The 72,089-nt window shown below is 32.1% G+C and overlaps 3 protein-coding genes across 4 annotated transcripts; 1 reads left to right on the forward strand and 2 right to left on the reverse strand.

Annotated features, from left to right (window-relative positions):
* Positions 1-2,964: 2,964 nt before the first annotated feature.
* LOC109788218 (protein LNK3) lies at positions 2,965-6,596 on the reverse strand. The gene is made up of 7 exons (XM_020346899.3): positions 6,342-6,596; positions 5,367-5,713; positions 4,858-4,952; positions 4,688-4,764; positions 4,254-4,373; positions 4,022-4,170; positions 2,965-3,516 (listed from the first exon to the last, which is right to left on the reverse strand). Exons 2-7 carry the CDS (start codon positions 5,708-5,710, stop codon positions 3,183-3,185), a joined length of 1,119 nt encoding a protein of 372 aa, XP_020202488.1. The 5' UTR covers positions 5,711-5,713; positions 6,342-6,596; the 3' UTR covers positions 2,965-3,182.
* Positions 6,597-18,367: 11,771 nt separating this feature from the next.
* Positions 18,368-27,748, reverse strand: PSF1 (partner of SLD five 1). 2 transcript variants are annotated; one of them, XM_029269208.2, is made up of 8 exons: positions 27,588-27,745; positions 25,920-26,008; positions 21,223-21,376; positions 20,197-20,264; positions 19,857-19,970; positions 19,587-19,749; positions 18,687-18,836; positions 18,368-18,601 (listed from the first exon to the last, which is right to left on the reverse strand). In XM_029269208.2, the coding sequence occupies exons 3-8, from the start codon at positions 21,295-21,297 to the stop codon at positions 18,575-18,577; spliced, it is 597 nt and encodes a 198-aa protein (XP_029125041.1). In that variant the 5' UTR covers positions 21,298-21,376; positions 25,920-26,008; positions 27,588-27,745; the 3' UTR covers positions 18,368-18,574. The 2 variants fall into 2 exon arrangements, with proteins under 2 accessions (XP_029125041.1, XP_020202489.1); XM_020346900.3 differs by lacking the exon at positions 25,920-26,008 and having other exon boundaries at positions 27,588-27,748.
* A 25,267-nt stretch (positions 27,749-53,015) lies between these two features.
* On the forward strand, positions 53,016-57,417 carry LOC145952330 (uncharacterized). The gene is made up of 3 exons (XM_083064676.1): positions 53,016-53,723; positions 54,704-57,129; positions 57,375-57,417. Exons 2-3 carry the CDS (start codon positions 55,115-55,117, stop codon positions 57,415-57,417), a joined length of 2,058 nt encoding a protein of 685 aa, XP_082920802.1. The 5' UTR covers positions 53,016-53,723; positions 54,704-55,114.
* The last annotated feature ends 14,672 nt before the right edge of the window (positions 57,418-72,089 follow it).

The raw sequence follows: 72,089 nt of genomic DNA on the forward strand, positions 1-72,089 counted from the left end.
CTAAAGTGAAGAAATCCACCCAACACAACTACACACACGTTCGGTGTGACTTTCCTATGCCCGGTGCAATTTTCCTGAGCCCGACTCAACTTTCCTAGGCGAACTCATTAATTTGCACCCGGTGTGAAGAACCGCACTCGACACCCTCAATGCGAACTTGCGATTCCAGACTTCGCAATCACGCGATTTTCACATTAAAACATATATTCATGCAATCCAATTTACAATTACTTCAAATAACTTCTACAACATGAATTCATACTCAATTTCACATTAAACACTTCAATTCTTGTCAAATGATCATATCCCTAATTGTTTCTCATAAAGTTTCCATGAGAACTCACAAAATACTCTAATTCACATCAAAACATACCAATTTTTGAAATTAATTACACATTCATGCACAGCGTCCAATAATGAACACATCAGAAACTTCAAACACCAAAATAAAAAACATTTAGAATTTCTCTGTTCCTATGAGCATGCATCAGGCAAGGGATTGGGGGTTAACCTGACTATCCAACAGATATTTCGACACCCTTAATAAGTGAGGTTTCTCACTTCCCGCTTACATTAATGGTTGGAAGATGAAGCACAAGCAGACTCTAGTTATTCCTCTTCTGGTTCTGGAAGACGAAGCTATACCCCTATGTGTAGAATTTGGAAAATGGCCTAGTATATGATGCCATAAAATGGAATCAGAAGAATCTTTGGAAACAGTATTGCCAACAAAAGGCTGGGTGAGTTGGGATCTTGTAGCAGATTCTCTAATTATCACATACAATCCATGTTGATACTTAGTTGTACCAATCATCTTCTTAGTAGCATTCTACAAGATTAAAAAATGATCAATATGAAGTTTTAAATGACATTGGTGAGAGTTAATCAATTGAGAAACAGAAATTAAATTAACACAAAAGGAGGGAACAAACAAAACATCATACCGAATCAAATCATTTAAAACCTTGACACTGCCTGAAATTGATGTAGTAACATGAAAACCAATGGGCAAGGTAATTGAGACAGGTGGAATAGATTGATGAGAAATATACTGATTCATGTTATATGTAATGTGATTGGTGGAACCTATGTCAAGAATCCAGGTGTTGGAATTCTTACCAAATGTGGCATTGGAATTGAAATTCATTACTAAGGGAGATGAAACAACTGAGTTGGCTGAATGGGATAATGGTGTTGGGATGGTTTTAGATTGTTGTAAAAGGCTCAACAATTCTTGACATTGATCTTTAGTGAATCCAAAATTGAGATTATTATACTCATGAACCATACTAGAGGGAGATGTTTCAATAGCATTGATTGTAAAGCTTGCACTCTTACCCCCCTTTTGATTGATAACCAGGTGGAAATCGATGTTTGAAGTAACATGTATCCACCCTGTGATTGTTCCTTCCACAATGTGTGCAAATTTTAATGGACCCCTGTGTGCGGCCTCCTCTACCTCTACCTCTACCATGAGAGTAGCCTCCTCTCCTAAAGCCAAATTGTTGCTGGCTTGCTGCTGTGGAGATTGATGTTGTTGTGTGTTGGGGTTTTGAGGGAGGGAACCAAAGCTTGCTGTTGTTGCTAGTACCTTGGTATCATCATGGATTGCAGATTGGTTAAGGTGTCTTTCTTGTTGTCCTACCAATGAGAATGTTTTGCTTAATGAAGGGAGAGGATCCATGAGCATAATTTGGGATTAGACATGTGTATATTGATCATTTAAGCCTCTCAAAAATCGTATCACAACATCTTGTTCTCTATATTTGTGTGAAGAATCTACTGCTCCACAGCTGCATGTTATAGAGCATTTACATCTAGAGAGAGGTCTAAGATTATCAATTTCATCCCACATTTCTTTAAGCTGGGTGAAATATTCAGTTACATTAAGACTTTCTTGATGAAACTTGTACAGTCTTCCTGTAATTGTGCAACTCGAAAAATGTCTCCTTGTGAAAATTTTGCCGTCAAATCTTGCCAGATATCTGATGCACTATCAAACAAAAGAATGGATTTCACAATCTTCTCAAAGATTGAATGCTAAAGCCAGGAGATGACCATGATATTACATCTGCCCAATGGTTCGAATAAAATGCTCGATGAATGTAGGGGGAGTAAGAGTCCCATTAATAAACTTCACCTTGTGCTTAGACATCAAAGCCATTCTCATTGCTTTGGCCCATGTGTGGTAGTTCTTACCATCAAGGAGTGCAGTCACGAGCACCAGTGAAGGAGTTTCATTTGGATGGAGATAGTATGGGTTATAGGGGTCGGTAACAAAATCTGCACAACTCTAGTCTTCTATGGTTAAAGAAGAAAGAAAAGAAATGAAGAAAGGTCTCATTGATAATAAAGGAAACTTAGGGAATGGAAATCAAAGCTATGTAATGCATAGCTCTGATATCATCTTAGAATGTGAATTTGAGTCTAACTCAATCCTCCAAAACCAACTTGTAAAGTGAAGATTGTTTTCCACTTATATACCATTTAATTATATAATTTTTAGTCAATGTGAGATTTGAATTTTTTCCAATAATAACAAGTACCTAAACAGCACAAAATGCTGTTTCCATTTTCTTTAAATAATTTATCACTTTCTAATTAGATTTGTTGGTTTTCATGGATCATAGGAAACTACATAATCTCATAATGTCTCAAATTCAAAGAACAGTTGAAGAGGAATTCGCTGAGGATGAAATAGCAACATTTCAACTTCTTGAAATTATGGAACAAGAAAAAGATCCATAAAAGTGGCATGAAAATATCTTTGGCAACAAGAGATGCAATCTATCCAAAGAATTTGTTACATGGTCATCATCATCAATATCAACAATGGAGCAAGAACAAATCGATGCTAAAACAGTAGTTGATGTGGTAAAACACATGTTCATCATCTCTATTTTATTTTATGTAAATATTCAAACGATTTACTCGTAATGATATTTACACATCATATGAAGCTGATTTAATAAATTCAGTCACTTATATTCCAAGCAAAATTGTGCTGAGTGAATACGACAAACTTCTAAGTAAAACAACATACCACAAATAATTCAAATATAAAAACACTTCAAAGAAACTAACTTTAACAGTGAGACTAAATAATTTACAAGATACTTTTTTTTTCTTTTGATTTTGGATTAGCTAATGCCTACCAGAAAGAAAGCTCACAATCACACTACCTAATCAAAGCCCATCATAAAAGATTTCTTTGTAGGATCTTCACATCCAATGTATGAACCTGTGTCCCTTGGTTGGTTACTTAGTCCAAACTTTGGAATCACACCATCTACAGGTAATTTTTGGGGGTGGGAATAGCAAGGCTTCTCTGCCACAGTCAAAGCTTTTGAATTATTTTGATGTACATCTTTACTTGCAATAACTTGTTGCATGGAGCTTATTGATGATGTAAGTGGAGGATCATGTATGTTAAACTCCATGCTCTTGAACATGAGATGTGCAATGATTCTGTCAATATTGTTGGTTTCCGATTCCATTGGTTTCTTGTCCTGAGACCTAATAAATACAAGATAACATTCTGATGATTCAACCAACTTGGGCAAGTACAAAACCACGTTCTATAAAAGTATAGATTGTTATATAGAATTGTTTAACCGTTAGTTTTGACATAAAAGTATTGATTGTCGGTTAAAAACAAATGGAACATGTAAACTCAAAATAGAATTAACAATTATCTTTCATATCACTGCTTTGACTAGAAATAATATGAGTGTTAGATGTCCAACTCATTATCATAATCCGTGCTGAATGTAATAGCAATTTTGTTCTTTGTAATAAACCTAACTATCAGTTCCCGCAAAATTCTTCTGTCATCTGGAGCAAGCAACAAATGTTCATATTCCATAAGATCATATATTTATTTCATCGATGTTCTAGAAATGTGCATTAGTTAAATAAAACTGTAAAGTAGCCTTAACATATTTCAACATTAACAATTTGTCATGCATTAGATTAAAGACAAGAGAACATAGCAGACATCCACTGAATCTTAATCATGTACCTCCTCATTGCTTCATTTTGATCTGCATGTGGTTTTTCCTTCTGTATGTTAAGCTCTTCATCATGGTCCAACATTGTATGTTGCTGTTCAGTATTTCTAGCAAGACGATACAGGGCATCTCGGAAGCAAATGCGGGTCCTGTCAGTGAACTTGTCATATGAAACAAAAAGAAATTAGGATTTCTTTTTCATGTTAATCAGAAGCCATGGATTTGAGTTCTTAGTCGCTTCACCTGTCCAATTACCATCTCAAGATCCTTCAGTATGAATTCCTCTAGCGATGACTGCTCATGTGTACCATCATCATCTTTGTTGCAATCCTCAAATGAGTCCAAAACCTTGGCCAGTGGTAACTTAAAGAAAAATAAATAGGTTACATCTCATTTACAATTTAACCTTCACATAAGAAGATTAAATAAAAGTAAGAAATTAGTGGAAAAAATAGTTTCTACTAGCATGAAAAGTTGTACACCAAAAAATGAAGCAATCGCGTAATAAGCCAAAAATATGACATTAAAATGAGGCACAAAAAGAATACTCACTCACTCATGTAAGTGGTGTGCAAATAACTTAATCAACTACATAAGAAGTTCCTTTAAACAAAATTTTTTATCTTTCAAGCCAAATGGTGTTTCATCATGGATTGTTAACAGAAAGCAATTGTCACCTCTATATGCATGCAATCCTTTGATTCTGAGTTGCTTGAAACTGACTTTGAAGCTGTAATATCATTCTGCAATATACCTGATAATAACAAGGTATGAATTTTGAGTTACTTTGTGCTCTCAAATCAAAATATTTGTTTACAATTAATCGATGTTTAAGAAGAATAATCACCAGGTGTACTGCTGCATTGGTTTCCAGGAGAAATGTTAGTGGATTTGTCTAGGTTTTCAACATCAACATGCGGCAGATCTTCAGGTACAGAATCCCTGAATTATGTTAAAACAAGTAATGCTGTAACATCAAAAAACATTCTATTCAATTAAATTATCCTAATGTTTATGGTAAACCAGTGAAAATTGAATTGCTCTGCTGTGTTACAATTGAAATGCAAGATGAAAAATAAGCCTTCCATGATAGAACTGTTGAAAAAAATTGGAGCCCTTGCCACATGTTATTACAGGTTCATCACATAGGGTATGCAGAACCATAAGTATGATTCTCTTGGAATGTACAGGGCCCAATCATAAAGATAAAAGTGAAGAAGTGCACAATTCAAAAACACCACAGAGCAATTCAATTTGCACTGGACTTTCTACAATGGAGTGTATAAATTTACTTAAGAAGCTACATGATTATCCTAAAAAAATCAAGTATCTCAATCCCAGAGGTTAAGCTTGTACAAGAAAGCGTCATTCAACGGTTGGAATCTTGGTAGATCTTGAAGCTGGTAATTAGGATGATCACATGAAAGTGATGTCTGATGAAAAGATTGCTCAGGCAATCCCCCACATACACTTGAACTGCTAGACTGGTCTTTATCATGCAGAGATGGTTCAAGCTCAATTTGATTATTGAATCTTTCTTCAAAGAAATCCATGATAAAAAAGTTTTTAGGTGAATTAAAACCTTCAGTTGCACTTATTCCCCAGTTTGACCAATAGTCTGGTGAAGGATGCCTGTCCAATAAATCCTGATCTCTGGGAACTAGATAATCATTAACGCCACTCCCATAGTACCAATCCATGATCTAGTGTCAAACAAAATGAAGATTAGCATGCAGAGAAAATATAGCCTTTGCAATAGGAATATATGCGTATGCAGATTTCAAAAACACTACTTGATTAACATTTAAAGGAGTATTCCAATATCCTATCTTCCTTCTATATGATTTTCATATCAAAATGTCACAGGGGAAAGAAAGCACCACCCAATGCCAAGATCCTCTTGTTATGCAAACTTCATTGGACAAGGTTTCTCAGAGAAACACAGGATAGCAATATTTTCATCTAAAACTGATGGACTCAAGAACTTTCCAATAAAACTTGAAAATGAATAAATCAGGCAAAAAGGAAGTTCAACATGATGGTCTTCTAGTTATAGATAAATGCCTTCTTTTGTTTCATTTTCATTTACAAGATCATTGTAAGCTCTATTTTCATCCCCTTTCATAAAACACCAAAAACCACCTCTTTAAGCTCTATATTGTTCCCAAAAAAAGAGCATGAAACCGCAACATAATTAAAGAAACTGGCTCAACTCTGCATTTGACTTCCATACACAGCAAATCACAGATTCTTAAAAACCACAAAAAATTCACACATAAATAGTCATCATAAACCAAAATACTAACACTAAAAGAAGTGAAAGAAGCATACCGTATTGAGTCTTATAATCAAAGAGGGAGAAAACCCAGTTTCCAATTGTTGAAAAGAAAAGGAGAGAATATAGTGAGACCCCAAATGAACACAACTTTGAAGTTGGGTTGATAGCTATTAATTATCTGAGGCGGCTATTGGTGAAGCTTATACGTGTCTAATTGGAAATAGTAAAAAGCATTTTAAAAGAGTGAAGAGGTTGCAACAAGAAGGTTGTGTTTGTTGTTGCAGAAATGAGTAAGGAAGCAAGAGACAGTAGTAAATAAGAAGACAAAGCAAAAAAATAAGACACGTTATGGGGTTTGTGGCTGAGAACGTTCTGGTCCCAAACATTTGTGGCTCAAATTGCTCCATCTAAAGCAGCATGGTCATTGGTACATGTGTCAGTACGAGGTTTCATTTTAAGATTTTCGTGCTTCTTGAGGATCTCACCATCTCGCATCTGATGCCATCACGATTGAAGCCATGTGCATTCTGCAGTGCATTGGAAATTGCTTCCCCTTAGGCCAGGCTATTGAGTTTTCACTATTTGACACTACTTTGCTTTAATTATCATACTTAATTTAAATTAGACTTTTTAACTTGAAAACATATGAATGCAAGAAAAGTATTCAAAGAAGGTCACAATAAATTCATTGATCAAAATTGTTAAATTAATTAGTTTTAATTAACAATGTAATTTTGACGGAAGTGTAGCTTATATTATTAATAGACTATTAATGCATTCATTTATATAGAAAATGAGTCGAAGTTCCCATAATTAGACTTTATAATAAATTAAAAGCATAAAGAATTTTTTTCCATTTTTCTTAATTTTTTAATTAATTCTTTTTTATATACATTAATTTTAATAAAAATTGTTGACTGTTTAGATAAAAAAATTTACAAGTTAAAAATAAGATTTTGGAGAAATTAATAAAACAAAAATTCTACAAAATAATTTTTATATAAGTTAATTTTAATTTATAGAAAAAAATTATTTAATTTTTTCTTCCTATTTTACTCTCTTAAAAGTACGTATAAAGAAGTTTTCCCCAATCGACTTAGTGAAATATTTGCAAAACTTGTTTTAGATTTTTGAAAATCAAAAGTTTCAAATACATGTGTTTTATGCTTTAGTTTAAATTTTATTGGTAAAGGGTTCTTTGTTTAAAGTAGCGGTTTAATATACTAAATACTAGATAATTTACTGAAAATATGTATGTATCATATAAAAAAAACAAATAAAAGCAATTACTTAACAAAAGAATGCAAAAAAACAATCATTAAATATAATTATTTTTAGGTAATTAGGCATATTTTATAAAATTCATCAAATGCTCTTTAATCAACTGTATTAAAAAACTTTGTAGTAAGATCGACTTTTTTTTAAAATTAGTGACCTATACTTATAAAATTATATGTTTAATATATATACATATAGAAAATAAAGTGATATTGGTGATAAATTTTTCAATAAGATTACTTTTAAATCTATAAAATATCATATTTTTTTTGTTTATAGACATGTTTATAAAGTCTTTCAATGCATTTTATTTTTAACTAGTATTTAAGCTTGTATAATGTATAGACTAAATATTTATTATATGGAACTCAAATGTAAAATAAATTTTATATATATATATATATATATATATATATATATGTTTGAATATATAAATTATATTTAAAATTTATATAAATAGATATTTTTGAATAAATTATTTTTTTTATAAATAAATTATATTGTAACATAAATTTATTTTTATTTATTAATAATTTATTTTTAAAATATTAATTTTAAATTAATAAATAATTATGATCAATAAAAATTAAATTAGACAAAAAGTTAAAAAAAAACTCTAAAAGTTATTTTATTGAAATAAAAACTCCTAAAAATATTTTTGCGTAAAATATATATATTCATATTTAATATATAAGAGTTGGTTGAAGTTAAATTATAATTTTTATTCATAAAAAAAATGTTATTTTTATATCAATATTTTTTTTTATTCGATTTAGTTTTCTAAGCTACTATTATTTTGTTTACAAACATTTTCCTCTTTCTTCAAACCTTTATTCATTCAAAGGTGTTTCAGCATTTGATATATGTCTTGACGATGAAGATGGTTAATGATGGTAAAAATGAAAGATGAAGAGCGTGTTTGTTTTAGTGTTTCAATATCTTTCAATTGTTCTACTTTTCAAGATAGAAACATAAAGTAAGAGGAAAGATAGATTCACGTTCACTTAAATAGAATGTAAAATTTGAAAATTAATTTATAATGATAATTTTATAAATATTATTATTAGTGTCCAAAATAGAGACAAAGTAGAAATTGAGAAGAGCAATTTATGAATAGTTATACAAATTTATTTTATCTATCAAAATTATAGTAAATTATATGCAAATAAATATTATGTTTGAAATTATAAATTATGTTTAAAATTAATACCAATAAATATTTAAAATATATAAATTATATTTGAATTTATAATAAACAATTTATATTATAGTATAGTATTATTTTTATTTATTAATAGTTTATTTTAAAAATATTAAAATTTAATTTATAAATAATTATAATAAGAAAATCAAATTAGATTAAAAATTAAAAAAAAATCTCTAAAAAATTATTTTATTAAAAAATCTAAAAATAATCTTATACAAGATAGAGATTTATGTTTATATAAGGACCTATAATAATTTATAAATAGGAGAAGGACATTTTGTATTTTTATATATTTATTTTTGAAGAATTTTTTTAAAAAAATAAATATTAAAAATATTAAAATTTTAAAATAGATAACCTATTATTTATTTTTTTTTCATTACCAGGGGCGACAATTATAAATTTAGCAGTAAAACTATCTGATTAAAAGGTAAAAACGAAAAAAGTGATTACTAAGTCATACCTCTTTATAAAAAGATATATAATTTAATATAATATGTATATAATATAACAATATATTATATCATTTACGTATATAGTAAAATATAAAATATTATCATATATATTAGATATAAAAATTGTATTCAACATTATATTCTATATATAATTATAATAATTGTAACGACCCGCTAAAGTCTCTACACTTAGTGGAATTGCACTACTACTATTGAACTAAGAGAAATATTAAAATTGGATAACTCATACATACAGATATATTTATATATAATAATAAAACTGTGTTTCTATGTACAAAATACAACACTAAATATGTATAGTCATCCAAATAACATAACTCTAATACCAGTCAAGCACAACAAAACAGTTATCCAAAATGGTAATTCTAACACGAGGACAAAATTCTCCGTCTCGCAGCGATCACAGCAACCAGCTCCAACCTAACCCTGACCTACTTCCATACACAGTATGATCATTGCAGTCCATCAACATGGAAACAGAAAGGTAAGCTAGAGTTCAATAAACAACCATACAAACATAATAATAAATATCTATGCTACTCAACTATCAAATCATCAAATCATGAAGTCAAACACCATACACTTCATCATAACAACAATCATGCAATTAAGCAACACATGAAAGATATCAAATGCATATCTATCATCTAATGCGTCGTCATGCATACACCTAGGAGATCTCCCTAACAGCAGAGCAATGTAAGTGACATCTCAATCCTACTAAAACCACCCCAACTGTTTTCACGCCCAATGCGCCCGCTCGGTCACAGCTAAACAAGATATAAATTCTTACTCGGGTTTACTTGAATGATGTCACTTACACACTTAGAAGTCCGATTTCATCGTCAGGTATAGCACAACTGGATACAGGCGTACCACGACCTTGGCATGCATTACCAAGTCACTTGTGGAGTTCGCCCACCGACTATCCATAAGGAACCACGTACCTTTCCTAGTACTTGGTTAAGGGAATAATCCTCAACCTCATACCCAGCTCCAACACTAGCTAAGGACTTAGAGGAGACTCACCCAAACCAGTGGCCCATCCAAGCACCACTCTCACCCCAAAGTGCCCTATCTAAGCACCACTCTCATTTATATCAGTAGCCTATCCAAGCACCACTCTTAAGAGACTCTATGTGAGCTCTTCCAGTTCGAAAACATTTTCCCTCTCCTCAAGTCCTAAGCTAGACACATGCCATAAGGCATCACATGTAATAATGCATCATACATCATACATGGTCAATCCACCATCATGATCAATAATAATACTCATATGAACATATATTCATGTCATATCATATTTAAACATTCATACATACCATTAGCAAGCATACATATGAATCATACACCACCATACATCATATATCATACATACATGATCAAATCTTCAACTTTAAACATGCATAAGCATCATTCACAATTAACAGCATTAAACACACTCACGCCCGGCGCAGCCAGCTCGAGCTTGGCCTAATCCCAACTCGAGAGTTCTATCCACGCCCGGCGTGAGGTTCCCACTTGAGACAAAGACTCATAGGATTCTCCACGCCTGGTGCAGCCACCATGCGCCCGGTGTCATCCAAACAGAGACTTTTAGAGTTCTTCGCGCCCGGCGCACTCACCCTATGCCTGGCGCCATATCAGTAAAATGCCAAACAGGGTCATTATCTGATATCGCGCCCAACATGGTTCTCTTCACGTCCGACATGACTTATCCAGAGACTCCCATATAAATTCGTGCCCGACGCAAGTAACCTCGCGCCTGGCGTGAATTTAAAATGGTTGCCTTTGATGAATGCACGCCCGATGTCAAGAACTTGCACCCAATGCAGATTCAAACAACAACCTCCCAAACTTTGAAAATTTCATCAAAACTTGAAAATCAGAAGATTTCCATCACATGCAATCCAAGAAATGCAACACATAGACTCCATACAAATAGAAAACAAACTCTAATTCAACATGCATCCATCCGATGCATCAAAATCACTAAAAATCTCATTTTTCCCAAAACCCTGAAAAATGAGCAATATTTCAATTCAACCCTTGATTCTCAAAATTCATGCATCAATTGAGTTCTTAAACTCACATGCAACCAAACAACCTACATTCTAGCTTCCCTCGCGTGAAAAATTGGCTCAAAATAGGCAAGAACAGAGTAGAAGAAGAAAACCCTCCAAAGCTCGATCCGTGGACTTCAATCCTCTAAAAGTAAGCTTTCTAACCTGAATTCCAAGAGAAGACAGAAGGAGTTAGTGATCTAGAGAAGAAGAAGAATCAAACAGAGAAATTTGAGAGAGAGAGGAGCTCACGGACCCAGAGTCCTTCTTTCTAAAACTTCTCTCTAAGTTTCTTTGAGAATGAACTTATGAAGTTCCCTTCTCAGAGAAACTCTTATATACTCTCATTTCTAGAGTCAACTAAACTCTGAAATCTACTCACTACATTACAATAATCAACTCCTAGAATTTTATTTTTCAAAAGTATTTTTAGATATTTTTCTTTCACGAGATAATTTTTAGAAATTTTCATAATTTTTAACTAATTTTTTTTTTATCATAAATACATATAAATTAAATTTTAATATTTTTAAAATAAATTATCTATAAATAAAAAATATTATGTTATAATATAAATTATTTACCATAAATATAAAATATAATTTATATGTTTAAAAATATCTATTTGTATAAATTTTAAATATAATTTATATATTTAAATATAATATTTATTTGTATATATAATTTATTATAAAATTAGTTATATATAATACACATTTAACCCATGCATTAAGCATTTTAAAATATTAGTTTTAACAAATCTAAAGTAAATATTAATTAAAAATTAAAAATGAATACTTGGACAGATAAATCAAAAAATATATTTGAATATTCATAATTTTAAAATTATTTTTTAATTTTTAAATATTAAACACAGAAATTACATAAATAAAAATAATTTGTATAATATAGTTAAAACTATAATTTTTTTATAAAAGTTAAACGGGTAAGCTAAAAGCTACTTTATTTTCTTGACATGCTGAAACTTACTTTTTAAAAATTTTATAAAATTTCATGAAACAATAATTTTGATATTTTAGCACAATTTGTATCGTATCTTAATAGTTTACATTAAATATATGACTTATATTATAGTAATATTATTTAATTTATTATTCTGGTATGCATCAAATATTAAATATAATTAAAGTTTATTTACTTTTATTTTATATTAATGATTTTATCTACTGGTATATCATATTTCGATCCTAAAAAGTACAAAAAAGCATTCAATACAATTAAGTACAAAGTAGTTAAAGTTATTGGGTAATATATATTAATCTTAATTAAGTACTAACATCTTTAACAAGATTATACAAATTATTGATAAGAGGAGCTGGAAAACATGAGTTGTCATTGTCACATGTACATATTAAAATGATTTCATTACAAATAAAACGGTTTAGGTCACACGTGGAAAAGCTTCATAGATATTGCAGCACGTGGATTTTGGAGGAAGAGGAGAGCGACACGTGCATGTTTCAAAAATATAATTTTTTAATGACTTATTATATTTACAGAGAGAAAGAATTTGGAACATGAATTATTGAACAAAATAAGTCTAGATAAACTTACTCTTGGAATAAACGAATTACTCCTCTCTCTCTCTCTCTCTCTCTATCTCTCTCTATCTATCTCTCTCTCTCTCTATCTCTCTCTATCTATCTATCTATCTATCTATCTATCTATCTATCTATCTATTTATCTATCTATCTATATATATATAGTAGGAACATTTATCTTATCTAAAAATATTTTTAATGACTTTTTTCAATGGAAGTTTTAATAATTTTTTTATTGAGCTCAACTTTTATTTATTATGATTATTTATAGATAAATTTTAATATTTTAAAAATATTAATTTTATACTATAATATAAGTTATATATTATAAATAAAAATATTTATTTATGTAAATTTAAATATTCAAATATAATATTTTTATTTATATAATTCATTTTAAATTTTAATTATATAATAAATACTTAATATGTCTATTGTACAGATTAAAATATTAATTTTAAAACTAACAAATTATAAAAATAATTAAAAATAATTACTATTAAAACATTTTTAATTATACAAAAACTTACGTTAATAGGTATTATAGATTTTGTTTAACGAAACAACTTAAAAAGTACTTATTTGTTATAGTTTTATCAAGTTTTTTTAAATAAGTAAAAATTATAATTATGACAAGATGACTTGACTTAAGACTCTTTCTTCAACTCCCCACCACTAGTTTTCTTATGTGAAAGTTATCGAAATAAATTGTCAAATTATTAACGGTCACAAATAATTTTTATAAATCAAAATGAATTCTCTTAAATACCTCATTAATCCGTTTCTACGTTTATTAGTCTTTGATAATTTCATATAAATTTAAAGGGAGAAAATTGAAAACAAGAAAAAAAAATTGAAAAAAAGTCATGTATTGAATTGAAAAAAAAAATACATAATAAATAAAACTTTGAAGATAAACATTAAAAACAAAAATCATTTAACAAAACTTGTTCGTCCAATTAAAAATGGACTGGAATATTGTGATACTCATCTACCCTCAAATACAATACCAATTAAAAAATAAATAAAAAATATAGATTTGAAATCTTCATAAGTAGTTCATAAGTCTCCTTTGAATCCTCACACAAACATAAAAATATAAAGATAACCCAATTCATCAAAGATAAATAAACTGAATAGTGATAAACAATTACAATTCAAACTTTTTGAACTAAAACGACAAAAATAACAAAATCCCTAACTACTCCAATTTTCGGTGTCACATTGGCATCAGAGCTATACACTTAAGCATCCCTTGCTCCTCCCAAGGCTGAGGGACCTCGTCTGCAAAACATACAAAACATGCCAACAACAAACGAAGAGTAAGAATAATCTCACTCTATAAGGAATGGGCCGCAACTCTCGACATCCCATACCTTCCAACAAAAACTAAGATAATAATAATAATAATAATAATAATAATAATAATAATAATAATAATAATAATAATAATAATTTATACTCCAAACTATAGAAATCACAATTCATACTTCAAACCATAATAGCAACAATTCATATATTTCAACTTCAATACAACATCATTTATCATATATGCATCAATGCAATGCAATGTGCACCTATGTCTAAATGCATGGGGTACCCAGCCATTATCGTCATTATCATCGTAAATATATAATTGGTACTTAAGTTCCAAGTTAACCTTAGGCTACCAACACACCAGTGTTTCCATCAGAACACCGACAGGTTTCCACCAGAACCACAATAACAGGTTCCCACTAAAACCACAAATATGTATATATGATGCATGTCACCATCATGCAAATGCTCCTATATTATCACATCATGATCATTGTTTAAATCATCGTTGACCAACATCTTTATCAATTCACATTAAGGTCTTTCATCATTCAACAATATTTATACTCATCCACATCAAATGTCATTCACCAGTTTACCATCTACAACTTTTACCTCTTAAATTCCTTGAATTTCTCCCCTCAGGGTTCTAACTCTTTTCTACAAAACATTCAATTAATTACTCTAGAGACATCTGATCATCAAATAAATTACATATTTTGCATTTACTCATTAAATCACATTAAACGCACCTCAAATTTTGTCAAACAGAAAACTTACAGGATTGAGGGTCAATCCCTCTAGGGTTCTAATCCTCTTTTACAGAGCACAATTAATTATCCATAAACATCTAATCATCAATTAAATTACATGTTTCGAATCTATTCATCAAATCACATAAAACGCACATCAAATTTCATCAAACGTACATCAAATTTCATCAAAAGAAAATTTACAAGATTGGGGGTTCTAACCCCCTTTATAGAAAACATCTTATCATCAATTAAATTACATATTTCGAATCTACTCATCAAATCACATCAAACGACATCAAATTTCCCCAAAATGAGTGTTCTCACTCCCCCCTCCCCACACTTGGAGTGATGAAAAATGTAGATCTATGCGTCTAGTTCCTCTTCATTGATTCCTCCTCCTTGTTCTCCTAGTACGTTCTCTTTAGAGTACTCAAGCCTAGTCAAAGAACGCAAAAATGAAAAGTAAAATTATAATAATAACATCTTTTATCTTCTAACATAAGTCTTTTATTTCTTTAAACCCCCTCTCATCTTTATTATTTCTAATACCCCTTACAATAATTAATTCTATTAAAAGTGTAAAATAAAAATTATTAATTGCAATATAAAACCAAAATCATCCTCCTTCCCCCTAATTAATAAATATTACTAAATAGAAAATTTCATAATGTTACAAATTTGAACAACGTAATCCTAGAATTTGTTATAAAAATTGTGTGTGGATTAGTAGTAAATATCACATAATATAGAAATTTTTAATTCATACAATTTTTTAAAATTATTTATATAAATATTTCTTCAAACCATAAAATTATATAACTGAAAAATAAGATTAACTTAAATAAATAATATAATATAAGTTATTCAAATTTAGGTAAAAGAGTAAGAGTAGATCAGTTATTTAATCCTGAAAATTGTAAAAGTTATCCAATTAATAATTACAAAAGTGGCCAAATAGTTCCTAAGTTATATACTGTTAATCAATTTAATTCTTTTGTTTGGTGATATTAATTAATGTCACATTAGAAAGTCTAAGGTGTTAAAGGTGATGTTACGTGTCTGAACGACATCCAAATTGACACATACATAGTTGTCATGTAATGAATCATTTTTCACCCTGTTGACCAACAACCGCAATTTCACTTTTTTCTTTTCTTACAAAAACAAAAATGTTTTCATTTCCCCTTCCTCTTTCATCCTCTACAATTGCAAGGACTCCTTTCTTGCAAAATGCTAACAAGTGTAAAATTTCTTTCACGTGGTGTCTTTAAAGATTTGGATTTTTTATTTTTATTTTTTATTTTTCATTTATTTTATTTTTTTTATGCTAATTTTTTCTTTTTCTTGCAGCAGGCTAGCAACTAGAAAGACCTTATACTTTTAGATGGGTTGCAGGCTAAAGATCGAATAAACCCTTATAATTTGTAGAGAGGATAAAAGAGGAAAGACATAGGGAATTTTTTTATTTTTTGTTTATGTAAAAGAAGACAAGTGAAATGAGATTGTTGGTTAAAGGTAAGAATGACCATGAGAGAAAGGTAGATAAGAGCAAGTCACAAACCCGTTTGATGAAAATCCGCTATCCCACTTATATTCGTGCAAGTATCACAATTTCAATGAATCTTGTAGGTATTCACGAATTTCTTAAAATATAAACAAATAACAAAAGTAGCTAAAAAGAAAATACACAAAATTCAGAACTTTTAAAATTGTTGAATAGTAACAAATACGAATATCTTTTGACTTGTCATTATTCATCCCATTAAAAAGTGTATAGAAAAAAGAATTAATTTTATTTGGGTTCTTATTAAACTATCCAAATCCAATTTTATTCACAAGCATCAAATATATACAATTCTTTTGTCAAGTCTTAAAGTTAGAGTTGACAAAATGAGTTGTGTCTGTGAACCAACCTAATCCACCTTAAAAACGGGTCAAACCAAGATAAAATAAGTGAAATTTTATAATAAATAGGTATATTTAAACCAGACCTACTTTCACCTAGCCTACTCGAGTTGAACCTGTGGTAGGTCGAACAACCCACTAGCCCACCCATTTTTTTCTTGCAACGGACACTAGTTAAGCACAACTAAATTGACACCACACACACGCCAAAGTCCAAAACAAAACCTTATTCTATTTCTTCTTTTTCCATCTGGCCACCACGATGCAACCAGGCCAGCAATCGTGCAAAATCTTTGAGAAATGCAGCTTGTAAACAACCTCCAATGCTATTCTCATTGCCACCTGAACAACCTTTAGCTTCAAATTAGGAAGCACCAATATCTCCTTGTTCACAGAACTTCTCCTCTTTTGCTAAGTCATCCAAAAAGGAAGCGTCATGGTTCGAAGCGACGTTGAGTGCGTTCAAGTTGATCCTGATTCACTGGTAAGCATCGTGAAGGGTTTCTGCATTGGAAATACATGGTGCTCTCTATTTTTGATGAAGTATTTTTAAACCTTTATTTCATTTTTTTTTTATGTTTTTCATATTTTGATTGTGATGTTGCACTCAAAATTCAGGTTGTGACCCCCACTAGTAATATATTAATGGATGATTGGTAATTTTTTTTAATCTTTTTGTAAGTTGGTGGGCTGCCCGTATGACCCACCAACTCATGGTAGGCCGAGTCAAAGAGATTTTGAGAAAATAAAAAATGAACCAAGTTAAGTTGATCAATTTTTAAAATGAGTCAAGGTAGATCGACACATGAGTCAAGTTAACCCATTTTGACGGCTCTAGACTCAAAGTTGTCAAGAATGGTTTGTCCAAAATTTTGTTAATTTGGTCCAATTATTTTACATCCACGTGTGCTCGTTTAGATGTCCCTTGCATATGTAGCGTGTCTTATTACTTGAACTACGTTTTAATCATATATTTAGTTTTCTAATGCACTTTTGTTTATAGAAAAATGCTATGGTGGAACACTTTAATAGGTAGTACAGGGTGGAACACCATTATTCACCATTACCATTAGTTTCATCTCATCCACACAATTTCACCATGCATCCTCTCCACCTGGTTTTCTCCTTTCTCTCTCCCTCCTCCATTTACCTCACTCAAAATCTGTGCAAACCAAAAAATGTTTATAACTTCCAACGAAATTTTAGAGAAATAGAGGATAAAAAAACATATATAAATCATCGCTTATAAGGTTCTCGTGGAAAAACATACAAAAAGTGTATGCATCTAAAGGGTGTTGACAGATGCAGGGGTTGGCTTCTTGTTCAACTGAATTAACAAGTGAAAACTAATAAATATATCTAGCCCACTCCAATCATTAGCATGAAACACTATTTCACTATCTATCTTTAGTATGTCATTTTATGTTTGGAATATCTCTAAGAATTGGCAGATTATTTAGCCACATCTATTAAGTCGACCTTTAACATGTAAGCTCAGTGCACCATAAACCACAAATTAAAGTGGATCACCCTAGAATTTGTGTTGTTTATATAGAAAACACAAATTAAAGAAGCTCTAGTTCTTGTTCTTGAAGCAAGATTCGTTAAAATATTGACAAAAATGACATTACCAGATAAAAAATATTATAACATAATTGGTATCAAGTTCTCAAATAGTCCTCTCATCTACATATCTTCCAGGTACAAGCCTAGCAGTAGCAGGTCAACTGGTGAGCTCCTCCATTAGGCCCTGTTGATTTTCAGAAAATAGATAAATTAGGTCGCATTTCATACTATTTTGCAATATAAAATCTTAAGCTGGAAGACAACTTAACCTTTGAGATAAATGGCTCGGCATCAGTTCGCTTAAGAAAGTGCATTGAATGGCGGGCAAAATTGGCAGTCTTATCACTAAGCACAATGCCTTCTCCAATGTCATCAAGGACCCTTACTTGGATGTAAGGATCTTTTGGCGGTACCATATCCTATCAAATGCAGATTTTATGATTGACGATACAGTAGTTTATCCTCACATTTCAAATAAATTCTGCTACTAGAAACTATAAACAACAGTGAATAACTCATTGTTGTTCCCATCCCTCAGATTGGTGTTCTTACATCTTACCAGTTATCCAATCACATACACCTAAAGCAAATGCACATCAAGAACCCCAAACAACCAAGTCTATTAATTTTCACATGAGATGCATGCTTCTCAAAACCCCAACAATACTATCAACCGATCTCCCTTATTCATTCTGCAACCGACTTAAGGTGCATCAAAACAAGTATCTGCATGATAACCTTTGGTTGCATCATCACTTGAATTATTCAACTATATAGAAGATAAAGGGAATGCGATACATCCATGGAATTTCTTAAGCCAACACTATAAGAATTTTTGCCTCAATCAAGCAAGATGCAAAATGAATATTACATACATTGTAATTTGAACTGAAACGGAAGAAAAAAAATTCTTGGCCTACAAACATGGAGTTAACTTAAAACTAGGGATAGTTTTATACCACAACCAAAAGTAGTTCCTTTTCAATCAATAATCCTAAAATTATAAGCAGCCCAGGCTAAAATTACTTAAGACATTGATTACAGATACAACATCTTGAAACTACATTGATGCACATATGCATAAACTGATGTCTGTATTTTTCCCTTATATGATCTCTTATGTGAGTGTATACATGTGCATGTGTGCTCATAGGAGAGGGAGAGGTTACCACAGTCAGATCAACCAGCAGTTTCTTCATATAAGATTTCAATGCTGTAGAATGCTTCTTGAAATATTCTTCCTCCGAATTACAAAGCTTCTCTTCAATTTCTTGAGGGAGCACATGCCCTATCTTCCACAACAAGCTTCGCATAATTTCAGCTCGATTGTACCTGCATAGAGGTAAGTTACAGAATCTTAGAATGCAGATAAGTTACAAAATCTAACAATACATAAAAAATATACTTGATGGAAAATAGCATTTCAAAGAGATACTTACACATAGGCCATTAGACAACGTTTATTTCGGACTAAAGCAAGATGGTGGATAAGGGCTCCATAGTGATCTGCATTTCTTGCCGTTTGGACATCCAAACCTTCATCTTGTATCTTCCTGTTTACACAAAACAACAAATGCTCAAATGGGATAGGATACTGCAACAAAAAGTAATGCTTTGGGGGAAAATATGCATGTGACTTTATCACCTCTTATTTAACTTCTTAATACAGTTTCACCATACACAAGCACACGTTTAAAACCCATGCTTGTGTTAGATAGCATATTCCAATGAGAAAAAAGCGGGACACAAAAAAGAAGCAGGACACCATATTAATGCTACCTTATCAAGGACTGAAGCTCAAGGTGATGTTGACTGCATTCTGCAACTACTTGTTCAAACAAGTCACTCTACAAGATTAATGGAAAAATAATCAATTCAAAGTAAGCATATATTCAATCAGAGTATGGTAAAAGGTCTATGATAGATAAAAATTAAGAGCAAAGGAAATCAAGGTATCAAATAGCAACATCATAAAAGTCATAAATACTTCATCCAAGGATGATATCATAAACTGGAACATCATGAATCACGAAAGAATAAAATAAGTTAACTGTAATCAGGAAGCTTCTAAAAGATTTTTCTCCTTGCCTTCAGAGTGGGGAGAATCATGTTTCATGTATGAAAATGGTAGAATAGAAATGCTTGGATAAATTAAAAGGGATCTAAAATGACACGCAGACGCAGTTGATGAATTTAAGAAAAATATTTCATATGTGAATTAGTTGCCTGAATCCTGACTCAAATCGTACTTAGAGTGATCTTATCCATACAAATAATTTCTATTTTTCATCTCAACTACTAAAAGTTGGAATAGTGAAGAGAATTATATTCATAGTTGAACTTATCATTATATACTCACGAAGTCAACACCTTTGAAGCAGTAAAAAATCATATGCAGTATTTTAATCCAAAGCAAAGTAGTATAGATCCGGATACAGCTCTAGTATTGTAGCTGACAAGGGCTGGTAGAGGCAAGATTTAAACATGAATTCAAGTATTCTCAGTGAGGTAACTGTGACAGATTTTCACAACACAAAATGCCATCAACAAGCATCAGTAAGATTAGAAAGCAGTAACAATCCCCAGATGCATGAAACTAAAGGCTCATACAAGAGTACCAACATTATTCCAAAACTTAAGATACCACTCACTGAAATTAAAGTGCCAAAAAATAATGTTTAAATTACATACTAATATTGTAAATTATTTTCAATAACACAAGGTTGTTCCAGGCTTCCAGCATAACCCAACAATTGAAAAATAAAAATATTAATATCCAACAGAAAAATGAAGACATAGGCTTACATTGAATGGCACAAGCTGGCCCTTTTCTCCACTTGCAAATTCTTTCACAAGTTGGTAAGCTGTTCTCCCATACATGATCCAAGTTCCAGCTTTCACCAGAAGAGGAATTACACCCCAAAAGATTATGGCAAGTTCACAATTACTGATCAGATAGCTATGAAAACAAAAAAGAATAAAATTAAGAGATGGTTTCAAATGGGCAAGCTTTTGCTTAGATATTCAAATTCAAATCAACAGCAAAAATGGAACTCAGTAAGCATTTAGCAAGCTGTGACAGGGAGACCCTATGGAACTCAACATGTTACTTATGTACATTTAGAACCATAAATATGGCCCAGTCCACCCCACCAGACCTTGCCTGTATAGGCCAAGGTCAAAAACCCATAGGGCACAAAAGGCCGTAGACTCAAACCACAGGACAATATGGACTAGGGCCAACCCATGGTCAAGCTCAGACCATCATTTCTTATCTTTATATATTACTAGCCCACCTATTAAATTGGTTGGCCAGTTGGCCTTTAATCTACATTCTACACAAGTTATTTTGACATTATCAAGAGTTCATTTTCTGATGTAGTCTTGCTCATTTACATTAAGATTTGTTATCTATATTCAGATTTACAAATTTACTATTATTATAACTTGTATATTGCACGAGTCACATTTAATATTTAATATATAAATTTATAATCATAATTAATTATCATAACAATAATTATAAAAGATTATTCATATTATGTAATTAAAATAATAATGTCAAATAATCTAAAAAAATATTGATAACTTTTATTAAAAACATTGAATGTAACTTAATATAAATGTAAATTTATCAATAAAATGTGTCACCATAATAAAAAATCAATAATAAACAAATGTGAAAAATGACGAGTTGAAAAAACATGGTGTGTATTCTCACTTTTACAAGTTTCATTTAAAATATTCTCTTCATCCTTGTTATTCAAATAAATATAAAAGTATTTTAAATAAAATAATAATAAATGCTTGGAAATAACAATAGATAATATAGCCTCTAAAACGTCCTTTGAAAAAAAAAATTCTTTTATACATCAAATATCAATTCTTTACAACAAATTCATAATTTACAATATTGATTGAATTCTTCTCCACACAGACAATCATTCTTAGCTTGTTTCTTCCAACACAAGCCGAATCCAAGAAAATTCATGCTATTTCACTAAGAATCATACTGCACTGCACACTCTTTTCCTAGATTAAGTGTTAAAGGAAAGCCAAATATGAGAAGTGCTAGACAAATTTGAGCTTGGTTTGCAATCAGAGTCATGCAAACCAAATTCGAGAATTATTAGAATCAATAGTAATATAAATTCAGGTCTTTCTGCAAAAAGCCTTTTCACGCATAAGATAACCTATTAACCTGATTTCCAAAGTAGAATGAAATATATTTGTATCTAATTATATATGCGCAATTTGGTGCCTCATTTTTAGGACCAACAGAACAATCCAATAATAGAGTAATATTGGCCAAAAGGCAGGAACATCAAATACAGAAAAGAAAGTCAGCATAGATGCTATGCAGAAAGCCTTTATGAAAGAATACTTGGCCCTCAATAATTTTTTTAATCATTATTCTCATCCATCGACAGAGATTCCTTTAAATTGTTCCCAACAGAAACAGGTAGGCTTCAGCAGGTCAAATTTTCAATATTATAAATTACTTTAATTGTTAAAAGGATATAAAGAAGTGAACATTAATATCATCCTCACATCACCAAGCTCATTGAATACAAAGATTCTCATATATGAAGTTAATCTATTCATACAGGAACATCTAATCTCTTTTGTTTTGACCATATGAACTTCAGGCCATGATTTTTTGCATTTGCCCAACATCTTGGGACATTGAAGGATAAAGAAGACAATAAGCATGGTGTATATGGTAAAACTTGCTTAGTGTTATATATGTTCCATTGCAAACAGTTGCCTTGATTAATGATTTAATGTAAAGGTTATGAAGCCCGTGTCAAGTTCTTTTTAAATATTTAATCTAATGGTCAAAAGGTCAAGAGATTATACATAGATATATTTCTGGTAAATATTTTCCACAATCTCATTTCTCATCCAACCGCCAGAGATTTATCATTGCAAATTTATGAAAATATACTCAAAGGATTAAGGGACAAATTAAATAGGAGAGAAGTTTGTGTTTTGCTTCTAAAATTGAGCTTTACAATTGCTATATTTATATCACCCTTTAGCTGCTAAAAACTGAGCCAAATTATATTTGATCACAACCCCAAAACCACATGAATTATATTTCGATAATACTTACACATTCACATTAAATTTTGAAGAAAAAAAAATCCTTGAAATCTAAGAGATTGGAAGAAGAAGAAGAAGAAGAAAAAAGGGGGAAATTGCAAGAGTCTAATCAAAACCTAGGCTGAAAACTTTAGACAGTATATAAAAAAATATATAAAAATCAAGGAAGAATTGAGATTGAGAAAGTGATACATTACATGGTTAAATGTTTAATATATATAACTTCAGCTCTAAGTGGATTCATTGAAGAGTGAAATTGAAATACAAACCCTCCTTTCTAAAATAATAAAAGTTTGGTGAATAAACTGCTAATATTTTCAAAAACTCAGTCTCGTTGTTATAAATTATTAAACCTCTCAAATATATAGAATCTAAGAAAAACAATTCTAAGTGATAGAACAGTGAATCCTAGCCATCTAAAGTAGTTCAACTAATCTAAAGTAATTCACATATCTGTCCCAGAACAATCTTCAAATTAATTAAGTTGATTTGGCCTTATTTAATGTTTCAATCCAAGGTAAACCACACAAATTCAATCATCTTTGGTTTGAGTATCAATTCAGTGATTTGAAAACTGATTTTCTCTTATCTGAACAATCAACTTACATGGAGTGGGGCAAAAGAAGTAAGGAAGGCCTTAACATGTCATGCAATGAATAATTTTAGGGAGCAAAATGAAGGAATCAAAAGGCACAGGTCATTAATTTAACGGAGGATATTTGTAAAGAAAGTGAAGCAAAGAGAATATAGTTATAATCAGATCAATAATCCTACAAAAAAATCATATTCCAAAGACAACTGTGGACTAACAATTTAGAACTGAAAAAAAAAATCATAATAAAAGTGCTAAAAAGGAATGGAAGTCCAGCAAGAGGGTAATCAGAAAGGTAGCAATTTAAAAAGAGAGAATTTTGAAGATGTGGCATAGGAATGCATCTGAACCTTATTTTAATCAATTTAAAAGATGTGAAGCCAGAGGAAGCGACTAAAGGAAAAGAAAATTGTCCCAACCTAAGGCAAATTAATGTTTTCCTGCTCCAAAATTGGTTTAAAGTCAGCATCTTTTCCTACTCCCCGAGAAAAAAAAAAAAAAAAAAAAAGTCCAACTATTTTTTAAAAAATGTTTACTTATATACTCACAAGGTTTCCTGGTTTGGACCTTGCATTGAGTAATTGCAGATAACAAGTATCACCCAAGACAAACTATGGCAGCAAAAGGATACCTCAAGCCATGAGAATAATAGATCATATCAAACATTTCTATGATTTACTTGGCTTTCATATGTAACAAAGAATCAGCACTCAGAAGAAGAAAATAGAAAGCAAATGAATAAAACTTCTTCGTTAAATTAACTTAAGTTATGCCCCTTAACTTCTATTATAACTTATGGGAGAAGTTTAATTCATTTAATTTCATATTTTCTTCTCCTATAATTCTTATTGAGAGTGTATACAAACAAGGCCTTACACAGTTAACTTCCTTAAATCAGGTTTCAACACGAACAACTGGCTTAGCTTATTTTAACAAAGTTTTGGCATTCACTTTCCAAAAGTATCAGCCTATAAATACTTTATGGTTAAAAGCTTTCTCAGTTGCAAAAGTGATGTATGAACAAAAGAGAGAGAGAAAGAGAGAGAGAGAGAGAGAGAGAGAGAGAGAGAGAGAGAGACTAAATGTAAATGATTCCTAAGTACAGTACAAATCATAATTAAACAAAAAATCCCTGTAATTGCTTAGTATAGAAGGCTCACACAGAAAACAGAACACGATGAAATGAAAAGCCAACAATCTAGCAAGGAAGGACAGTAAAATAGAGATGAGGGCATGGTCAAAAGTAGTTACACAGATTAAAATTCCCAAATTCACAGTTGAAGTACAAATGTAACCAGCAATGTGATTGATGTTCAGCATATGTTTAAAAATGCAATATTACAATTTAGTGGTCTATATAGGCTCATTTCTCCAGATATTTTCACATATATTTCTAACTCATGCTGTACATCTAAAACTGTTTCTTCATTTGTTCCTTCCTGCTTTTAGATTTGGCCCACTTCATGTCAGTCCACAAGTAAAATTCAAATATTATGCACATTGGTAGAGACGATTATCTTTTCTTCATATCAATCCATTCAGAAAATACAAACTTTGCATACTTAGATGACATGCAAGATTACTTTCATAAAAATATTTGCAAAGCATGTCAAATCCTACAACCAACAAACTCACATAATAGTAGGAGTTCAATTCACATTTCATAAAATCTGACATTCAAGAATACTAATAATTTAACAAGATAGAACAATATAAAATCTGTGCGTTAAGAACCGAATATTATCAACTGCAGGAAATAGACTAAGCTTTCACATAGGCACAAAAAAGGGGTTAGCTCATTTACATAGGCACAAACCAATGGTGAATTTACGTGTCTCCTAACTAGTATTCTTCCTTAAACATCAGACACTTAAGAATCTGATCCCACTGAACCTGCACAACATTACTTGAACTAAGTCTTTTATTTTGAGAAACTATGTATATAATTTTTTTGTACAATAAAATATGAAACAAAGAGAAAGAAATACTATAAGAGGATCTGTCTAATAGAAAGAGATGAAGAAAAAAAATACTATAAAAAGGTATTAAATGAATAATGTAACCCTTTTATTTTTATCATGGGAATTCAAATTTTGAAAAGTAGAATCAAAGCAAAGAATTAACAAAATAAATAATAAGAAAGATAACAATAAAAAATAGAGCAACATATAATTGGAATAAAACTTCAGTTGAGCACCATATTTTTAAATTTCTTAGGAGCAACACTTAACTGGTTTCATTGAAGAAAAAAAGAAAAAGAAAAAGAGCTAGAGTAGTAATTAACTAAGAAGGGAAGAAATTGTAGAAAGAAAACTGTCTGTATATATATATGATAAAAAGAAGAAATAAAGAAAAATAATGTGCAGATACTATAGAATGTTTAATATATATATATGCAGAGATATTTATACAAGTATATATGACAAGTACAGGCAAGACACAGATATGTTACAGTAACATGGGTTTACGAAAGAAAGGCAGGCAACTTGTAAGCTGAAAGAGGAAAAAGGATAGGCGCCGCCGAGGGATATATCTGTATATCAGAAGATGTGATGCATGTGCTTCTTATTACTTTCATTTAGAATTTTGAAGAAAATTAAGGAGAAAAAATTGTACATCATTGCTTCAATTTAGGCCATGCACGTCTAAATAATATATATCTATATATGGTTTGGTAGTAACCCAGGCTAAGGAATAATTAAAATTGACAAACCAAGTTCCTTTTCTCGTTTCTAATTTGATCCAACTTTCTTGGTTACCGCCAACCACAATATTGCAAAGTGTATAAAGTAACTATCAAACTGGCATCATCATATCAACAAACAAATGCATTGGAATTACACAGTAACTCAATATTAGAAATGGCTGAGTAAATCAACTAAGGTAAATTAGATAATTTTAAGCTAATTACAGGTGTTGATTTTTTATCTAAATCAAGCTTCTATTAAAACTAAACTTGAAGGCATACAAATATAAGGAAGCTATCACCGTGGAGAGACTCTCGTCACTTGCAATCAGTTCTCTTAGTTCACTCTCAAACTCAAATGTCTGTTCAACTATATAGTTTGCTTTCCCTTCAACCAATATGCTAAGTTCTCCCTTCACTCGCCGAACAGAAAATACTTCCTAGGATTCACTGAGAGTACCACCCCTAAACTACGGAAGCAACATCTACAGAATATTTCATACCAAAGGTGATTCTTCAAATCAAAACATTTGGTTCCTAAAATCTCATAGATTTTTAGACGAATCAGAATCTCCCCACTTTCAGAAAACATTATGAAAGAACAAATTAAAGAAATTAAAAGGAAAAGTAAAAGTATAAGAAAAATTGAATTAAAAGCACTAGATGAAGCATCATGTATATCTACATTCTAAACCAGATTCAAATACTCCAAATTTGTTGAACTTGTTAAAAAAAAAAAAAAAAAAAAAAGATTAATGATATAAAGTATAATCGGAAAAGGTAGACCTTGACGGTGACACGACGGACGATGGCAGTTGGGCGCGACGGCAGGCGGTGGTGGCTGGACGAAGGCGATTTCGTGGGTTAGGGATTTCTTTCCTTCAAATGGGTCAGGGTTTTCATGGGTTTAGGGACTTTGCTTTTTGCTTTTTTTATTTTCTATGAGTTTAAGATGTATGTTATATAAATATGAATACATATAAAATATTATATAATAATATAAGTTTAATTGTTATCTTAGTTTTTCTTTTTATGAATTTATTTTCATTCTTTAAATTTTTTCTTTGTTCAAATTCATAATTTTATTTTTAAAAGTATTAATTAAGTTTTTGTTTGTTAAAATATGTTCTATTTGGTTTATTTTAAAATTAAATTTGCTTTTATCTTTTTAAAATATTTGAAGCTAGTAGGAAAAAATTGGTGTAACACTCCAAATTTTCTACTAATACAATATCTATTATTATTTATTTATATATATATGAATATTATTTTCTTATAGTTGTTTTTGTTAATTAAAAGGAGTTTTTATAAAATATTGTAAAAGGTTTTAATAATTTAAGTTATTTATGAAATTTTTTATAAAATTATTTTTATTAAGGCTGGAACGGGCTGTTCCAAAAAGTGGAACGGGCCGTTCCAGACAATGAAAATATACTGACTTTGAAGCAGCAGAACGGGTCGTTCCAAAAGTGGAACGGGGCGTTCTAAATTTGTAAAAATGCCTAATTGGATTTTTCCGGAACGGGTCGTTCCTAAAGTGAAACAGGCCGTTCCAGAGTAAGAAAAGTGTCTAAAAAGTTAAGTTGGAAACGGACCGTTCTCTTTATGGTCAACCTGTGCAAAAGTGAACTCCAGAACGGGCCGTTCTAATTTCAGAACGGGTCGTTCTGCTTTTTGGAAACGGGCCGTTCCGATTTTGGAACAGGTCGTTCCAGTTGAGAATTTTACATATGTTTGAAGGATCCGGAACGGGCCGTTCCGAATTCAATACGGGTCGTTCCGGGTGCGCCAGGATGCCTATAAATAGGGGCAAGGGGGGTGAAAAAATTATATTGAGTAAGAAAGTGAAAATCTTAGAGAGAGGAAGAGAGAGAGAGAGAGAGAGAGAGAGAGAAAGAGTAAGAGAAAGAGAAAGAGAGAGAGAGAAAGAGAGAGAGAGAAAGAGAGGGAAAGAAAGAGGGAATCCAGAGGAGGAGGCTCTGCCCAAGTTTCAACTCCGCTTATCCAGGTAAGGTGGGGAGTGAGAAACCTCGCTCGGGGGTGTGGGGATAATTGTTGGATAGTTTGATTGTCGGATTGGCCCCCAATTCCTTGCCTGTTGTTCTGTCTTTCTGTTTGCTCTACTTTGTTCCTTGTTTTTACTTTGTTCCTTGTTACTTTGTTCCTTGAAAGTAATAAATGAATATGGAATTAATGCTAAAACTAAATAAGTTTTAATATGAAAAAGAATGTTCTGTATGAATTCCTATGCGGACCTTATGAGGAGTATTTATGACATGATCATGTAAAATATGGACAAATGACATGAGACCTAAGAATGGACTATTGAGACAAGTTATGATTATGAGAATATGAAGAATAATGACATGATGTACTAAATAAAATTATGTAATAAGATAAATGTTGAGTCAATGAGATTATGAATGTATGACATGCATCATATGCATATATTACTCCAGGTGTGCCGCTGAGGCCGCATACCCACGATGTAACATGCTAATAAGGTGTACCTTATGGTCACCCACGATGTAACATGCTAACCAGGTGTACCTTAGGGTCACCAACGATGTAACATGCTAACAAGGTGTACCTTAGGGTCACCAGTGATGTAACCAGGTGTACCTTAGGGTCACCAGTAATGATATGTGAAACTTCCGTACGGTGCCACATGCATGCATTTATGAGTTGAGTCCATGACATCATTGCATGATAAATGAGTGTATATGTAATATTAATGATGTATGTGTATTGTTTACATGTGACTTATATTTGTTGTATGTGTGTGAGTGCTATCTAACCTTTAATCTTCACCTGAAACTAAGTGAGATGTTTCTCACTCCCTTGTTATTTTTGTATATGTTTAAATTATGTTGCAGGTGAACAACATCATGAGGATGTTGGTGATGAGGCTTAAGGCTTCAGTTGGGCCTGCTCTGATAGGATGTGACATCGGGCATAGCTGGACTTATTTTGGATGTTATTGTTTTAAAAAGCTTTAATTTTCTTTTCTTTTGTAATTTTGAACGTTCTTGAGAAAAGATCAAAATGTACATCGTTGTCATATTATTTTTATTACATGATTTGAAAGTTATAAATTAATTCCTAACTAGGAGGCACTGCCACCTTTACTGGAATTAATCTATATTTTCCTTTATATGATTTCTTGAATTTTGATACTTAAATGATGACTTTCTATGATTTATGAATTAGGAATGTGAATCTTCTACCTTAAGATATTTGAGACAATTGTTTTATACATAAAAAATGTTGTTAACCATGAAAGATTTTATTTACTCTAAAAGAAAAAGAAACAATATTTGTTTACATTTTATTGTGTATTAATGTTGGGGTAGAGAGTGTCACAATTGGACTAAATTAATTTTATTTTTACAAAAATTAATTGAACCATTTTTGAAATAAATGGACTAAATTAAACTTAATAATTAAATAAAGAGACTAATTATTCAAAATTTAAAAAATAAAAGGATAAATTGAACCTAAAAAATTAAATTAAATGACAAAACAATAATTAAACTTATAATCTATTACAGAAGAATAATTATTATGAATTTTATATTATTAAATACTGGTATTAAATTTTGAATCGTAATATGTGACTATTTCAGTTTTGACTTTGTGACATGAAAATAGACACTCAAATTAAAAAATGAATGTGAGTTTTTTATTAAAAAAATTAATTATGCAATAATTAACTGAATTTTTGTAAACTTATATAAATACTCATTATTTTTTAATTATTTCAATATATATCTCTTAAGAGGGTGTTAATATTATATATATATATATATATATATATATGGAGATATTAGTATAATTTTATTTTTAATATTAAGTGTGTATGTAGTAGCTAGTGTAAAATAATGTAATTAATATTTTTAAACATTGAGGAAATTAGTGTAAGTATAAAAAAATAAATAATCTAATAAATGTTCAAAGGTTGTCAATGTAATCATTTTTTCTTAAAATAGATTATAGTTTATAATTTAAGATTATTGATGAAAATATCATTATATTTAGTCCCAAAATAAGAATGTAACCTAAAAAGATAGATATATATTTGAAGGCACAGATATGTGTCTTGACTATAAAATAATATCATATTGTTGGAATTAAATTGAGTGCGAACTTTTTTATTTTGTAGAGAGAAAGAAATAAAGGCTAGGAAGTGTGTAGAAAAATTTCAAGAGAGAATGAATATATCAAAAATAAAATAAATAAAAATGAACATATATAATTGAATTTATGTAAATCCAATGTCATTGGATGAATTAATCATAAAATAAAATTAATAATTGTGATTAGTTAACTAAAAAATTGTATAGATCAAAGGAGGTTTAGATAAATTAATTATTAAAATTATACATGTTAATAAATAAAATATAAATATATAGTATTTTTTTTATCAATTTTTCAATTAAATAATATATATATATACACATATTTAATTAAATATAAAATAATTTAGAGTAATTTAATAATTTATCAATTTATTTGAATTTATATTAATATTAATATGTATTTAAATTTTCTATTTTAAAATATACATACTTTATAATTAATGAAAATAAAAAACTTTTTAATATATATATATATATATATATATATATATATATATATATATGATAAAATTATACTTAACACTAATTAACATGTAAAATTATTTAAGCATTCAAAAATTTTATTGGCTACTTTTATATTTAATTTGTGATTATATTTTCTTCATTTTTTTTAACTTACCGATAGATTTGTTCACGTTTTTAACAAAAGTAATTTTTTATGAAAGTAGGATTGTTAATTTGAGTCCAACCCAATGGATTGGCCTGACTAGCCTACAAATATGGTCAGATTGAACTTAAAATAGATGACCTAAATAGATTAGATCATTTTGCTTTAACTCGCTAAGTCTGATAAGTCAAATAGGCTCGAGTCAGGTTGGCTTGTAAGCTTACAAGTTGATCCGTAAAACTAATAATTGAAATAATATAAATTAATAACAATATGTAATGTTTTATAAAATAGCATAATTAAATATAATAATACTACAATAAAAATAGTCTTTTATTTTTTTGTATTTGCATACGAAGTTGAAGTTACAAATTTAGGGTTAGAATTAGTCGTTGTGAGAGTTTTGTCGCTTCCATAATATCATTACCCCCTTGACTCATCATCTATATTCTATTTGTCAAAGAAGATGAAGATGTAGTCATGCTCACGCTTTTGCTCATAGAGTGACGATAATGACTCACCACCATTGTTGATACCACATAATTACATAGTATCACTTCACCTTATAAGAAACTTTTATTTTTCTTTAAAATATGATTTTTTCTACTTAGTTGTTCAAATATGTTTACCTAGCTAATAAGTCTTTCTTTGTTATGACATTTTTCCTATCTCATTCCAGTTATCATCTATTACTTTATTATCTATTGTTGGTGTTGTCCCTAACACTACAAGAAAATTGTCATATAGTGACACACACCCTATAGTGACACTATACATGTCATTAAAAATTACTTTTACCCATACAATAACTACGATATATGTTGGTATATTATTAAAAAGTGTAGGTATAGACTATAGTGACACACAAAATATGTTGTTAAATCTCATTCAAAATCAACACTAAAATTGTGCAACTATATATTAAATAGACATATACTTACATATATTATACTTATAGTGACATTTTTTGTATATGTCACTATATGTAACATTTCTTGTAGTGCTCCAACTCTTACCAAATACCAAGTATAATATGATTTTAAAAAAATAACCAAATTAGACTTTCAACCTCAAGGAAAAGAACGACAAATAGAATCAACATGATTTTATATGTAAATATTGCTAGAATAGCTATTGTAATTAACTTGTAGTAATAGTGTTTCATGATTGTACCAAAATAACTAGGTATTTCATGACAATATATAATATTAATTAAGTTTTATAATTTTTTTTTCATCATAAGAAAATAGGTTTATTTTTTAAAATGTATTTTTTTAATTTGTTCAATTTGACTCAATAGCCTAATGGCCCGACATAGGTCAAGTTGGACCAAAAAATGGTAGCCTAAGAAAAATATAGGTTAGGCCAACGTAGTCTAAAATAACATTTATAAGTTAGGCTAGGCTAAGTCAGACCAACCTGTTTGAAACCCCTAGATGGAAGTAATTTCCAACAAATAATCTGTGGGAAACATTTGTTGAAAAAATCTCTAGTTAATATCCATCGAATATTTTCAAATAATTTTTTTTGTCGCATATTTGATGATAATAGCCATAAAAAATGTTAATCTTTGGATGGAAAAAAGTTTGTTGGAAAATTCGTCAATAAATTTTACTTACCTTTAGATTAGCCTTTTCTTATGGTGGTTCTTTATCTCCTAATAACCTTTGGAGAGAAGCCTTATTAATTGCATGTTCCTACAAAATACGACACCCCAAACAAAGACCGATAAAACATCGTACGAGTTATGAAAAAGATATCAACCTAACCTAAAGTACTTGCGAGGGTGGGAGTACCTAGCTAAAGTTCTGTTGGCTTATCTTAAGAAAAGGAAAATATGGTCTAAGACTTCTTATTGTATATTTATTAGTTGTCTTAAATGTAGTGCTACTTATGAGTTTCTTGTCCTTAAAAGTAGTAATTGATTACAATAACTAGCGGAGACTAAAAATGTTGAATTCTTTGAGAACACTTTTCCTTTGAGGTTTAGTACTAGTTCTAATTAACCTTTAACATTAGAAGTCTCTAGTGAATTTATGTTTAAGGACTTATAGAGAAGTAAAACACAAAGAAAAGAAACATCTTTTAGGAATGATTTTTATACCTATCTAGTTGAGAATGATTCTTACACATGATTAGATTTGGTGGATGTATGATATGTACTCTTGTCTTTTGTCTAATGCATGACAAATTCTTAATGCCAAAATTTGTTAAAAGTCTATTTGGATACAAGATTTAAATGCTTTTGAAAACTTATTTACTGAAAATAAATAGTATTTTATTGTAGAAAAGTTCTCAAAAATATCTATAACTTATATCTAAACAAACTTTAAAGTTAATTTACAGTTTTATTTAACTAATGCACATTTTGTTGCTTGCTCTAAATGACAGAAAAATTTGCGGAGAACTGATTAGGTTTACTACAAAGAACAAAATTGCTGTTACATTCAGCACGCATTATGATAATGAGTTGGACATCTAACAATTATATTATTTCTAGTCAAAGCAGTGATATGAAAGATAATTATAAATTATATTTTGAGTTAACATGTTCCATTTTGTTTTTAACTGAAAATCAATACTTTTATGCCAAAATAACTAACGGTTTATTAAACAATTCTATATAAAAATCTATACTTTTATAGAACATGGTTTTGTACTATTGCTCAAGTTGATAGAATTATCAGCATGTTATCTTGTATTTAGGTCTCAGGACAAGAAACCAATGGAATCGGAAACCAACAATGTTGACAGAATAATTGCAAATCTCATGTTCAGATCAGCATGGAGTTTAACATACATGATCATCCCCTTACATCATCAATAAGCTCCATACAACAAGTTATTGTAAGTCAAGTTGTACATCAAAATAATTCAAAAGCCTTGAATTTGGGAGAGAAGCCTTGCTATTCCCACCCCAAAAAATTACCAGTAGATCATGTGATTCTAAGGTTTGGACTAAGTAACCAACCAAGGGACCCAGGTTCATACATTGGATGTGAAGATCCTACAAATAAATCTCTTATGGTAGGGTTTGATTAGGTACACTAGTACAAAAGAGGTGTATTACATCGGATATTTTCAGCTTTTTACGTCAAAAAACGTATCGACGTAGAAGCGGGAGACGTAAATTTTACGTCGGATCTTCAAAACTGATGTAAATTTACGTCGGACATTAAGACATCTGACGTAAAAAAGTAGGAAAAAAATAAAATAAAAAAAAACATAAAAATATCAGCAGAACGGCCCGTTCTGCAAGCAGAACGGCCCGTTCTGCTTGGAGAACGGGGCGTTCTGCTTTCAGAACGGGCCGTTCTGCTTGTAGAACAAGCCATTCAACTTCGTATAACAACCCAAAAGAAAACGCCCACTACCTACACAAATAGAACAACCAAAAAATCAAATAAAACAGATAGCTAGAGTAGCAATGCGAAGTAGAAAAGTGCTAACAAAACCTTGATTCATACCTAAGAAGCAGCAACAATGTGCAAATGAGTAACAAAGAGTTCATTCCTCTGCAAAAGACAAAAAAACGATTCAGTAACAAAGGAGAGGGAGAAGGTTTAGAGAGAAAAAAATGAAAAGTGATGAAGAGTGAATGGGCGCGGTGTGCCTCGCGCTCTCTTATTCAAATTTGCGTCCTTTTTTACGTCGGACCCTACCAGGTCCGACGTAAAATAGTTCGCAAAAATTACAAAAATGCCACCGCATTTTTTTTACATCGGATTTTCGTATTTATGACGTAAAAGGGGTGACGTAATATGCTAATTTTCCACTAGTGGTAGTGTGATTGTGAGCTTTCTTCCTGGTAGGCATTAGCCAATCCAAAATCAAAAGAAAAAAAAATATCTCGTAAATTATTCAGTCTCACTGCTAAGGTTAGTTTCTTTGAAGTGTCTTTATATTTGAATTATTTGTGTGGTATGTTGTTTTACTCAGAAGTTTGTTGTATCCATTCAGCTCAATTTTGCTTGGAATATAAATGTCTTAATTGATTAAATTAGCTTCATATGACGCGTAAATATCATTATGAGTAAATCATTTGAATATTTACATAAAATAAAATAGAGATGAACAGGTGTATTGATTGAAATATTTAATGCTATGAATGAAGTATATAACAGAATAATGCTATTGTGATTGAAATTAAGCACTCGAGAGCATTGTGTTTGCCAATATCTGAGAATATTTATACAACTAAAAAGAAATCTAAAAATAAAAATTATTCAGAAATTATTCAAATAAGAATAAATTGATTGACTAATAACCAAAAAAAAATAGTGTTACACTCATAAAAATACTCCTATGTCATGTGAAACATGGTTTTGATTAAGAAAGTTCTATTTACTCAGAAATTATCTTTTTGTATTTATTGTTTATTTATGTGTTGGGGTAGAGGGTGTCACATTGGCCGCTTATTGTATCTCACAACAATTAGGCCTGATATCTCATATGCTGTCCAATAGTTAAGTTAATTTGTTTCCAAGCCTCTAGACATTCATTATCAAGCAGCCACTAGAATTCTTTGCTATCTCAAAGGCTCCCCTAGTCGTTGTCTCTTTTATTCTTCTTCAGCATCTCTTAAATTGTCTACATTTGTAGATTCTGATTGGCTAGCTGCCCCATTTCTCCCAAGTCTATTATTGGATTGTGTGTTTCTTGGCTCCTCTCTAATTTCTTGGAGATCTAAAATGTACTCCACTATCTCTAGATCATATTCTGAAGTTGAATACCTAGCTCTTGCAAGTCTCACATGTGAATTACAATGGTTGCATTATTTGTTCAATGATCTCAAAACTTCTTTGAATTTTCCTGCTTCAGTTTTCTGTGATAATAAGTTAGCCATATATCTTGCTCATAATCCAACATTTCATGAAAGTACAAAACACAAAGATTGATTGTCATGTTATTCATTAGAAAATTCAATATGGGCTCCTTTATCTCTTACCCGTTCCTTCTTCTTCTCTTACCCGTTTCTTCTTCATCTCAACTTGCAAATGCTTTTATCAAGCCACTTCATTCGACTTCCTTTAATTCTTTTGTCTCCAAGTTGGGACTTTGTGATGTTCAAGTCCCACTTGTGGGGGGCTATTACCATAATATGATTAATTTGATTACATAATAGTTATTTATTCAAAATATATATCAAATAGATTGGAGAGAATATTTTGTAAATCTTAGGTAGAATTTTCTCTTTCTTCACACAACTCTTGCATGAGTTGTCCAACATAATTGATTCCTTTAGCATGTATATAAATCCCTTCTTTTGATCAATTTTATATGAAATCTATCATCAATATTACAATGACATGAATTTTCTTCTTTATGCATATTAGATATTCTGAAGCAAACATAATATCATAGCTATCCAAGATCCTTAAAAAGGACCACATATCCTAGATCCTTAAAAGAAGGGTCACCAACCATTTATCCATATCAAGTTCAATAGTATTGGACGTGAGAAGATATATTGGAAAAAACCTAAGTCTCACATTAACTAGAAATTAGACAATTAAATAATATATATGTGAAAAATAACCCTCACTTTTTAAACTAATTTTGTAGGATTGAGTTAGACTCAAATTTACTATTCTAAGAGTCATATCCATCAACATCAAGAATGTTGATGCTTTGGAAGGGAGTGTGATATTAAACTCTGGATAATTTGGAATACTAGGAATTATGTTCAATTTAATGCTAAGAAATATAAACCTGACATTAATGATTCAAGACTCAATCAACCTTTTTGGAGCTAGTGTTTGAATAAAATATTTTGTTGGCCTTCTCAAAACAAAAAGAATTAGAGAAAAGATACTTGGTGAACTATGGATTCAAAATTAGAAAGTACTACAATGATTATAACTAGTGAGGATGACAAGAATAATTTTATATTTTGAGCGAAATTAATATGCGGAAAGTGAATTTCATTGACCGAAATTAATTTTATATTGAGTGGGAAGTGAATTTTAAAACAACTTCCAAAGATTTAATAGAAAGTATTAAAAATGATGATAATTTTTTAATAAACGATAATATTGTAAATTGTAATGATATAATCTTTCTAATCATAATGATGGAAAGATAAATTTTGCAGTTGATAAGTTTGGTGAGATAGACTGTATCCTTAGCTTGTTACCATAATTCCTAACTGACTTTTTGTTTAAGGTGTTGCATTGCCAATTAGATCAATCTCCCTATATTAACGTTCGAGTAATGTCTACCGTTTACAATTGAAATACATGTTTTCCTATCATCTTATTAAAATTAAATATTTTCTAAAACATGAGTTGTCAATGATAATTATTTTAGATTTACTTCTTGTTTGGTTATTAATTTTTTAAAAATATTTTCTTATAAATAGATAATAAATATTCTCTTATAATAAATTTTTTTTACAATTACTGCTATGATAAAAGGAAAGATAAATTTTTTACAATTACTAATATGATAAAAGAAAGTTTGCGTGCCTATGACATGTAGTAATGGGAGAATAAATAAAAGTTAGATATACTATTTTAAAAGAAAGATAGTATGGTAGATTGTGATAATTTTATAACATATATTGGACTACAATGAAATTTAATAAGATAAAAATGAACATTTATAACGTCCAAAATGAAGTCGCAAAACAAAAATACTAGTTAAATAAAAGATATTTAGATTTTGAGTATCTTTTTAATTCTCAATTTTAAAATTTTTATTTTTATAAAATTAGTAATTTTTATTTTCTTATTAAATATTTATCCATTAATTATGAAAATTGTAATGAAATAAAAGATATTTAGTTAAATTATATTTTGGGTCTCCTTTTTAATTTACAATTTTGATTTCCCATTTTTTAAATTTGAAGGCTTAGTCCCCAATTTTATAAAATCGAAATTTTTTTGTCTTCTTGTTAAATATTTATCCATTAATCAATGAAATTGTACATTAATTATCATATAACATTAAATAAATGACATAATAATTAATATTTAAGTTTATTTTTTATTTCATAAAAATAATAAAAATAATAAAAATAAGATAAAAATAGAAATTAAAAGTACAATCTAGTCTAAATATTATTATATATTAATTATCATATCATATAGTTAGTGTTAGGTTATGTTCAATGCTAGCATCCTACATCACAAAGATGGTTACATCTCAGCATGTAAAATTAAGATGTCTTTTTAAAATGTTTATTTTAGCCCTCAAAAGAAAAAAAAACGAAGAAGAAATTTAATTTTCTTTATAATTATTATTGTATTTTCAAATAATTTTTTTTTTAAACAAAACATATTTTAAAAAGAAGAGTTATTATTTAGAAAAAAATGATCATTATTATTATATGTTAAATTATATTTTTTATTTTTTACCTTGTTTTTAAAATTCATTTTTATCCTTTATCTTTCAAAAATTCATTTTAATACTTTATCTTTAAAATTTGGGCCAATTATCCTTTTAAAAAATTATCATTTTTTTTAATTTGGAATACAATTTTGAATCCTTTTCTATTATTAATTTAAGACATGAAACTTATCTCGTTAAATTCACCTATGTGAAAATTATTGAAACTAACTTACATTCGAATAAAAAAAAAGGTTATAAACATAATAAAAATTGCATAACAATGAGTCCAAGGAAGAACTAGTAAACTAGAGGCATTCAAAATTAAGCCAACCAAAACAAAAAAACTATAAATTGTAACACTAGGCTCTTGTTGTTGGGGGTGGACAAACTTTAATTGATAAGCATTAGTCTTTTTCTCTTAGACCCCAAGAACATTAGAGTGTGATTTTTTGTTGAGAGCAACTTAGAGTGCAAGAGACTAGTGGTTCTTGAAAATGGTTGGAGCTCAATTGATCCAGCTGTTGTAGAGTTCTCTAAGCTCATTTCCTTGTTCTTCCTCTCCTTTGTTGATGGAAGCACAAAGCACCTTCCTCGTTTTTCTTTTTTACTTTCGAGTAGCTTGAAATCTATGTAAAGGGAGCTAGGACTTGATCTTGGTATGGATTTTCATGTTACATTCGTAGTAGGAATGCTCATTTGATGCACAATCATTTGAATGTTAAACTGGTTTGCAAGGAGAAACTTGGTGTTCTTAGTTTCTTAGAGATTTTTGAAGTATTTGGGGCTTTTGAGGAAAAATCTTGATTTTGTACCCAAATGCTTGTTATGAGTTGTTTTGTTGTTGAAATTGATGTATTCTTGTTGTTTAAATGAGCTTTCATGGTTTAGATTTGAGTTTGGAGCTTGTAGGTGAGCTTGGGATGGAATAACGAGGTTTGAAAACCTCCAAATGGAAAAATAATAAAGATGGACTTTGTCATGAAACGACTAGGTGGTTTTAAAACGACTGAGTGGAATTAAAAATAAGATTTAGGGGGTCTTTGAAAGGAAACAACTGAGTCATTTTAAAATGGTTTTGCGGAATTGGAGATGAGAATCAAGGATGTCTCTAGAAGGAACCCACTAAATTTCTTTGAAATGTATGAATGGATTAGTACTTTTCGAATTAGACTTTGTTGTCTTATAAAAGTTGTAGTCCTAGATGTTAGTTTTCAATGGCTTTGGAATCACCTAAAAAGGAGGTTTAGAACTCAAGTTATGACCTTTTTAGTAAGTAAAGGTCAAGTTGTCTACTTTAAGCTAAATTATTGTAGTTTTTGTGATTTTCAGTATAGTAAATGATAGAATTAGAACTTGAATTCTTCATAACTCTATGTGATATTTTATGTGGGAGATGTCATTGTACAATAGTTGATTTTGATAAGTTGTGTGTTGATACATGTTGTGTGATGGATGAATATGGTAAACATGAATAGAGTATTTGTGTCTATTGCATGTTGTATGTATGATGATTATGATAAGAATTGGTATGCTATACTTGTATAGTTGAAATTGGTATTGATATGCTATGTATGATGAAGTGTTTGCATGGTTGGAATGGTGGATAGCTATTGATATGCTATTATGATTAAGTTTTCTAGAGTTGATATGCTATGTATGATAAATGTACTAAAGTTTGCATGGTTGGAGTGGTGGATAGGTATTGATATGCTATTATGATGAAGTTGTCTATCATTGGTATGCTATGTATGATGGCATAATTTGATCTCTATATGACCTGGGTTAATGTATATAGATGATGATGTTAAGCTGTGGATGCCGAGAATGTTTTGAGCATTAAGGCATGTTGGCTAACTTAAAACTTGAGGAGAGAAAACGTTTTTGAAAATTGAAAATTCCACATAGGGAATCTTAGGGTGGTGCTTAGGTAGAGTACTGACAGAAAACCCTCCATGAGTAGTTGTGTCTCTTGGAGAGAGTTTTGAGGTAAGTTAAGTCTCTTTTAGGTCCATAGTTCGTGATTGGATAAGGTAAGATGTTGAGGGCTATTACCCAAGTACTTGGAAAGATTGTGTGGTTCCTTCAGGATAATTAGTGGGCGAACTCCATGTGACTTGGTCATGCATGCCAAGGTCGTGGTAAGCCTATACCTAACTGTACTATTCCTAACAGTGGAGCCGAACTTTCCTAGTGTAAGTGACAAAACTCGAGAAACCAAATAAGGGACTGTTATCCCATTTTGTTGTGATCAAGCCAACGATTCAGGTGCGAAAACAATTGGATTTGTTCAGTAGGGTGGAGTCACTTAGACTGCTCATATTATTAGGAGATCTTCGTAAGTGAATGTGTGATGACACATTAGTTAAGGTGTAAGCATATGACGTGTAGTTGATTCGCATGTTCATATGCATTGGATGAATATATTATTGTACGATATGTCTTGGTGTGTAGCTTTCAACATGTGGGTGCTATGTTGTTTGGTGAATGTTGTAAACCATCAGGTGTTTTTTTGGTTGGTTTACATGTTGGATAATAATATAGGTATGTTTTTGAAAACTTAAGTATGTTTTTAAAATCTAGCTTACCCTTACGTATTTTCCATGTGATTTGAATTGCGATTATCATGATTTTTATGGGATCAAGTTAGAGTTAGCTAGAGCAAACTTTTGAGAGATGTTGTAGGACCATTTTAGTGGTGTAGTCTTGTCTTGTATTGCTTTTGATGGTTTGTATAGTAATGTTTTACCTGTACTTAGGAGTTTATATGTTTTATATTGGATGATTATACATATACTATATATTTATATAGTTGTTTTTAGTTGCACTTATATACATGTCATGGTATAAGTGTGAGAGTAAAATCTTAAGCATATGAATAGTTCTACTGCTAGATGATTCACGAAGTGTAGTGGTCATGATAGATCGTTATATAAATTGATCCATAAAACCAAAAATTGATAAAAAAAAATTATAAATTGGTAGTTTGGTTTGGTTTTTAAATTTTCAAAATCATCTTATTTGGTTCAATTTTCGGATTAAAATGTAAAACTACTCTAAACCAAATCAAACCTCACTTATTTGCGTGTGTGTGTATTTCAAATGCATAGTGCAAATATACAAATTGACACATAACATAAAAAGTGTTTTATGAAATTATAAACTACTCAACTAAATTTTAGAACAAAAAATTATGACTTATATATAACTTTCAAAAATAATTTTTTCAGTGACTATTTATATATATGAGAAAAAATATATATTATGATAATTAAAATTATAATAAATAAATATGTTTAATAAAATAGTAAAATATAAATGAGTGTTAAATATATTAAGTAATCAAAATATTTTCATATTTGTATTTTTTTTTTTACAAAAGGTCTTAAATAAAAAACATAATATTACATATTTTTAGTTAATTTATAAATAAAAAATTTTAAAAACAAAAATTAAACCCAACCTGATGAAATCCTCCTCAACTTATGAATCTTCAGAAATTATGACGTTATTTTTTCATTTCTTACCTCAATCCATATTTTTATCCTTTTTAATTTCTTTATTTTCTTATAAATTATCCAAAGAAATTCATAATTTGGGATGCTGGAATTTTGATCCTACGGGGTTCATATTAAAACCAAACTACACTTAATTTTCATGTTTGGTTTGGATGAGTTTAAGGCAAAAATCAAGCCAAACCACATCATGAACACCCTTATGGTCAACCAGTAACACCCTAGTTTTCTTAGTTCATATTAATGATATGCTAATAATTATTTTAATATTTTAAATGTATTTTGTAAGGATTTTGATGTTATTTAATCAATCATATGAGCTCTATTTTAATATAAAACATGGTCTTGGTTAATATTTTGATTATTAATATAGGGTGTATTTTATGAAGATGTATTTTATTAAAGGTTTAAGTTTGTGATATTTTTATTAAAAGGGAGGAGTGTATTTTGATTTTATTTTAAGTGTTTTATAAAAGGAGAAGGAAGGCCGTTTTGGTAATTGGGTTATTATTATTTTATTAATTGAGTAAAAGGGAGTTGTTAGAGTCAGTTTCACGTACCCATTTTCTTTCTGTTCATTTCCCTTCTATACTCTCTGAAGACCAAGGAGAATCAGAAGAAGGAGACTACTCGGAAACTGCCTGTGCTTTGACTTCTGCCCATCAAGGTAAGGAGGAAGTGAGAAATCTCGTTCGGAGTGCGGGGATAAATGTTAGGTAGTCAAGATTGGACCCCAATCCTATGTGTGTGTATGCTAGGGATTTGTGAGAGTTTTCTGTTTTGATTTCTGAATGTTCCTTTGTATTCTTTGTTTCATTTTGAGTGCAAATATGTATTTTGTTCCCTGAAATTGACGAGTGTTGATTTGACATAAAGTGCTATATGGGTTCCTATGGAAAACCCTAATGGAAAGAATTAGGAATGTGGTTAATTGGTTTGATTTAATGTGTTAATGACTAAATTGAGTGTTATTTTGTGTTATGAGCGTATAATGAAATATTTGTACTGATTAAGTTATGAAACTTGATGAATTGGTGTAAAGGTGGTGGAGTTTTCATTTTGTAGTATGCAGATTTTACGGTTTCGCGTTGGGACAGAGTGAATCACGGCCGTGATTGACTCTGTTGAGAACCCTCACTTTCGCGCATGAGTCACGGTTGTGATTGACCCTGTTTGAGAATCCTCACTTTTTGCGAGTGAATCATGGGCGTGACTCACCAGTCACGGCCGTGATCTTCCATGCTTGCAATTTTTCCTTCACTCTTTATGATGCCCCAACCTATATCTCATGTATCAATATGTTATCTGTGATTTGTTGTCTTGTGTTGGTATGGAATGTGATGAAGGTTATGATTTTACAGTGAATGTGGCAAGTGTGTGTTACAACATAAGTTAAGAGTACATGACTAGTGAATGTGTGACATGCATCATGAGCATATGTGACTCTAGGTGTGCCGCTTAGGTCACATGTTGGTGTACTGAATTATTCTAGGTGTGTCGTTGAGGTCACCTACCAGTCCACTCATGTGAATTCTAGGTGTGTCTTTGGGCCACTAGTGATATTTTTATGATTACATGTGCCCCAGGTGTGTTGTTGTATCAGCATACCAGTGACAAGAAATATGTGAATTCCATATGGTGCCACATGCATGTAGTGAGTAGTATGCATGATATCGAGACATGAGGGTGATTATGATTTCTTTGGGTATGCTATGTATGTTGCATGTATTATATGTGGGGGCTATTTAACATTTGTTTCTGTGCATCGAGCCTAAGTGAGACGTTTCTCACTCCCTTTGCTTTTTGTGTTTCTTGTTTTATTGTGATGTGCAGGTGAGCCTCAACAGGATGCCAAAGGTTTTGATGAGGAAGTCTAGTCGGGAAACTCTGATTAGACTATGTGACACCAAGGTTTAACATTAGAGAATTTTCGTTTATTGTGTTTTGATGAAATTCATTATGTTATTTATTTTTACCTAAGGATTTATGTTTAAGTGATTTTATGTTCTATGAAAGGATTTCTATAATGTGAATTCTCTACTCATGAGTCGAAAGAGAACGTCTTATTTCAATAATTTATTTTATTTTAAAGAGAATTATGTGCTTTTTATGTTGAATATATGATGCGGGATAGAGGGTGTCACACAACCTTTTGATCTTACCTAACCAATAGGTCACTAGTTACTCTTAACATACCTAGTCTCACATTGTTAGGGGCAATTTCACATGTTACGATCATATACCTAAACTCTTGCGAATAAATCCAACTTTCTATCCTTGAGGTTGCCATATGTAAATATTTCCTACATAAGACATCAATCATCACATTGGCTTCAACTATGTGACAACTTGATCTAAGGTTTATCTTAGTAAATACACACATACTCTCACTTACTAGTCCACATGGTTATATATCCTAAGCAAGGATACTTATTTTGAATCATTACCTTGTTCAACTAATGATAGTCTATGCACAACCTTTTACTCTCGTCTTTCTTCTTAGTGAAAGGACAAACGCTCCACAAATTCAACATATAACAATGATAACATAAATCTAGCTTCCCTTACCTTGGGGTAGCTTGAGTTTGAGGTAGAAGAGAAGGAAGATCAAGTCTCCGTTACAAAATCAATGACTTGATTATAGGTTTTCACTACTTGAATCAAAAACAACACAACTTAGATAAGGATTGAGGGAAGAAGAAAAGAAGATTGAAAGAAAAAAAGAGCTCATGGACCAAAGACTTTCTCTATAGAATCCTCTCTCTAGAAAGTTGAGGAAAATGAGTTTTTGAGACTTTGTTCAAAATAGAAACCTTGACAACTCAACTCTATAAAATCTTTCCAGGGTCAAATTAGATCTCTATCCAAAGAAACTCACTCTCATTAACAACTCACTCAGCGTAAAAAAATGACTAGGACTAATATAATACTATCACAACTTACAATTTTACATAATAGCTATAGATGTTGTAAAAAAAAAATTCAACAGCGTATATATATATATATATATATATATATATATATATATATATATATATATATTATATATAATATGATGTCATTATTTATGCAAAGACATTATTTCAAAGTATAAAAAATATTAAAATCACATTTTTATACAGATAAAATATTATATACCAAAAATTGTTTATTTTACTTGGACATTTGCATGTTAATTCACTACAACAAAATAGATTTTTAGTGGCATTTAATATGATTTTTAGTGGTAATAAAAATTGCTACAAAATCTTTTAGCGGCATTTTCACAATAGTCATTGTATGTAGTGTCACTAAAACATTTAACAGTAATTATTCTGAATGCTGGTAAAAATCTTTATAATGGTCGAAAAAAGTGTATACCTTTTTGTGACATTATTCGATGTGAGACTTGTAAGATGAGAATTGTCTTTTACTTATATATTTTTTTAATTATCTTATCTCCTTATTAATTATTTTATCAAATATTCGATGTGGGATTTAGATTTTTCCCAATACATCCCTTCAAGTTTAGAGACTATTGAGTTTGGTAATGGTGATGTTAGGGTCACTCGAAAACCGTATGACTCGAAAAAGGGGTGTTTGTGCTTTGGGAAAGCTACTCGAACAACACCTACCGGGAGTGTACCAAGGATCTCAATTATTTACGCTCGAAAGCCGAATCTGAGAAAGAAACACTCGAAAATAGGCAAAGGAGGTTACTACAGGTTTCCAAAAAGAGTTGGAATCGAAACGGAGCAGTTCGTAAAAAGTAAATCGAAAAGATTTAAAACACGTGGAAAGAACGGTTATGGGAAGTTACGCTTTAGAGCACGTATCTGATATGGAGAGCGGTTACACACCCACGACGCATGCACACGAAAGATAACTGCTCTCGAGAGTTTCTATAAATAGGCAAAGTTTAGCCTTTCACGTAGTCGAAAAATTCATACTAAGACTATACTCTGAAACACTCTCTGCCTGCGCATATAACTTTCGTGCCTGGAATTGTTTTTGGGTATGATTCCTTCTCGGCCATTTTCATTTTCTTTTTATAGGAGTAGAATTAGTGTAGTTCTTTGTTCTTAGTCTTGTAGTGTTAGATCATTATCAAGGTTGTATTGTTCTAAACGTTGTAAAAGTGAACCATGATTTGTATTGCTAATTTCATTATTGTTCATTCTATTCATCTAAGTGTTTACGTGCATGGAAATAATTACGTGTTAATCATTGACGAATGCTTAGAAATCAGTAATCCTTGATCATTCTATTCCATTCCTTTTCATTCCAATTCAAGAAACATATGCCTAAATTGAAACACTTGTTGTGCTAGTCTAAATAAAAAGAACCCATAAAACGAATTCCACCGTAAACAGGTGAATAATCTGCTAATACCAACTTAGAAGAATAAATTATAGGTCTAACTTAGCCTTACAAAACAAACTTGTAAGGTGAGAGTTATCATCCATTTATATACTCTTTAATTATCTTATTTCTAGTCTATATGAGACTTAAGTTTTTCTAAATAAATAATTGTCGCTAATAATAAAATTTGGTATAATATAAATACATTTTTAGTAACCATTATATATTAGTTTCTTTGAAGTGTCTTTATATTTGAATTATTTGTGTGGTATGTTGTTTTACTCAGAAGTTTGTTGTATCCATTCAGCTCAATTTTGCTTGGAATATAAATGTCTTAATTGATTAAATTAGCTTCATATGACGCGTAAATATCATTATGAGTAAATCATTTGAATATTTACATAAAATAAAATAGAGATGAACAGGTGTATTGATTGAAATATTTAATGCTATTAATGAAGTATATAACAGAATAATGCTATTGTGATTGAAATTAAGCACTCGAGACCATTGTGTTTGCCAATCTGAGAATATTTATACAACTAAAAAGAAATCTAAAAATAAAAATTATTCAGAAATTATTCAAATAAGAATAAATTGATTGACTAATAACCAAAAAAAAATAGTGTTACACTCATAAAAATACTTTTAAAAAATTCAAAAGATTAACAATGATATTTTCTAAATCAATCTAATATCTCGTCACCTTTCTATCTTTTCGTATTCAACAACGAAACTAAGTTTGTGGGTTATTGAATGACGAAATATCCACACTGTGACCAAATCTTCCTTTTGTAATACATGGGTTTTGATGAAATTTTTCCACTCACGATTAAGCACATAGTACTTTTTTGCCCACTTCTTGAACTCCATATTGTAGGTGTTGCCATGCATATCATAGACACAAACTTGTATCCCTTCTTCAATATTTTCATCATTCCTCAGTAAGGGTATGAACGATTCTTCCACGTGCTTTTTAGGGAGGAAAATCCTATTTTGATCTGTCTTCACATCACTAGTTTCCAATTTCTTTTTAAGAGGCTTACCACACTCTAATATATAGTCTCTGACACTTTCAAGTGGTGGCAAATTTAAAACGCGTTCTTGTGAGACAATGTTGGAGGCCACCATTGATGGTGATTCTTCTATCATTGATTTACCTTTCTCTTCTTGGTGTGCACTTAACAAATCAACTAATGTTTCAGCATCTTCCTTCATTGTTGATATTGATGATGATGATGACCCTTCTATCAATGATTTGCCAAAAATATTTTCATGCCATTTATGTGGATCTTTTTCTTGTGTCATAATGTTGAGAAGTTGAATTATTGTTCGTTCATCCTCTGTGAGATCATCACCAACTTTATGCTGTTTCTCATGATCCATAATTTCCAAGATTGAAGTCTTTCCTCTAAACAATAGAAAACCACAAAGTGTTATATATATAATGTGATAATTTATTTAAAGAAAATGAAAAGAACACGTTGTAAAACAAAGAATTAAGGAGAAAAGAAACCTGTGGAGCTATTGTCTCAGAAATCAAAAAGAAACGTGGATAGAAACTCCTATACTGTAGAGTGATTTTGAGTAGAATGTGAGTAGAGTGATTTTGAGTATGAAAGGTAATAGGAACGATTTTGATTATATATATATAGTGAGGTATGATAACTGGATTTATTTTGTATTTTGGGCGGATACTTTTTTATATTGTGGGTGGGAAATAAAATTCAAAGCAATGGTGTGATATTATTTTTAAAAAGATAATATCTTATATTTTTATAATTTTGTCAAGGATAAGTTAGGATGGATTCTAACAACTTCTCAATTTTTTAACTTGAATATCAGATTCATCAAGTTAAATAACAATTTAAAAATAAACTAATATCTTAGTATATATCTTTAAATAGATTTACATTAATTCCTTTAAGTTATGGTGTAAGATGTAAGATTGTTTTAAACGGTATATCAACAATTTCCTTAAATATAAAATATTAAAATTTAATCTAAATAAATAAAAGAAAGATATATTAAAAGATAGATGTATAACATTATCAACTATATGGATAAGAATAGGACGGTAGTAAATTGATCGAGATCTTAAGATAAATTTTTTCTCTAAATAATTTATCTATTGTATATACTAGATATTCAATTTAGGAAATATAACATATTTATATTTTATATAATAATATAATTTTTTTATTATGAATAGATTCGTCTATAAAATTTGTACGTCTAATATACATATATTAGAACTTATATCTATTAAATTAAATAAATATATTATATTTAATCAATATATTATATTTAATAAATATAAATTTGTAAGTATATATTAAATATAAATGGTGAATTTAATTTTGCGTAATAACATTTTTTTAAGAACTTCTTTTTCACAAAAGTATTTTTAGAATGCTTTTGTTATATATATATTTTTGAAATTACTTTCTTTAGTAGACAAAACAAAGCAAAAGAAACCAGAAAAAAAAAATACATATGCATAAAAGCTAGTCCATGCATGTGCTAAAAGTAGGGATGTTAAAAATATATTTACTTGCATATATTTGCTAATAAAATTTATTTTGAGTTAAAAATGAATATTAATGAATATTTATAAATAATAAATACAGATATTTTTTATAATCAAATGTTAAGGATAATAGATATGAATATTTTTTATATTCATATCTTAATTTTTAAATTAAAAAATATTGATTAATAAAATTGTATATAATATTTGAATAATTTAATTTTAATTTTTATGTAATTATTTTTAAAAAATTATTAGAATAAATAAAAATTATTAATATTATTATTGTTTTAAATTATTTTTAAAAATAAATATATTCATAAATATTAAAAAAGTACACAAATACCTACTTATCATATATCTATACAAATATAAAAATAGTTAAATAAATATGAAATAAATATTTATCCAACAATGAATACTTTTTTAATTTTTAAGTGTTTGTCTAAACTTATATTTTTAAAATAAGCAGTTTTCTTCTCATTTTATAAAATAATTCCTATCTACTTTTTAAATAATTATTTTTAAAAGCACACTTATTTAAAAAAATTTAAAATATTTATTTATACAATTTAAAATATAATTTATATATTTAAATATAATATTTATTTATATAATATATTATAAATTTTAACTATAATAATAAAAATTTAATATATACAATACATAAACTAAGATACTAGTTAATATTATATAATTAAATATTAGTTTACTTAAATATTTATAAAATTATTTATTAACAACATCAATTAAACACTACATTTTTACTTGTAGATTAAATTATATATATATTTTTATATTTTATCTTATTTTTTAGATTTATTTTAATTCTTTATCTTTTAAAATGTTTATTTTAATCCTTTATCTCCTAAATTTGGATCTATTTAATATTTTTAAAATAATGATTACTTTTAATTTTGAAAGAAAATTTTGAATCTTTGATTGACAGATTCAAAACTTAAAACTTGTTTCGTTAGATTCACCTAAAATTATAGAATTTAATTAATATTTAAATTTAAAAAAGTTATAAACATAATGAAATTATTTAAAAAATTATATTCCATGTGTAATTAGAAAATAATATAAAATTAAAATTTTAGAATTATTTATCACTTTTTGATCTTATTGATATTGAACTTTCACCATATAGCAATTTTTTTTGTTTAAATTTCAAGTGTGTTTAATAGTTTTTATATTTGTAAATATAATGATACAAATTTTAACTCTTATATCAATTAACAAAAGATTTTAAATCATCACTCAAAATTAAAAATAATCATTGATTCAAAAGGGAACCATTTAGATTCAAATTTAGAGATAAATTACTAAAATGAACATCTTAAAAGAAAAAAGTTCAAAATATATCTTAAAAAATAAGATAAAAGATTTAAAATATAATTTATCCTTATTGATATTTAATTTAATTTTACGTCTATATAAATATATAGACACATCATTTTTAATATAATTATTTTAAAAAATATTTTCTAAAAATAATAAAAAAATAAAATATATAAATATTTAATATAATTAATATTTTAGTCGGTACACATTGCATGTACTAGTCAAATTAATTATATAAATTTTCTGATTATAATTAACTATCATAAAAATGAAGAAAAAGAATTCAAATTACATAATGAAAGCAATTATACTAACAAGATGTTGGTTCGAGAATTATTGGATTCGATTTTTTAAGTAAAATTTTAAGTTTGAATCTTATGTATGAAAAAAAATATTATTAAGAGAAAAGATCTTATTAAATGTAATGAGTCAAATTTTTTGACAAAAAAAATCATAAACAAATTCAATGAATACTTTATACTAATAATATGATTATTAATATATACCTGATGTAAAACAAAAAAAAATTAATAATATGTTTCTTAGAAGAATATCAAATATATTGAATATCATAATTACATTTATTTTTTATTTTTTTTACTCAAGTATTCAAATTTATAATATAAAAATATTTAATTATATATGCATAATATTTAGCACATGCATTTACAAAATCTAAAATGAAGGTGATAATTATAATAAAATGTTTTTTATTTCTAAGTTTTTTTGTGACACCCATCTATGTTAAGTTAGACGAAGCGCATTCGCAATTTTCACCAAGGTTTTGAATATGACAAATATAATATATATTGTTATTACTAACATGTGCATTAGTGTTTCAGTCAGATAAAGAAAAGTTCAAACAGTAGAATATGTTCAAACATAATTTGGCTAGACAAAATATTAGACGATAGAAAGGCCAGCATCAACGCTAAGGTTGATTCAGGCTCAAATCAGATACAAAGGCTATCAAACAGAAGCCTGAGGCATCAGATGCAAATTGGCCAATACATTGACATGAATGGCCAAGATATCAACATGAAGTGACCATAAAAAAGAATCAATATAAAAGACAAAGTTATCCCTCCCACACTCAGACGAAAAGAGTCGTCAAGATCAGACGTAACATCTTGTAACCAGACGATGTCGAGAATGCTGAAGCACGTCTGAAGTCCTCTAATCACATTGAAAGGAATTATACAAGAAACACAAGAGGACATCATCGTGGATAAAAAATTGTTCAAGCATGCATTCACAAGTCAAAGCGGAGTGCATCAAAGAAAAGACACCTACTTTTCAGAAAAAGACAGCACCGCAGCGGCTAAACTGATGAGAAAAGTAAAAATATACCTAGATCATGATTGGAGTCAAATATTGAAGAAATCAACTACACAGAGAAGCTCCACAAATACAAGTAAGCATTTAATGCAAGATCGAATGCATTAAATGAGAAGATCTGCATGAACATGAATGAAGCGTCCATCTGCTACGTCACAAGCCTACGCTCCAACAGAAAAATTCAAATTAAAAGCAATGGGCAGATTTATCAAAAAGTGTATAAATACTCAAGGCCAAGAAGAAGAAGAATAGAGAAGCTGAGAAAAATGTGTTTAACTAAAAAGAAAATCAAGAGCATAAACCAATTTTTACTTCTCAAAGAAATTCCTGTATATCTGTGTAAAAACTAAGATAGCTTATCTTAGTGAGTGTTGTCAATAGTCCATCCTCTCTACGAGAGTAACCAAACACTCAGACACCTATTTTAGAAAACTAAGGTTACGCACCTTAGTGAGTGTAGAAATTATCCAATCCTCTCTGTGAGAGTAATACACACACTCAAAAACCACAACAACTGTAAAACCTGAAGAGGCTGGTAGAAAGAATACTTGTGAACCAGAAGTGGTTGAGAATACTAGCGTTGGTGAGTGAAGCCGACGGGCCAGGAGTGGTCGAGAGTACTTGCAGAACCAGAAGTGTCTAAGAAAACTAGCATCTAGTTGACGAGCCAGAAGTGGATGAGAATACTTGCAATCCTTTGTGATTAGTGGAACCCTTCTGCGGAAGAAAACTGGACGTAGCTCAGATTGAGTGAATCAGTATAACTGTCTGTGCATTCTCTTTACTTTTCAGCATTACATACTTTGCATCTGATCTACTTCGTTTTTCAACAAAGCTTTGGACGAAAACCTATTTGACCTTGTTAAAACTATTTTACCTGACGATAGCGTTTTCCAGACTAAAAACCTGTTTACTTAATCTTCTACATTGAAAACTAGGTTTGGTAAATAAAAAACACTAGACGAAAATTCTGCTTAAATTTGTCTACCAAAAGTACTATTGCAAAATAACTTTGAAATTTTCCTTCAAATCCGAACACACACATTTGCAACCCCCCCCTTCTGTGCGTATTTTCGCTAACCTCAATCTACCCTAAAAAATAAAACCAATTTAAACTTGTAAAAATCTCAAATACATCCCCTTAGAAATCATAAATAAAATAATTCAGTTCATTAGAAAGTAAATAAATAGAGTAGTAGTAAACAAATTGTAATTTGATAAGGATTGTAACATCCCAAAATTTTATTTTTATGTATTGAGATTCTTAGTAGATATATCATATTTTTATATACATATTTTACTATTTATATACGTATTTTACTATTCATGTATACGTATTTTACTATTTATATATACGTATTTTATTAATTACGTATACGTATGTATGAATAGTATTTTACTATGCAATTGCACAGTGAAGGGGCGGCTGAAACGTGGGCTGCGGATTCTTTCCGTTTCAAAATTTTAATTAATTTGAATATAATAATGAATAGTGCATAGTGCATAGTAATTTATAATATTATTTTAATGAATAGTGCATAGTGCATAGTAACTTCAAAATTTCTATAAATAGGGGCTTAAGGTTTTGGAAATTCAGAATTCTAGAGAGAAAGAAATTCTGGAGAAATAGAGAGAGAAAGTAAGAGAGAGAGAAGGAAAAAGAAAATAAGGTTCTGCCTAGGTTTTGAAAGAGGAGGAGAATAGAGAAGGTTTTGCCCTTGTTTCGATAATCATCTAAGAAGAAAAAGAGGAGATTCTGCCGAATTCTTTTTTATCCAGGTAAGGGGGGGAGTGGGAAACCTCGCTTGGGGGTGTTGGAGTAATCGTTAAATAGTTGTTTGTTAGATTGGCTCCCGATCTTATGCCTGTTGTTTGTTTGTATGAAATATTGTTATTAATGTGCTTTGCTTTTTGCATTACTTGATTTCTTGTCCGTAGTAAATAATAACTATACTATTTTTATAAAAGAAAAAAAAATGAATAAATTGTTTATTAATAAAGATATGGAAGGCTAAGCCTCCTATTAATTAATAAATATGTAATTGATGTTAAAAAAGAATAAGTTTTAGAATAAAAATACCTATGCGAACTTATGAAGATCTTATTATGACTTGAGTATATGAAGTATATATGAGACCTATGCGGACCTATGAGGATATGACTGTATGAAATATGTACTCATGACTTGTGACCTACGATCCATGAATGGACCGTTGAACTGTTGAACTATTGGACCGTTGGACTATTGGACCGTTGGACTATTGGACTGTTGGACTATTGGACTATTAAAGTTGGATTAATAAAATAAATCATAATTATGAAATATGAATCTTATATGTGTAATATGCTAAATGTTGAGTCTATGAATGTATGACATGCATCATATGCATATATTATTCCAGGTGTGCCGCTGAGGCCGCATACCAGTGATGCTAACAAGGTGTATGATCACCAGTGATAGGTGTGCCTTCGGGACACTAGTGATGTAACATGCTAACGAGGTGTATGAACACCAGTGATAGGTGTACCTTTGGGTCACCAGTGATAAATTCTGAAACTTCCGTATGGCGCCACATGCATACATTAGTGAGTCAAGTCAAGAAAATCATTATACATAAGCATATATGTGAGATTGATTATATATGTGAATTATATTGCGTGTGTGTGTGCTATTTAACTTTTATTTCTATACCTGCAACTAAGTGAGAAGTTTCTCACTCCTCTTGTTATTCTTGTATATGTTTAAATTTATGTTGCAGGTAATCTTAATCATGAGGATGTTGGTAATGAAGTCTAGAGGCTTAAGTGGGCATGCTCTGATAGGATGTGACATCGGGCTTAGCTAGGCTTCTTTCTGGGATAATAATGTTTTATTTTCCTTTTTTTGAAATTTAAATATATTTGTATGATATCAAAAAAAATTATAAATTGATTCCTAACTAGGAGGCACTGCCACCTTTACTGGGATTAATTTATAATCTTTGTTTTATTATGACTTCTTGAGTTTGGTATAAATGTTAATTACGAATGTGCATCTTCTACCTTATGATATTTATTATCACTCTAATATATTTTTTTAATATAGTTAATGCTTATTAAGTAATTATGTTGGGGTAGAGGGTGTCACATTTAGTGGTATCAGAGCAGGTCGATTCTATCGGCCGTGAGTTATGTGTCTACTATGTTTATTGATTGTAAATATATTATGTTATAGTTGTCTGTGTTTATTAAAAGTTCTATATATCCAGATTATGGCTGGTAGAAATGATCGTGCGATTGCTGATGCTCTCCAAGCATTAGCCCAAGCTATGAACAACAACAATATGGCTGGAGTTGTTCCTAACTGGTTGGAGCAATTTCAGAAGAATAACCCGCCGACCTTTAAAGGAGGATATGACCCAGATGTTGCAATAAATTGGCTAATGGAAATCGAAAAGATCTTCAATGCTATGGAATGTCCTTTTCCTCAGAAAGTGAGGTTGGCTACCTTTATGTTTACTGCTGATGCCCATTTTTGGTGGGAAGGAGCACTTCAAAGGATAATAGATGGAGGAATGCAATTAAATTGGGAAAACTTCAAAAGAGTTTTTCTTGAGAAGTATTTCCCGGATGATGTGAGAAGCCAGAAGGAAGCTGAATTTCTCGAGTTAAAGCAAGGAAATGATACGGTGGCACACTATGCTGAAAAATTTGATGCCTTGGTCCGTTATTGTACCCATTATCATGGTGAGGGTGGCGAACGGGCTAAATGTATTAAGTTTGTGAATGGCCTTCGTCCTGAGATAAAAACCGCAATTAATTATCAAGAGATTTATCACTACCCAACGCTTGTCAACAAGAGTAGAATCTATGACCGTGATAATCGTGCACGTTCTGTCTTTTACAAGGGAGCTGGAGGTCCTATTCGTGCAGTGAATTCAAATACTTCTGGTAAGATTAAGCCTTATTCTGCTTCTACCAGATCTCAGGGAAATATGGCTGCTGCCAATAGAACTAAATCGTCCACTGTGAACACTACTGGTAGTGTTGGAGGGTCTGTGTCTATTTCTTCAGGAAGATGTGGAAAGTGTGGACGGATCGGTCATATTAAATCAGAGTGTCGTGACAAGGAGGTTACTTGCTTCAACTGCAATGGTAAAGGACACATCAGTACTCAATGTCCTGAACCACCAAGAACACGTGTCATTGGATCAGGATCGCAAACCGAACGACCAAAGACTATAGGGAGAGTATTTGCTCTTAGTGGTGTTGAAGCTGCTCGGTCAGAAAATTTGATACAAGGTACTTGTTTCATAGCTGAGACTCCTTTTGTTGTACTATTTGATTCTGGTGCAACTCATTCCTTTATTTCCATCTCTTGTGTCCAAAAACTGAAATTGCCTGTGTCTTTGTTAAATTTTGATTTAGTTGTTGAAACTCCTACTAATGGTCCTGTAACTACATCCCTAGTGTGTTTAAAATGCCCTTTGACAATTTCTGATAAACAGTTTCTAGTTGATTTAATCTGTTTGCCTCTTAGTCAATTAGATGTAATCCTTGGTATGGATTGGCTATCTTCTCACCATGTTCTTTTGAATTGCTTTGATAAATCCATTTCATTTGGTGAATGTAAGAGTGCGGAATTTCTTAGTGCTTCTGAGATTAAAACTTGTTTAAAGGAAAATGAAAGGGTATACATGATCTTATCTTCATTGACAGTTGAGACTGAGAGTAAGCTAGATGAGATTCCCTTAGTGAGAGAATTTCCTGAAGTATTTCCTAAGGATGTGTCTAGTTTACCACCCGAGAGAGAGATTGAGTTCAGTATAGACTTAGTGCCAGGTACCGCACCCATATCTATAGCACCCTATAGGATGTCTCCTAAAGAGTTAGTTGAGCTTAAGAAACAAATAGAGGAACTACAAGAGAAACAATTCATTAGGCCTAGTGTTTCACCTTGGGGAGCGCCTGTTTTATTGGTCAAAAAGAAAGATGGAAGTATGAGATTGTGTGTAGATTATAGACAATTGAATAAGGTGACCATTAAGAATAAGTATCCCTTGCCTAGAATAGATGATCTTATGGATCAACTAGTTGGAGCTTGTGTGTTTAGTAAAATAGATTTGAGATCAGGTTACCATCAAATCCGAGTGAAATCCGAGGATATCCCAAAGACTGCTTTTAGGACTCGTTATGGGCACTATGAGTATTTAGTTATGCCTTTTGGTGTAACTAATGCACCTGGAGTATTCATGGATTATATGAATAGGATCTTTCATCCTTACTTGGATAAATTTGTAGTAGTCTTCATAGATGATATCCTAGTGTATTCCAAGACCAGGGAGGAGCATGCTGAGCACCTTAGGATTGTCCTTCAAACCCTTAAGGAGAAACAGTTGTATGCTAAATTGGCAAAATGCGAATTTTGGTTGGAGAGTGTAAATTTTCTAGGGCATGTGATATCCAAGGATGGAATAGCTGTAGATCCCTCTAAGGTAGAAGCGGTTCTTGAATGGAAAGCACCTAAGTCAGTTTTTGAGATTAGAAGTTTTCTAGGATTAGCTGGGTATTATAGGAGGTTTATAGAGGGTTTTTCTAGATTAGCTTTACCTTTAACCAAGTTAACTAGGAAGAACCAACCTTTTGTGTGGAACTCTAAGTGTGAAGAGAGTTTTCAAGAACTTAAGAAGAGACTAACTAGTGCACCTGTGTTAGTATTACCTGACCCTAGCAAGACTTTTGAGGTATTTTGTGATGCTTCCAAAATGGGATTAGGTGGAGTACTTATGCAGGAAGGTAGGGTAGTAGCTTATGCGTCTAGACAACTTAAGATCCATGAACAAAACTATCCTACCCATGACCTTGAGTTAGCTGCAATAGTATTCGTGCTTAAGTTGTGGAGGCACTACTTGTTTGGATCTAGATTTGAGGTGTTTAGTGATCACAAAAGCCTTAAGTACTTGTTTGACCAAAAAGAATTAAATATGAGACAGAGAAGATGGTTAGAATTTCTTAAGGACTATGACTTTCAATTGAACTATCACCCTGGCAAAGCTAATGTTGTGGCTGACGCTTTGAGTAGGAAATCTCTGAGAGTGTCTTCCTTGATGATTATGGAATTGCGTATGATTGAAGAATTTAGGGATATGAGTTTAGGGTGTGAACTAACCCCTAAGAGTATTAGGTTGGGAACCTTGAAGGTGACTAATAACTTGATAGATGAAATTAGAAAAGGTCAGAAGATTGACCCTTTCCTATTGAGTCAAGTTGAGAAATTGAATCAAGGTGTGGAAAATGAATTTAGAATTGGAATAGATGGAGTATTGAGATTTAGGGATAGGTTGTGTATTCCTAGGGTGCCTGAACTTAAGAAAGCAATACTTGAAGAAGGACATAGGAGTAGCCTTAGTATTCATCCAGGAGCCACTAAGATGTACCAAGACCTTAAGAAGATGTTCTGGTGGCCTAAGATGAAAAAGGAAGTGGAGGAATTTGTGTATGCCTGCCTGGTATGTCAGAAAGCTAAGGTAGAACACCAAAAACCTTCAGGTTTCCTGCAACCTTTGGATGTGCCTGTGTGGAAATGGGATAGTATCTCTATGGATTTCGTAGTGGGGTTACCTAAAGCTGCGAAAAACTTAGATGCTATATGGGTCATTGTGGATAGATTGACTAAGTCTGCCCATTTTATTCCAATTAACATTAAATATTCTTTGGAAAGACTAACCAAGTTGTACATAAGTGAGATTGTAAGATTACATGGGGTTCCTACTAGTATAATGTCTGATAGAGATCCTAGATTTACTTCTAGATTTTGGGAGAGTTTGCATAAGGCTTTAGGCACTAAGCTTAGATTGAGTTCAGCCTACCATCCCCAAACAGATGGTCAAACCGAAAGAACTATTCAATCTTTGGAAGACTTGTTGAGAGCTTGCATCTTAGAACATGGGGGTAGTTGGGATAGTTTCCTACCTTTGATAGAGTTTACCTACAACAATAGCTACCATTCCAGTATTGGGATGGCACCTTATGAAGCTCTATATGGTAGGAGATGTAGAACACCTTTGTGTTGGGTAGAACCTGGAGAGAATGCTATCTTAGGACCTGAGATAGTTCAACAAACTACTGAACAAGTTAAGATGATCCAGGAGAGAATGAGAGCAACTCAGAGTAGGCAGAAAAGTTACAGTGATAAGAGGAGAAAGGACCTTGAGTTTAATGAAGGTGATCATGTATTCCTTAAAGTTACTCCTTGGACAGGAGTGGGCAGAGCACTGAAGTCCCGTAAACTTACTCCACGTTTTATTGGTCCTTATCAAATCCTTAAAAGAATTGGTGAAGTAGCCTATCAAATTGCCTTACCCCCATCTCTTTCAAATCTTCATAATGTCTTTCATGTTTCCCAACTCAGAAAGTATGTCCATGATCCTTCCCATATCATTGAGTCTGACAACATTCAGTTGAAAGATAATCTTACCTATGAAACAGTTCCTCTAAGAATTGATGATACGAGGGTAAAACAACTAAGAGGAAAGGAAATTCCTTTGGTTAAGGTCGTTTGGGGAGGAAATTTTGAAGAAAGTGCTACTTGGGAATTAGAAAGCAAGATGCGTGAAGCATATCCATTCCTATTTTCAGGTAAATTTCGAGGACGAAATTTCTAAAAGGAGGGGAGAAATGTAACATCCCAAAATTTTATTTTTATGTATTGAGATTCTTAGTAGATATATCATATTTTTATATACATATTTTACTATTTATATACGTATTTTACTATTCATGTATACGTATTTTACTATTTATATATACGTATTTTATTAATTACGTATACGTATGTATGAATAGTATTTTACTATGCAATTGCACAGTGAAGGGGCGGCTGAAACGTGGGCTGCGGATTCTTTCCGTTTCAAAATTTTAATTAATTTGAATATAATAATGAATAGTGCATAGTGCATAGTAATTTATAATATTATTTTAATGAATAGTGCATAGTGCATAGTAACTTCAAAATTTCTATAAATAGGGGCTTAAGGTTTTGGAAATTCAGAATTCTAGAGAGAAAGAAATTCTGGAGAAATAGAGAGAGAAAGTAAGAGAGAGAGAAGGAAAAAGAAAATAAGGTTCTGCCTAGGTTTTGAAAGAGGAGGAGAATAGAGAAGGTTCTGCCCTTGTTTCGATAATCATCTAAGAAGAAAAAGAGGAGATTCTGCCGAATTCTTTTTTATCCAGGTAAGGGGGGGAGTGGGAAACCTCGCTTGGGGGTGTTGGAGTAATCGTTAAATAGTTGTTTGTTAGATTGGCTCCCGATCTTATGCCTGTTGTTTGTTTGTATGAAATATTGTTATTAATGTGCTTTGCTTTTTGCATTACTTGATTTCTTGTCCGTAGTAAATAATAACTATACTATTTTTATAAAAGAAAAAAAATGAATAAATTGTTTATTAATAAAGATATGGAAGGCTAAGCCTCCTATTAATTAATAAATATGTAATTGATGTTAAAAAAGAATAAGTTTTAGAATAAAAATACCTATGCGAACTTATGAAGATCTTATTATGACTTGAGTATATGAAGTATATATGAGACCTATGCGAACCTATGAGGATATGACTGTATGAAATATGTACTCATGACTTGTGACCTACGATCCATGAATGGACCGTTGAACTGTTGAACTATTGGACCGTTGGACTATTGGACCGTTGGACTATTGGACTGTTGGACTATTGGACTATTAAAGTTGGATTAATAAAATAAATCATAATTATGAAATATGAATCTTATATGTGTAATATGCTAAATGTTGAGTCTATGAATGTATGACATGCATCATATGCATATATTATTCCAGGTGTGCCGCTGAGGCCGCATACCAGTGATGCTAACAAGGTGTATGATCACCAGTGATAGGTGTGCCTTCGGGACACCAGTGATGTAACATGCTAACGAGGTGTATGAACACCAGTGATAGGTGTACCTTTGGGTCACCAGTGATAAATTCTGAAACTTCCGTATGGCGCCACATGCATACATTAGTGAGTCAAGTCAAGAAAATCATTATACATAAGCATATATGTGAGATTGATTATATATGTGAATTATATTGCGTGTGTGTGTGCTATTTAACTTTTATTTCTATACCTGCAACTAAGTGAGAAGTTTCTCACTCCTCTTGTTATTCTTGTATATGTTTAAATTTATGTTGCAGGTAATCTTAATCATGAGGATGTTGGTAATGAAGTCTAGAGGCTTAAGTGGGCATGCTCTGATAGGATGTGACATCGGGCTTAGCTAGGCTTCTTTCTGGGATAATAATGTTTTATTTTCCTTTTTTTGAAATTTAAATATATTTGTATGATATCAAAAAAAATTATAAATTGATTCCTAACTAGGAGGCACTGCCACCTTTACTGGGATTAATTTATAATCTTTGTTTTATTATGACTTCTTGAGTTTGGTATAAATGTTAATTACGAATGTGCATCTTCTACCTTATGATATTTATTATCACTCTAATATATTTTTTTAATATAGTTAATGCTTATTAAGTAATTATGTTGGGGTAGAGGGTGTCACAAGGATCTCACATACCTAAATTACTCCAACTCAAGCACACTTAACTGTAGAGTTTTTATGCGATAAGATGTCGAAAAGTAGATGCATCTTGTTGGTATAAGTAGTATAAATTAATTTCTCTAAATCATTCTCAACTATACATCTCATATTTATACAATCTCTGGTTTCCTCTCATTTCAGTGTGTCTAGACTTTTACAAAACTTACCTTAACAATAACTTAACTCTTAAGGATCTCTTGACCCTTAGAGTTCTTAAACAACAACAATTACAATAATTCAATAATTAATCAACATATATCATATAATTAATTGATAAAGTTAAAATCACATAGTGTTACATAAATAAATTTTTAATCCTTATAAAATAGGATGTTTTTGCCTTTAATCCTTATATATATATTTTTTTTACAATTTTCATCTTTATTAAAAAAATTCTTTCATTTTTGGTCTTGTCGTCAAATTGACTGGTAAATTTAATAGAAAAAAAGTATAAAAAAAAAATAACAAAGACCAAAATAGAAAAAACAAGAAAATGTTAAGGACCAAAAAGAAAACAACTAAAATTTGAAAGGATCAAAGGAAAACAACAAAACTTTTAGAGGACCAAAATACAAATAACTAAAATTAAAAGGAATAAAATGAAATCAACCTTATTTCCCAAGAACTATATATTTATTTGAGTCAATTTTATAAAATTTAAACCTTTATATAAAATAAATACACTAATAAAAAAATAACCATAATGAATGTATTGATGACTAGAAAAAGAAATTATCAATATTAAATGCATAATTTTGTAAAAGTCATTCAATGACACAATAATTCTTATGTATGTAGAAAAAACAAATATAACAAATAAGTAGAAAAAATTAAACATAAGATAAACACTACTACAAAATGCATATTTTACATCGGTTCTTTAAAGGCATCTACATCGCCGATGTAGAATAGAGCGATGTAAAAAATATATACATTTTTACATCGGTTCTGAAAACCGATGTAGATTTAAGCATAAATTTACATCGGTTCTCTGGACAACCGATGTAGATTTAAGAATAAATCTACATCGATTGTCCAGAGAACCGATGTAGATTGCATTTTTTTATAAAAAAATTATGCTTATTTCAGCATCATATTCGATCTCCAAACGCATGCTTTCAGTAATTTCATACTGGTGTTCTTCACCCAAGTCAGACTTATCTGCCACTTCATCCTGGACACATGAAATTAATAATTGTATAAGTTGATGATATAGCATTATAGCATGCATATTGAAACTCGAAAGTAGTCATAATAATTGTAGTGTGAAAGAAGAAAACCACACATGTTCAGAACTTTGATTAAAAATTATTCATTTTCATTTTTCAGCATTTATAATGAATTATCAAATACACAAGGGAACTATCAGACATTAGATGCAAAATATATACCTCATACGTATTTGAAGTTTGGGAAGAAAAAGTAAGTTGATGAGACCTTCCATTAGTACTAAAATGACTATTAAAAAAAATTATAACCTGATATCCTTGCCAAGGTAGCCGACCACGAAGAAGGAAGACAAGAGTGTAAGCAAGAGATTCCAAGCCATCTCTCCTGCTACTTGTTCTACCAAGATGAGCATGCACACTAGCATAACGAACTGTGCTTGTAACATTGTTAAAAAAAAAAAAAAAGAAGAAGAAGAAGAAGAAGAGGTTGATTCAGTAGCCCAGAACGGGCCGTTCCCAAACTGGAACGGGCCGTTCCAAGCTACTGAATTGAACTACATATTGTAGTTGAGAACGGGACGTTCTGGGAAGGAGAACGGACCGTTCTGGAGGGAGAACGGACCATTCTAGAGGGAGAACGGGCCGTTCTGGAGGGAGAACGGGCCGTTCCGGAGGGAGAACGGGCCGTTCTGATTTCAGAACCGGCCGTTCTGGGCGTTAATTTTGTGTGTGATTTGGGAGTTCGGAACGGGCCGTTCCGAACTCGGTACGGGCCGTTCCGAACTCGGTACGGGCCGTTCTGGGCCAATCCGAAAGTCTATAAATAGGGGGTTGTGGGCCTTCAGGAGTTTTGGAGTTTTTAGAGAGAAGTTTTAGAGAGAAGGTCTCTGGGTCAGTGAACTCCTTTCTCTCCCAAATTTCTCTGTTTGACTCCTTTTCTCCTCTAGATCACTAACTCCTTCTGACTTTTCTTGAAATTCAGATTAGAAAACTTGTTTTGGGAGGACTGAAGTTCCGAGTTGAGCCTCGAGGGAAAATTCTACTTTTGTTCAGTCTTTGGCTATCTGAGCCAATCTTCAGGTAAGGGAAGCTAGAATGTTTGTTATTTAAGTTGCATGTGAGTTTAGAAACTCAATTGATGCATGGAAGTTGAGGATCCATGGCTGGATCGGAGAATTCGCTAATTGTTCAAAGTTTTGGAAAAAAATGGGGTTTCTGGTGAATTTGATGCATCAGATGGGTGCATGTTGATTCTAGGTTTATTTAAGTTGTATGGAGCCTATGTATTGTGTTTTGTGTTTGCATGTGACTGGATTTGTTGGTTTGGATGAGAGTTTGTGAACTCTGTTATTGAAATTTAGGCCGGGCACAGGTTGAATGCGCTAGGCGTGGATGAGTCTTGGGACTCTCAGGCTGGGATTAGGCTGGGCGAGCTCAGGCTACGCCGAGCGTGAATAAGTTTATGAATGAATTGATGCTTATGCATGTTTAAAGTTAAAGTTTTAGATCATGTATGTATGATATATGATGTATGGTGAGGTGTGATTCATATGTATGCTTTGTGATGATAGTATGAATGTTTGAATATGATATGACATGCGTATATGTTCATATGAGTATGACTGTTGATCATAATGGTGGGCAGACCATTATGATGTATGATGCATTATTGCATGTGATGTCTTATGACATGTGTATGATTGTTGATCATAATGGTGGGCAGACCATTATGATGTATGATGCATGATTGCATGTGATGCCTATGGCATGAGTCTAGCCTAGGACTTGAGGAGAGGAAAAATATTTTCGAACTGGAAGAGCTCACATAGAGTTTCTTGAGAGTGGTGCTTGGATAGACCACTGATATATGAGAGTGGTGCTCTGGGAGGCCACTGGATTTGGGAGAGTGGTGCTCAGATAGGCCACTGGGTTGGGTGAGTCTCCTCTAAGTCCTTAGCTAGTGTTGGAGCGGGGTATGAGGTCGAGGGTTATTCCCTTAACCAAGTACTTGGGAAGGTGCGTGGATCCTTGCGGATAGTCGGTGGGCGAACTCCACAATTGACTTGGTTAATGCATGCCAAGGTCGTGGTAAGCCCGTACCCAGCTATGCTATACCTGACGGTGGATCTGGACTTCCAAGTGTGTAAGTGACATCATCCGAGTAAACCCGAGGGAGGATTATATCCTGTTTAGCTGTGACCGAGCGGGCGCTTTGGGCGTGAAAACGGTTGGGGTGGTTTCGGTAGGATGGAATGTCACTTATACAGCTCTATTGTTATGGAGATCTCCTAGGTGTATGCGTGACGACGCATTAGATGATTGATATGCATTGATATCTGTCATGAGATGCATTTATTGCATGATTATTAATATGATGAAGTGTGGTGTTTGACTTCATGATTGGTGGATTGTATTTTATGCGTGAGTAGTATTGGATAGAGTGTATGGTGTGACTCTATGAATACGATTGTGTAGTATAGATTATTATGATTCATTTGTGAATTCTAGCTTACCCTTCTGTTTCCATGTGGTGGAACTGCGATGATCATACTTGGTATGGGAGCAGATCAGGGCTAGCTTGGAGTCGAGGTGACCGCTGCGAGACGGGGAGTTTGATCCTCGTGTTAGGGTTACCATTTTGGGTAGCGATTTTTGTCTGTTTGACCGGCACTAGGGAATATTATTTTTGGGATGACTGTACATATATGGCATTTTATTTTGTATTTAAAGAATTTGGTTATTTTATTCTTATCTATACCCGTATGTATGAGTTATCCAATTTAATATTTTCCTTAGTTCACTAGTAGTAGTGCGATTTCACTAAGTGTAGAGACCATGGCGGGTCGTTACACTTTTATGGTATCAGAGCCGGTCGAGTCTGTTAGGATGCTCTGTGGGGAGTGATCCTTCTATGTTTCTGTTGTGTCATATCTTTGATATGTGTTAATTTTGGTGAGTTGTAGTGGTAAAGTGTTAGTAAAAGAATGTTTGAATTCTTTTAGTATGGTGAGGTCTCAGTTTGATCATATCGCTAGAACTATGGAGATGATGGCCATAGTGATGCAATAGTAAAATGCTTACTTTGCTTAGATGGAGGTGGGTAGAGCTGCGGTTGAGGCAGCTAGACCGGTGGTCTCTCAGGCAGAGTTCAGGAGATGTTAGCTTCTTCAGTTCAAGGGGGATTCAGATCTTGATGTGGCATATTAGTGGTTGTGTGAGATGGAGAAGATCTTCAGTGTTTTGAGATCTTCTGAGGAAAGGAAGTTGGCCTATGCAATATGTATACTGGCAGGCGAGGCTGAGTATTGGTGGAGAGACACCAAACAAATGTTAGAGAACAGGAGTGTACCTGTTGATAGGGATTGCATTAAGAGAGCCTGTCTGTCCTAGATTATGCTATGAGGTTTGAGCATTTAGCTCGTTTCTACTCTCAGGCCATATCTGAGGCTTGGAGATGTAGAAAGTTTGCAGAGGGATTGAGGCACGAGCTGAAGAGGGTCATAGTCCCTATGTCCATAGTGGAGTTTCCTACCTTGGTTGAGAAGGCAAAGACTGTTGAGAGTTTGGAGGGTGGTAGTAGCAGTGGTAAGGCTGCTAGAGTTTAGGAGGGGAGGCCAGTAGAGGGGACCCTATGACAGACCTGTACAGTCTCAGAGAGGAGCTGTTAGTAGGGGACCTCGACCTGTTACTTCTCAGGGCGGAGCACAGTTGGGCGGAGCACAGTTGGTGCGGTGCTACAGATGTGAAAGAGCACATATGGTTAGAGATTGTTCTCATCCGGGGAATGTTTGCTTCAGATGTGGTAGGCTAGGCCACATCTCTAGAGATTGTCAGACACCGCCGACTTCATCTAGGAGTGCCCCGAGGCCACCCAGACCTACAACTGCGGGGATAGTGTTTACATTATCAGGTGCAGAGGCTTCCACTTCATCAGACTTGGTGAAGGGGAAAGGGAAGGCAGTAGGTGAGGATGTTTTATTTTTGTTCGATTCTGGTGCCACACATTCATTTATTTTTTTGTTGATTGTGTGGGGAGATTGGGTTGTTGGTGTCTGCAAGGCACGTTGTTTTGTATGTATCTACTCTGGCTTCAATTTCTTTGATGACATTGGAGATGTGTGTGAGATTCCTAATAGAGGTGTTTTGGTAGGAGGTTCTGAGTGAACCTGATTGGGTTGCTCATGATAGATATTAACATAATCTTAGGGATGGATTGGTTATCTGCCCATCACATCCTTATAGATTGTGCTCGGAGAAGATTGGTATTTCCTCAGTTGGAGGGTGAGGTGTTGTTGTCAGCGGGTCAGGCTGAGCAGTTGAAGAAAGATGGAGCTGAGTGCTTCATGTTGTTTGTCGTTTTGAATGATTGAGATGGAGAGGGCCATCATTGGGATTGAGATTGTCAGTGAGTTTCCTGAGGTGTTCCCAGATGATGTGCCGGGATTGTTACCTATGTGTGATGTTGTATTTAGCATTGACCTGGTACTGGGTGCAAGATCGGTATCAGTGGCTTCTTATAGGATGGTTCAAGCTAAGTTGGTAAAGCTGAAGAAACAGATCGAGGATTTGTTGGAGAAATAGTAGTGAGGTCCAATGTTTCTCCTTGGGGTACCTTGGTACTGTTAGTAGAGAAAGATGGTGGGGCCCGTTTGTGTGATTATCGGCAATCGGTAACTGAACAAATTGACGATAAGGAATAGGTATCCGCTTTTGAGAATTGATGAATTGATGGATCAACTGAGGGGAGCTTCGATGTTTTGATGATATATTGGTGTATTCTAGATCTTTGGAGGATCACTATGAGCATTTGAGGTTGGTTTTACAGGTACTGAGAGAGAGGTAGTTGTATGCCAAGCTGTCCAAGGGTGAGTTTTGACTGTCTGAGGTGAGATTTGGGGCATGTGATATCGATAGAGGGGATTACAGGAGATCCAGCCAAGGTGGAGGCTGTGATCCAGTGGGAGCGTCAGAGGACTGTTACGGGGATTAGGAGTTTTGTTGGGTTAACGGGTTACTATCAGAGGTTTATAGAAGAGTTTCTCTCGAATAGTAATGCCTTTGACTTAACTGACTTGGAAAGATCAGCTTTTAGTTTGGATGGACGCTTGTGAGCAGAGTTTTCAGGAATTGAAGGAGTGATTGACTACTTCTTCAGTTTTGGTGTTACCTGACACTGGTGAGTATTTTGATATGTTTTTGTGATGCTTTTCATCAGAGGTTGGGCTGTGTGTTGATGCAGGAAGGGAGAATAGTAGTGTATGCTTCGAGGCAACATAAGACTCATGAGAGGAATTATCCTACTCATGATTTGGAGCTTGCAGCTATGGTGTTTGCCTTGAAGTCGTGGAGACACTATCTGTATGATGCGAGATTCAATGTATTTAGTGATAAAAAAAACAGAGTTTGAATATGAGGCAGAAGAGGTGGATGGAATTCCTAAAGGACTTTGATTTTAAGTTGATGTATCATCCTGGAAAGGCGAGTGTGGTAGCGGATGTATTGAGTAGGAAATCCATTCATGTGTCAGCTATGTTGATTAAGGAGTTGGAGCTGATTGAGTAGTTTAGAGATTTGAGACTATAAGTGGAGGTTGTCCAAGATCACATAGTTGCGGTATGATCACCATAACTAATGAGTTCTTGAGACAGGTGGGAACTAAGCAATTACAAGATCTAGAATTGTTGAGGATTTTGGGATTGCTTGGTATTAAGAGGGCAGCTGTTTTTGAGCTTAGTGCTTTGAGCTTAGTGCTGATGGAGATTCTCAAGTGGAAGTGTGATAGTGTCACTAAGGACTTTGTGGTTGAGTTGCCTAGGATAGCTAGGAACAGTGACTCTATCTGGGTGATTGTTGATAGGTTGACAAGTGTGCGCACTTTCTTCCTATCAAGAGGTGGTCCTTGGAGAGGCTTGCACAGTTGTATATCAGAGAGATAGTACGGTTGCATGGAGTGTCTTACAGTATTATCTCTAACAGAGATCCAAGGTTTACTTTCAGGTTGGCATACTCTGCATCAAGTTTTGGGGACGAGGTTGAGGTTGAGCTCTGCTTATCATCCACAGATAGATGGTCAGTCGGAGAGGACAATTCAGTCAATGGAGGATCTCTTGAGAGCTTATGTGTTGGATCATCTGGGTAGCTGGGAAGAGGTGTTACCATTGGTAAAGTTTATTTATAATATCAGTTATCACTTAATTATTGGCAAGACACTTTTTGAGGCTTTATATGGCAGGAGGTGTAGGACTCCATTATGTTGGTATCAAGAGGGTGAGCCAGTAGTGGTTGGTCCAGAGTTAGTTCTTCAGACTACTGAGATGGTGAGATAAATTCAGCAAAGGTTGAGGGCTACCCAGAGTTGATGAAAGTCCTATGCCGATAGGAGGAGGAGACCTCTAGAATTTGATGAGGGAGAGCATGTGTTTCACATTTCACAGTTTAGGAAGTACATCCCAGATCTGAGTCAAGTGGTAGAGATGGATGAGGTGCAAGTTAGAGAGAACTTGACCTATGAGAAGAGACCGGTAGCTGTGATTGATCACAAGTTGAAGAAGCTTTGTGGCAAATCCATCAGCTTGGTGAGAATTGTTTGGGATGCAGCTACTGGTGAGGTTACCTGGGAGGTGGAGAGTCAATTCAACGAACAGTATCCATTCCTCTCTTCAGGTAGACCTATTTTCGGGGACGAAAATTCCTATTTGTTGGGGAGTATTGTAACATTGTTAAAAAAAAAAAAAAGAAGAAGAGGTTGATTCAGTAGCCCAGAACGGGCCGTTCCCAAACTGGAACGGGCCGTTCCAAGCTACTGAATTGAACTACATATTGTAGTTGAGAACGGACCGTTCTGGAAGGAGAACGGACCGTTCTGGAGGGAGAACGGGCCGTTCTGGAGGGAGAACGGGCCGTTCCGGAGGGAGAACGGGCCGTTCTGATTTCAGAACCGGCCGTTCTGGGCGTTAATTTTGTGTGTGATTTGGGAGTTCGGAACGGGCCGTTCCGAACTCGGTACGGGCCGTTCTGGGCCAATCCGAAAGTCTATAAATAGGGGGTTGTGGGCCTTCAGGAGTTTTGGAGTTTTTAGAGAGAAGTTTTAAAGAGAAGGTCTCTGGGTCAGTGAACTCCTTTCTCTCCCAAATTTCTCTGTTTGACTCCTTTTCTCCTCTAGATCACTAACTCCTTCTGACTTTTCTTGAAATTCAGATTAGAAAACTTGTTTTGGGAGGACTGAAGTTCCGAGTTGAGCCTCGAGGGAAAATTCTACTTTTGTTCAGTCTTTGGCTATCTGAGCCAATCTTTCAGGTAAGGGAAGCTAGAATGTTTGTTATTTAAGTTGCATGTGAGTTTAGAAACTCAATTGATGCATGGAAGTTGAGGATCCATGGCTGGATCGGAGAATTCGCTAATTGTTCAAAGTTTTGGAAAAAAAATGGGGTTTCTGGTGAATTTGATGCATCAGATGGGTGCATGTTGATTCTAGGTTTATTTAAGTTGTATGGAGCCTATGTATTGTGTTTTGTGTTTGCATGTGACTGGATTTGTTGGTTTGGATGAGAGTTTGTGAACTCTGTTATTGAAATTTAGGCCGGGCACAGGTTGAATGCGCTAGGCGTGGATGAGTCTTGGGACTCTCAGGCTGGGATTAGGCTGGGCGAGCTCAGGCTACGCCGAGCGTGAATAAGTTTATGAATGAATTGATGCTTATGCATGTTTAAAGTTAAAGTTTTAGATCATGTATGTATGATATATGATGTATGGTGAGGTGTGATTCATATGTATGCTTTGTGATGATAGTATGAATGTTTGAATATGATATGACATGCGTATATGTTCATATGAGTATGACTGTTGATCATAATGGTGGGCAGACCATTATGATGTATGATGCATTATTGCATGTGATGTCTTATGACATGTGTATGATTGTTGATCATGATGGTGGGCAGACCATTATGATGTATGATGCATGATTGCATGTGATGCCTATGGCATGAGTCTAGCCTAGGACTTGAGGAGAGGAAAAATATTTTCGAACTGGAAGAGCTCACATAGAGTTTCTTGAGAGTGGTGCTTGGATAGACCACTGATATATGAGAGTGGTGCTCTGGGAGGCCACTGGATTTGGGAGAGTGGTGCTCAGATAGGCCACTGGGTTGGGTGAGTCTCCTCTAAGTCCTTAGCTAGTGTTGGAGCGGGGTATGAGGTCGAGGGTTATTCCCTTAACCAAGTACTCGGGAAGGTGCGTGGATCCTTGCGGATAGTCGGTGGGCGAACTCCACAATTGACTTGGTTAATGCATGCCAAGGTCGTGGTAAGCCCGTACCCAGCTGTGCTATACCTGACGGTGGATCTGGACTTCCAAGTGTGTAAGTGACATCATCCGAGTAAACCCGAGGGAGGATTATATCCTGTTTAGCTGTGACCGAGCGGGCGCTTTGGGCGTGAAAACGGTTGGGGTGGTTTCGGTAGGATGGAATGTCACTTATACAGCTCTATTGTTATGGAGATCTCCTAGGTGTATGCGTGACGACGCATTAGATGATTGATATGCATTGATATCTGTCATGAGATGCATTTATTGCATGATTATTAATATGATGAAGTGTGGTGTTTGACTTCATGATTGGTGGATTGTATTTTATGCGTGAGTAGTATTGGATAGAGTGTATGGTGTGACTCTATGAATACGATTGTGTAGTATAGATTATTATGATTCATTTGTGAATTCTAGCTTACCCTTCTGTTTCCATGTGGTGGAACTGCGATGATCATACTTGGTATGGGAGCAGATCAGGGCTAGCTTGGAGTCGAGGTGACCGCTGCGAGACGGGGAGTTTGATCCTCGTGTTAGGGTTACCATTTTGGGTAGCGATTTTTGTCTGTTTGGCCGGCATTAGGGAATATTATTTTTGGGATGACTGTACATATATGGCATTTTATTTTGTATTTAAAGAATTTGGTTATTTTATTCTTATCTATACCCGTATGTATGAGTTATCCAATTTAATATTTTCCTTAGTTCACTAGTAGTAGTGCGATTTCACTAAGTGTAGAGACCATGGCGGGTCGTTACAGTGCCCCTGTGGCAAGAATATACGTTACAAAATAATTCAAAACTTGGACGTTAGCTAAGGTTTATAGATATTTAACAAATAATTTACCTAAAAACATTTGGTCGTTGATCATAGTCAACATGAAGGCCAGTCGAACTATCATGCCACCGAGTTGCTGAGTAGATAAATTGGGAATGAGGTGAGTAGCCAGATTCCATGAAATTAGGCATTCTAACTTGGCACAGTATGATAGAGCAACAATTGCTATAGATTCAGCACCTCTAAGTAAAGTGACGGGGATCACTTTATAGATTAAAGTGCAGTTACAACAA

This window comes from Cajanus cajan, chromosome 10 (genome assembly GCF_000230855.2).
Source record: "Cajanus cajan strain Asha chromosome 10, NIPB_CcT2T_4, whole genome shotgun sequence".
Taxonomy (NCBI): Eukaryota; Viridiplantae; Streptophyta; class Magnoliopsida; order Fabales; family Fabaceae; genus Cajanus; species Cajanus cajan.

Excerpts from the sequence above, each read along its gene's own strand:
- LOC145952330 (XM_083064676.1), top strand. The coding sequence starts at position 55,115 with ATGTGTCTACTATGTTTATTGATTGTAAATATATTATGTTATAGTTGT. Across the intron at positions 57,130-57,374 it reads ACTCGTTATGGGCACTATGA|GGCATGTGATATCCAAGGAT; the intron begins GTATTTAGTTAT and ends TAAATTTTCTAG.
- PSF1 (XM_020346900.3), bottom strand. The coding sequence starts at position 21,297 with ATGTATGGGAGAACAGCTTACCAACTTGTGAAAGAATTTGCAAGTGGA. Across the intron at positions 19,971-20,196 it reads GAGCTTCAGTCCTTGATAAG|GAAGATACAAGATGAAGGTT; the intron begins GTAGCATTAATA and ends TTGTGTAAACAG. Across the intron at positions 18,602-18,686 it reads CCGAGCCATTTATCTCAAAG|GGCCTAATGGAGGAGCTCAC; the intron begins GTTAAGTTGTCT and ends GAAAATCAACAG.
- LOC109788218 (XM_020346899.3), bottom strand. The coding sequence starts at position 5,710 with ATGGATTGGTACTATGGGAGTGGCGTTAATGATTATCTAGTTCCCAGA. Across the intron at positions 4,953-5,366 it reads CCGTTGAATGACGCTTTCTT|GGATTCTGTACCTGAAGATC; the intron begins GTACAAGCTTAA and ends AACATAATTCAG. Across the intron at positions 4,765-4,857 it reads CCAATGCAGCAGTACACCTG|GTATATTGCAGAATGATATT; the intron begins GTGATTATTCTT and ends TGTTATTATCAG.